A 72,089-nucleotide genomic window follows, 5' to 3' on the forward strand; every position below is an offset into this window, starting at 1 on the left:
ATCTCATGTTGCTTTGAGTGCCTTCTTCTTAAACTTCTTAGAAAGCTTCTTCAACTTGGGACACTCCATTCTAATGTGACCTAGTTTGTTGCATTCATAGCATATGATGGGATCCTTCTTACTACTTTCACCCTTATCCTTCTTAAAATTCCTCTTTGGAATGAACTTTTTGTTTTGGAAGAGCATCTTCCTTATTTATGTTGTTTCCAATGCCAACTCTTCCTCATTAAACTCATGATCATCACTTGAGTTTTCGAAAGATACCTTAATTGGCTTTGCTTGGTTCCTCCACTTGCTTCTTTTTTAGTGTCATCTCATAATCAATGAGATTTCATAATAATTCATCAAGTTGCACCTTGCTCAAATCCTTGGCATCCTTAAGTGAAGTCACCTTTGGTAGCCACTTCTTAGGAAGACTCCTTAGTATCTTCATTACTAGCTCTCCATTAATGAATGTCTTCCTTAGGGATTTTATTCTACCAATGATTTCCATAAACCAATCATACATTTGACTAATTGTTTCATCTTATTTAATCTTGAATAGCTCATATTGATAGATTAGGAAATCCATATTGTTCTTCTTTACTTGACTTATGCCTTTATGAGTAATTACCTAAGCATCCCAAATCTCCTTTGCGATAGACTTCATACACACTTTGTTGTACCTACTTCTACTAAGAGCACAAAATAAAACATGGATTGCTTTGTCATTAAGAGTGACCCTTTTCTTTTCTTGATCACTCCATTCATCCTTTGGTTTCTCAACATGTACACCTTATACCACTTTGGTTGGGGTGAATGGACCATTCTCAACAACAACCCATAAGCCTATCCACTTTGGTTGGGGTGAATGGACCATTCTCAACAACATCCCATAAGCCTACTTCTTCCAATTTGAGGAAGTAATACATTCTATTCTTTCAATAAAGAAAATCATTATCATTGAAGAAAGGAGGTCTTACCATCGATTGGCCTTGTTGTGCATTGTTTGCTCTAAGATGGTTAAATCTTTGTAAAATAGAGACTAGCACTGACACCACTTGTTGTCCCTTTAGTAACCCAAGAAGGGAGGGTGATTTGAGTGCTAATTAAAAATTTTTAAAGCTAAAAGGGATTTTTGAGAATAAGTATAAGGAAAAGAGTAAAGGAGAATGAACACAAGGATTTTTAGACGTTCAGCTATCCCAAACCTACGTCCTCTCCTCGAGGCCTTCCTTGAGAGTTAACTCTACTATATGTCTCTTTTGGGTGAAGAACAAACCTCTTACAATAACCATAAGAGAAAACTCTTGCTCTTTTACAAACCCTTTTCTCACAATAGCAACTTCATGCTCTAGCACACTCTTGATAAAATAAATACATGTAACAACCTCTCTTTCAATCTCAAAACATAATAAAATTATAACTCAAAACAAGTTCTTAAGAAATTAATTACAATGGCTCAAGTTCTAAAGAGAGAAAGAGTAGAAGCACTATAAAATTCAATAAATTCTCAAATAAAAGATTGTTGTAACTTTCTTCCAGTCATAAATGGCCTCTATTTATAGTTTTGGCAAAAAAATGACTGTTGGGGTTGCATTAAATGCAAAAATAGCCATTCAACAACTCAAAACCCCATTATGTCAAGTATTAGAAACCCAGGTTCGACTAAAAAAGTCCCTTCCTTTGGTTAAAGTTAGAGTGCCAAAAATTTATGTTTAAAAACTTGACTTTGGCTGCTAAAGTACATTCTAGGCAAACATGCAAAAACACTTGAAAAACACATATCTTTTTGGCCCAAAATTGGATTTTCGATCCATTTAAATTGTTAAAATGTTAATTTAATAAATTCTCCAACTAAAGCATTTTCAAAAACTAATTTTTCATCACTTAAAAAATGAAAAATCATTTAACCCCCTTTGGTCAAGAAATAGGCAAAAATATGACACTAAGAAATTTCTTAAAAATACCTAGACTTGAGCTAATCACAACTAATTAAGTGAGATTCACATGGTATAAAGAAATAAAAAAAAAATACATTGTAAAGTCTCTTATGAGCTTTGCTTCAATCGCTTGCTCTCTTTTAATCTTGATTTTGAAGCAATTTCATAATTTTGAATTTGGGACCAAAAATCTTAACACAAACACTTCCAAGGTAGATTAGCAGCACACTAATTATTTATTATCATTAAAACATAGATTAAGACCCCTAAGTCCAACATGCCTTTATTTATATATTCTTATGCGTACTTAACAAATATTGTCCTCACTAACTAAATTTTCTAAATCCACCCTTGGCCACCTTCGAATATTTTCACCTGTGGTTGCCCTTCCCTCTTTTTCTTTTTATGTTTTCTTTATATTTATTTTGTGTTTCTCTCAATAATCTCTAGATTTATATCCTTTTAGAACAGATTTGTGTTTGCCCTTAGATCATCTTAGTTTTCTTTCCTCCTTTGGGAGGATTTTTTGTCCCTTATTCTATGAGGATTTGGCATTTCCTTATTTATGAGGTTTGTTGTTCTATTTGGATAAGAATACAATGATAGATAGTATAGATTTTCTCTTAATGAGGATATTAAAGTTTGATAATTTTAAGATTAAGCTTGTAAAAATACCACAGAGTTAAAGAGTGGTAGATTACTACTATGTGGAGCATGCTTCCCATAAAGTAGCCAACTCAAATACTCTATCATTATGATCAGGTGCTTCAAATCAAGATAATTGCTATCATATTTTGTATAAGTGGTTTATTTTAAATTTTTTTATGCAAAATGATAATAGTATGGAATTTTGTTCATAAAATTTGTATTGTCTTAAATTAATGGAATTTCTATCATCTTTTCTCCAAAAAAAAAAAAAATCTACTGTAGTAATCAAGCAAACATTAAAACTTCATACATTAACAAACAAGATTGTTACAGCTTCTATATAAGAGCATAGATATCAAAGCTTGATATTTTCAATATCAAGCTCGTAATCATAGAGCCAAACAATGATAGTTTACTATTAAATGGAGTGTGCTTCCCACTGAATAGCCAACTCAAATACTCTATCATCACGACCAGATCATTTAAATCAAGATAGTTGCTATTATATTTTATACAAGTAGTTTATCTAAAATTTTCTTGTGCAAAATAAAATGGTATGAAATTTTGTACATAAAATTTGTATTTTGTCTTCAATTATTAGAAGTTCCATTTTTTTGTTTCTCAAAAAAAAAAATATTAGAGTAATCAAGTAAGCATTGGAACTTCATTCATTAACAAACAGGATCATTACACTTATATACAAGAGCATAATACATGTTTACATTAGAATAGGACACTGTTAGGCAAGCAATAAGAGACCTATGGTATAATGATGCAAGGAAACTAATGCCATCATAAGACTAATGCAATAACATCTTCCATGCACCCCATTAATTTGAATTGTGTAACAGTCGAATTATTAATTTGGTGCAAAGAAGTGCATGTCGAATTTAGGAGATGGCCTTGGTCAAGAGATATGTAATCCGGTCCTCAGAAGAAATAAATTGAACCTATAACTCCTTTTTAGCTACTTTGTCATGAACAAAGGGGAAATCAACCTCAATATGTTTTTGGTGAGAGTAGAAAATTTGATTGGCAAAGAGATAAGTAGAACTCACATTGTCACACCATAACACTGATGAGGACTAAAAGGTAATGCCAATATCATGCAATAATGACTTTAACCAAGTAACTTCTTGTGTTGTTACACCAAGTACCATGTATTCAACTTAAGTGGATGATTTTAGCCACTGTGGGTTGTTTCTTTGTACCCTACTACCTATGTATACAACATAATTAGTAAGTGATTTATAATCATTTGGATTAGTAGCCTCATTAACATCAGTGTAAGCATTAATAATATCATAACTAGGAAGACTGATCATGAGACTGTGTAATTGAGTGAACTTGAGATAGCACAAAATGCACTTTACTGATGTTTAATGTTAGCATGCAGGAGAGTGTAAGAATTGAGACACTTTATGTTCAACATTAGAAATAACAGGCCTTATTAGGGAGGGATACTGTAGACCTCCCACAATACACCTGTAGAGGTGCGAATCTGAAGCAGGTTCACCACTAGTAAGACAAAGCCTAACAATTGGGCACACCGAGGTAGGGATGCCATTATAATTGTCCATACTTGCTTTAGTTAAAGATCACTAATATATTTGCTTTGGGTTAATAAAAATCCATTGTGTTGATTTTGAACCTCTATTCTAAAAAAATAGTCTAGAGCGCCAAAATCCTTTAGCATAAAGGCACGATGCATTGATGAATGAGTTGTTAAATGAATTTTACATCATTAATAGTCACAATGATGTCCTCCAGATAAACAAGATAGCAGCATTGAATGGTGATTGAATTGTGAATAAACAGTGAAGAATCAATAATAGATGGCTAGAAGTGATGTTGAAGAAGAGCATCTTTAAGTTTTATAGTACCACTAATGTGGTACTTATTGAGGACCATAGAGAGAAATGTTCAATTTGCAAACATGATAAGGTTTGTTAGAATCTACATACCCTGGTGGCTATTCCATGTATACAACATCCTTTAAATCACCATGCAAAAAGGCATTAAAGACATCCAATTAATTGAGATGCCATTTACAAGACACAAAAAGGGAAATAACTACTCTCAATGTTATTGATTTGGTGGTTAAAAAGAATGTTTCAGTGAAGTCAACTCCTGGACATTGATAAGATCCCTTAGTAACTAGGCAAGCCTTGTATTTGTCAATAGTGCCATTAGGTTTTTGCTTAACACGATACACCCATTGCATTTAATAATATTTACGTATTGGACTAAGGTACAAGAGTTTATATCCTAGTTTGTAATAATATTATGATTTTAGCATCCATAGTATCATAACAACATTTATTAGGAGTAGCTTTAGTGTAACAAGATGGAGTAGGAGGAAGAAAGGTGGTAGTAACAAACATTTTTGGTTTCAAGTTCCTTGTCTTTCTAGGAGTGAGCATGGGATGGACATTAGGGGATTGGTGGGCATGATTCGTATTAGGTAGTTAAGGTAAGGAAGGATGAGATATGGTAGTAGAGGGATAAGCTGATAAATCAATAAGAAAGGAGAGGCTATTGGGATTTGTGCATTGTAGAGAATGGGTGGGACTAGAATGACATGGAGTGGATGGATTGATAGGTGTGGATAAGGGATGAGGTGGTGTAGCCATTAAGGAATTTAGGTTAACACAGATAGGTGTGAACGGTTGGGTAAGGTTTTGTCACCTTGTGATTAGGTGAAGGGATGAGGGTGTCAGTGGTTATTGTTAGATATGAATAGAGGTTGGTGAGGTGGCACAATTAGGTAAGGATAAGGAAGAGGTGTAACGGTTGGTGAGGACATAGTATTTGATAGCGAATTAGGATGAATTTGGACTAATGTGGGATAAGGTGGGCTTGGCTGATGTGATCACATGATTGGTTAAGGAAATTCTTGGTGATGTGGGATTTTATGGATGTGAGTAGTTACTTAGAATAGAGAGATTAGCAGGAAGTATAAGTAGCTGAATAAAATTGTTGGTTATGGCAATTTGTTCCAACAAGTCTTGGTGGCTGAATGATGCAACTTTATGGCTGTCTTCAAATGGAAACACCTCCTCATAAAACACAACATGACGTGAGACATAAATTTTATAAGGATGATAATTTAAATAAAATAACCTTTGTGTAACTCACTATAACCAAGAAAGACACATGAAGTGGATTTGGGATCCAATTTATGCTTAACATATGGTTTGAGTAAAGGATAACATAAGTAGCCAAAAACTTTTAATTCAACAAAATTTGGACTGTGTGTGAATATAATGTTATATGGTTTGGATGGTTTGGTTCTTATAGAAGGCAAATGACCTATGGTATAAACTACAATTTTAAATGAATAAGTCCAATATTTGGTGGAGAGAGATGAATGGTGCATTAATACACATTCAGTTTCAACACAATGGCAATGTTTTTGTTATGCACACCCATTTTGTTCATGTGTGGATGGATAGGAAACACGTTAGGTTATTCCATCATCTCTTAGATATTTAGTTAAGGCTTAGAATTCTCCACCCCAATCTGCTTGGAACACTTTTATAGGTAAGCTAAAATATTTTTCACTATGTGATGAAATTTGATGAAAGTATTTAGCACGTTAGACTTACATTTTAGAAAATAAATCCAATAATACTGAGGTTGATGAGGTGGCACGATTAGGTGAGAATAAGTTTCCAATATCTCCATGTCTACCAACCTTGGCATGATAAAAGCTTTCCATTTCAAAATTACATTCCTTTGTTTAAATAAGTTAATACAGGATCAAGTATACTACAATTTCATATGCTTTGTTCACAAATGTCATGCACACATTAATATTAGTGGCCTTAGAGTTATATTAGCATTAAAAATCACATATAAATAATTTTAATTAAATTATAAGATAGCGCATGGAGAGTTAGAGATATATTAATTACAATTACTTATCAGTTAGGATACACACAAATATTTTTGAAATAGAATTTGCAGTAAATAAAAATTTTAATTTGTATTATTTAATATTTTTGTCAATAATATAAATATATAAAGATATTTTAGTTAGCTTGTAAATTTGCCTCTTTATTCATATTTTTGTATATACTAATCTTTAATATATGTGTATTACACGTGTATCAAATGATTCATAATATATAAAAATTTTATTTGTACATAGCTAACTATTCAATTTAATTGTTTAAATTAAAATTAAAATTTTAATATTAATTTAATTAAGATTATAAAATCAATATTCAATAAAAAAATTATAATAGCTTATTAAAAATATTTTATATTTTTTAATATTTAAATCATAGATACTGTTTTATTTAGATGTTTATTAATTTTATAATTCAATACTCATAATAATTGATGGTTTCTAAATCATAAAAATTATGATAAAAAAAAATTAAAATTTATGTTTTAGTAAATATTGAATATCTAGAAATTAATCATTATTTTTTTGTCACAATTTTATTTACAAATTATCTCTCTATTATTAATTAAATATATTAATACTTAACACTTGAAAAAAAAAAAAGTTTTGCAACCCACTGAAACTAGTTAGTATTAGCAACCAATTTTGTAACCGACATGTGATTTTGATTTTTTTTTGTTTAAAAAAGTTAATTTTTAAAAATTTAGCAACCGATTCAAGAATCAATTGCTATTAATAACAGATTTTTATAATTGGTTGCTAAACGATTATTAATTAATATTAGAAAAATGTTAAGTATTTTAAAATTGGTTGCTATTAACAACCGATTAAGAAATCAGTTGTTAAAATCTGTTGCTACCAATGTTATCAAGGTAAAAGGCAACAAAGTATCCCATGGTTTTAGGCGAGAGGCGAGAGGTGAGGCAAGTGCCTTTTTGAAGCAAGGCGCCATAACCTTAATTGCCTAAATTATAAATATATATGTGTGTGTGCGCGCGCGTGTGTGCTTGTGTATGTGTGTGTGTACTTATAACATAAAAATTCATACTTTTAACTAATTTGATAAGTAAAAAATCATACTAAAAAGAAAAAAAAAAAGACATTATTTACACTATGTCTATATGTAATATAAGAGAAATTAAAAATAGTACATACTTGCTTTTTTAGCTTAAGTATAAGATATAAGTGAGAGTATGACGCTATAAAATTAAAATATATAGTATAAGTAATAACACAAATAATAATAAGAGATGTTAGAAAAAGAAATAGTTCATACCTGTATTTTCAGCTTATATATAAGATAAAAGTGATGCTATAAAATTGTACATAATGAATAGAAAATTAAAAAAAGTCATAAGTCATAGAATAAAAAATGTAAATTATAAAAGTTCAGACTTTAATAAATAGAAATAAGTTATAAGTCATAACAAACAAAATGCAAAAAGTACATAAAAAACTTACAACTAAAACTACTTATCATCAAGATTTCCAAAATTATCTTCATTTTCAACAGTAGCCATCACAAATTCTTCCTCCTCTTCATCATCATTTACTTTCGAAGAGGATGTACCTCTCATTAGATGAGGCGTTTGAAATGATGGAGTTTCAACTGGTGTGGATCTTGCAGCCGATCTCGATTCATAATGAGATTCAGAAACTTCAGCTGCCCTACCAACATCACCCTAGGTCAACAGCTTTACAGAATATTTCTTTGAAAACACAGATCTTAAAAATATCCTCCAACATCAAATCTATACAATGGGCTGCACATGGAGTCCACTATAGATAAGGAAAATTTACTTTCAACATTCTCCCAATCATAAACAAGTAGAAAATTCATTTCATTAATAATAAAAATAAAATGATTTTTTTTTTCTTTCATAGAAAATATTAAATAAAAATTTTACCTATTGCAATATTATTTAATGCATTATCTGTAATGACTTGAACTACTTTTTTAGGACCAATTTCCATCAATTCTTTCTCAATCAAACTAGCCAACAATACCGTTGTCTTTAATTCATCACTTGCATCAACTGATTTAATAAATATGCTTCTCGTTGGACTATTAACCAAAAAATTAATTAAGGTTCTCCCTTTTCTATCTATCCATCCATAATTCTCCCATTCTTCTTTATGAGACTCAAAAAGAACATTTATGGTCTGCACTTTCTTGTTAAGTAACCGAACTCTAGCCTCATGAAAAATTGGAGGTTTCATTTCCCTCCCATAATTTCCAATTGCTTGAATCATTTCCCCGAAGCTAAAAATAATTCACAACATTAAAAGCTATTCCCACATCATACATCCATTGTGCTATGGCAACATAAGCACACTCCCTTAATTCCTTCTTAGCTAGACTATTTTCATCAATAGTAGTTTACCTCATTTTTTTTTTTCCACAACAGCCAATTTAGGAGAAAAATAACTGTCAATAGGCCCTCTACTGTTTTGTGGTGGTAGAAATTTGGTTTTTTTAAAGCACTAGTACCAGTGCCACTAATATTAATTATTTGCCTTCATTTTTCATTGCCAATTTCTTGCATCAACTCTTCCTCTTTCTCATTTTCATCAAATCCCAGCACTTCGACATCATCAAATTCAGGTCATCTTTCCATATTCATAATTGATTTCTGCTCTCCTTTTTTAATAATGTGTTCTTGTATTTGATTCCTTACATCTTTTAGACATTTTGGATACCGAATTATATTTTTGTAACCACCAGCAAGGTATTGCTTAATTCTATTAACTCCTCCTTTATAAACTTTCATAGAGTACATGCATTGAAGATCATTGGTATTATTTTCATTAACTTGAATTACGTGTGCCCATCTTAGATTTATTCTTCTACTGCTAGTAGAAGATCTAGTTGTATTACCCTTATCGCCCATCTATAATCTAACTAAAAAATTAACAAGAATAAAAAAAATAAGTTAAACAATTAATTAACAAGAATGAAAAGCAAAGTAATCAAATTAACAATAAATTAATAATACCCATATAAAATAAACAACTAATTAACAACTAATGTCTAATTAACAAGAAAAAAAATGTAATACTGATCAAACTAACAACTAATTAACCAGAATAACAAGTAAAAAGTAAATTAATTAACAACAAATTAACAATTCCCATATAAATTAAATAATTAATTAACGAGAACAAAAAGTAAAATAATCAAATTAACAATAAATTAATAATGCCCATATAAAATAACAACTAATCAACAACTAATGTCTAATTAACAAGATAAAAAGTAAAACTAATCAAATTAACAAGAATAACAAGTGAAAAAGTAAACTTATCACACCTTACTCCTCTGTAAGGTATAACATAATCTCGTAGTATACCTAATGAATTATCGAACTTCGCCTATCGATAACTCATTAAATATACTACAAGGGATTTTAAACCGATTTCTATTCATTTTAAAGTGTAAGGTAATGTTGAATAATTATTAAAAAGCCTTTAATTGAAGTTTATGTCATGAATTCAAATTTTAATTAATTCGGGATTTCAAAAATTTTATAAAAATTTTAACAGAGTGCCGGATAGAAATTGAGAAAATAGTTCTTCAAAACCTGTTAAAAACACTCCCAATATACATATAATACCCACAACTCCATTTAAATCAACACATCCAAACTCAACCAACACATTTTTAAGAAATCTCAATATCATTTAATTCAGTTCAATTCACATATAAAATTCTCAATTCAAGAAAAAGAGAACAAAATAATATTATTACAATTTTGATTGTACAACTGCTCATTCGGTTCTATAGATACATATGAATAAATTATTTACATAAAAAAAATGTATAAGGGTATAAAATATTTTACCGGTAAAAGATCCCAAAATTTGTTTTACTGCAGCTATAGCAGCTCACTTTGCTGCTTTATCCTTCTCCCTATCTGCGACAGCAAGAAAAAGACATCGCTGAGTAATGTACTAAGTGGTGCACAACAATAATTTCTAAAATCACTAAAATATAATCATTCATCAATAAATCGAATTTCAAAATTTTTCACAATCATAATTCACAAAACCGATGCCAATATTTTTATTTTTAACAACAATTTATCAAATAATTTGTAAACAATAGTGTTGCTATATAATTACACAACTTAGGTCATGACACAAAATTTCACGATCAATGCCGTGTTGTACACCATGACAAAGCAATCTACAACCTCACTAACCAAATAATGAGAGAGGGGGCTAGCTATATGAGTACTCATTCGATCTCAACCTCAAACTGGCAAGCCAGAGAGGGAGGAATAAAGTCAATCTCAACTCCATAAATGGAAGAAAAATACAATAGAACTGTCATGCCAAGTGTAATTTCAAAATTAAATTCAAATCACATCACTTAAATAGTTCATACAAATCACAAATCATTTCCCATTTCAAAGTTTTCATTTACAAAGTAGGCAATACATTATTTCTTAAATAAAATTCTCAAAGTGTTAATAATCCAAAATTGTTCACAACATTTATTCAAATAGTTTTTCAAATAGAAACTAAGAATTTAAGTTTGTTGTAAACAAACCTCTTATATTTGCCTTGACTTAGTTCACTCTTTTCCCTTTCTTAGAGGGCTCCTTTTCAACTGAAATACATAATTTAAAGTGTTTCAATATCCTTCCAACTCATTTCTACTAATTAATCCAATAATTAAATTTAGCATATTTAATTTTACTTACAAAGTTTTATAAGGTTAGATTCTTTGCATTTGAAGTTATTATGGTTATTATGCACATTACTATTCATTCAAAATGTTGACTTTTTCATAATTAATAGGTATACCATTTCTAAACACATGGTCATACCACATTTTAGGTGACAAATTTGTTGGCATTGGTTGTCAATTAAAATTCAAGGCCTATTAGAATTAATTCCAAAATTTCAGATTTGGTCACCAATGTTTACTATTCCATTAAACCAATCTACAGTGGAAATTTGGCTAAACTTTCTTCATCAAAGTTGTTCTTTAATGTGTCTACTTTAATTCCTCTTTGAATCACTCCATTTGGAGTTTTGTAGCTCAAGTTATGGTATTTTTGCCATAACTGGCCGGATTGGTCATTTTCAGATTTTTTGTGCAAATTAGGGTTCTAGCAGTTTTGGTGAGCTAAATTTGGTTAGCAATTTGATTTGGTTATGGTCAAAATTTAGGCTTCTGCTCTTCATGAAAGTTTCTCTACTATGTCTAAGCTTTCCAATGGATCAAAAATCAGGTCATTTAGACCTCTCTACACAAAGTTATGACCATTTGAACATGTAATGTTCATTTGGTCAATTCTCCTCAGAATCAGGGCACCAATTCCGGATTCAACCTAATTTTAGACTAACTTATGGTCAGTTTTTGGACAAGATTTCTTCATCAAAATTGTAGCATTATGACCCTAATTTCATCTCTAATAGTCTCACATCAATTGGAGCAATACAATTCAACTTATGGCCTGTTAACCTAACTGGACTCATTAGTCAAGAATTCAACACTTCAACCATTATCAATTCTTTCAATTCCATTCATCAAATCACAATTATACACACAATGAGAGAGAGAGAGAGAGAGAGAGAGAGAGAGACCTAGAGTGTCACGAGGAAGAGAGTTAAGTGGGCTTTAGGGTTTTACTAGTTTTTGTTTTAAAAAATTAAAAAAAAAATAGTTACTGTTGCATTGAAGCAAGGTGTGGCCTCTCGCCTGTGTCACCTCACTCCTTGTCAGCATGAGGTGTCGCCTCTCGGAAAGCCAAGCCAGGCATATCAGTCGAGTTGGTAGAAGGGCGGCTCGCCTCGTCTGCCTTTAATTATACTAGTTGCTACTAACAATCAATTTAGGGAATTAATTGCTAAGTTAAAGAGTTATTTTAATTGGCTCTAAAATTTAGCAACCGATTTGCAATTAGTTATGAAAATAAGTTGCTATTAACAATCGATTTAAGTCGCTGCAAAAGTCAGTTATTAATAGCAATCAATTTGCGAATCAATTGCTAAATTTAGAGTCTTTTTTTTAAAATACTTTAAATTTGCAATCGATTTCTTATTTGCTAATAGCAACCGATAATAGGTTGCTAAATTTTCTCTCTAAAGATTTTTGCTCAACTTTTTGTATTTTTTTTTATTTGTAATTGATTTGTGAATTAGTTGCTAATAATAATTTATTTTTGCAACTGAATAAAACAGCATCTGATAGGGAATCGGTTGTAAAATTTTACCCCAAAAATTTCAACCTAATTTTTTATTTTATTTTTTGATTTGCATTCCATTTGTGAATTGATTGCTATTAGCAACTGATTTTATAACTGATTTTGCAACCAATTACAAATTAATTACAAAATTTTTCCCTAAAAATTTCAGCCTAATTTTTTTAAAAAAATTAACAACCAACAATCGGTTACTAAAATCGATTACTAAGTTGTTTGTAAAAGCTACTACTTATTTTTTTTCCCATTATTTATTTTCTTGTTCTGTCTTTCTCATCTTTTCTCTTATTTTCCTTATCATCTTTTTATTTCTCATTTATTTTATTCATCATCTTTTCATTTCTAATCTATTTTCTTTATCATATATATCTTTTTTTTTTCCATCTATTTTCATTTTTATCTTTTTTTTTTTCTCATTTTCTTCTTCATCAACTTTTTCTTTCTCATCTACTTTCTTCTTCATCTTTTTTTTCTTTCTTTCTCATCTAATTTCTTTTTTATCTTCTTTGGTTTTATCTTTTTATTTAAATTGTTTTTTTGTTATAATTTACTTTTTGTTCATATATTTTTTGTTAGTAAATTATTTGTAGTGCTAATTTTTAGTACTAATTATTTTTTTCTTAATTTTTTATTATAATTTATATATGTCAATTTTTACTAATTTGTCTTATAAATTTATTTTTGTATTCAAATTTTGTTATTATTTTTTATTAATAATAATAATTTTTTTGATAATATTTTTACATTAATTTTGTAGTATTAATTTTTCATTATGTTAGTAATTTTTAGAATAATTTATTTATGAGAATTTTTATTTATTTTGTAGAAATTTAATTTTTTTAAATTAACAACCAACAATCAATTATTAAATGGGTTGTAAATAGCAATTGACTCACAAAGCGATTGCGAAATTGCTAAACTAAAGGCACCATTTTTTTTTTGTAACTGATTATGTATCGGTTGTTATTTGTATCTAATCATTTTTAATCAAAAATTTTATTTTTTTAATTTTAATTATTTTACTAACCGATTCTATTTTCGGTAACTATTTGCAGTCCATTTTTGGTAGTTAAATTGATTGTTAATAATAACAAATTTATCACAACCGTCAATTGCTAAATTGATTAGCAATGGATTCGATATGTTTTTAATTTTTTCTTTAGTGTAAATGATATTAAGAGTGAATTCACTTTTGTACCTCTTTAAGATATGAGTAAAAATGCTAACGAATTAAGAACTAGGACAATATTTTTTTTTTCTTTTTCATACGTTAAAAAAGTTATAATATTATATTCTAATATTTAATTTAATATTGTTAAATAATATTTAATTGTGAATAGGTACATTATGATAAAGTTAATAATAGATTATTTATTTAAAAAGATAAATAATGAAAAAAAATATATTTTACATATGGAAGGGCAAAGTCATAAAAAAAACATGATTTTTCAAAATTATATTTTATAAAGAATATATATATATATATATATATATATATATATATATATATATATATATATATATATATATATATATATATATATATATATATAAAAGAGTTCCTTTTGTAATCTAATCAGCATTATGGTGTATTAATAAGTTTTAAAATTCTATTATAATAATCAATTAATAAATGTAATTAATTTTAAAATTTTAATTAAAATTTAATATGAAAATAGTATTTTAATTTATTTAAAAATAAATATTGAATGAAAAAGAAAAATATTTTATAGGGAGAGGAAAGTTGTGAAAAAATGTGGCTTTTCAAAATTATAAAGAAAAATGTTTATATTAAGAATTTTATTTATATAAGAGTTCTTTTTGTAGTCCAAATCAAATTAAAAAACATTATTAAGTTTTGAAATTCTACTATAATAATCGAACAAATCTAGTCATCTCTCTAAATTTTTTTTTACCTCTCTCATTCTTTTTCTCGTGAGTTCTTTGGGTGGCCACCAGTAGAAGCGAATTTATTTTTTAAAATCTAATTAAAAATTAAGGGTATTTATGTCAATTTAAGAGTTTGCCCCCTCATTTGTATTTATATATATATATATATATATATATATATATATATATATATATATATACTAGTTTTTACCGAATACATCATTTTACGCTTAATGTTTGTGAAAAAAATAACATGGCATCTCCACCTTTACTTACATCTCATTTAACGCCTAAATTTTATGAAATTATAACTATTTAAGCCTTAACATTTGCACAAAAGTGTGACACCATCACTTTTAATTGCATTTCATTTGATACTTGACTTTATAAAAGTGTAACCATTTAACCCTTTGTAATTGGTGACTCACAAGTGCTTTGACATGGACATTAATGTTAACTTATATTAATCTCATTAGACAATGTGGACATCAAGGGCATGTTTCCTTCTTGCAGATGCGTAATAGAATAAGATCTTCAAGTGGCCATATCGCCTGTTTCTGACTATCGACGCATGCGATGTAGGCTCCAATAAACTCTTCTCAACCCTATCTTCATGTTTTTGATCAACAGTGCTCAATTTGATAGAGTTTTTCGATGATGTGAGGAGAGAGAATTAGAGCAGCTATTATTATTTCTTATAATTATACAAATTATGTAAATTTTAATAATAATATTTTATTATCTTTAATAGTCTAATTCAATGTACATTCATCCGTTTTTCTTATTAGGATTTCAAAGTTTAATAGGTATACTTTTATAAAATTCAAGAAATATGATATAATTAAAGATGAAAGTGTTAAGCGATTTTTTACGTAAAGATGAGTGGTTAAATAATTACACTATAAAATTTAGATTCAAATGGGCTGCAACTAAATGTGGGGCTGCCAAGTAACATTTTAGGTAAAGTTTAGGATCAAAAGAGACTATCAGTCTACTAGTATTTTTTTACTAACTTGTGCTTCATATTATTTGTTTTCATTATAAATACTTGCAATTTATTTGTTTTTGTCCATAATTTTCTATTACCTTTTGTATATAAAATAATATTGTTATAATTTATTGATTTTCAATAGCTAGTTAAATTTAGTATATCATCGTTATAATATCAAATTACTCTTAATTGAAATTAGTTTGTATTTTTAAAACCTACTTGTTTAGCCTTTAACATTTAAATAAACTTATAGATTAGTCCATTCATCTAATTTTCCATCCAAGTTTTCATTAACTATATCGAAATTATCAAAATAATATTATAAATTTATAATATAAATTTTATTATAAAATAGTCCCCAAATTTTATAATATTTATTATTTTAATTATAATATTATCATTTTATTTTATCAATATTATAAGTATATTATATACTTGAACTAAAAAATTTAATTAGAAAATTTATTATTAAATCATATTATTTTATAATTAAAAAAATGAAAAAGTAATCTTGACATTTTGGTGTCTATATACATCTAAGCAGGGATAAGTATGTAGATTTATTAAAATATTAATGACTGAAAATAAGTGGGTTCTAAAAGTATAGGAACTATAATATATAGGCTTTAGTAAACATCAAGAACGAAACTGTAATTTACCTTAATGACGTTTAGGTAATTTTCTTTTATTGCTAGCGGAGCGTAACATCGAATTACCTTTTTAGTCAAAATGTTAACTTCGAAACTCTACTTGAAAATCGCACAAAATTACATAATAATTTCTTAAAACTCTCCATATATATATATATATATATATATATATATATAACCGTTTTATCTCTACTAGTTTTGTTCTATTAGTTTAAGTTTTATTTATTTTTTATTTTCAAAATATATAAATTATTTTAGTAAATAATTAAAAAATAGAATTTTCATTAAATGAAAACAAAATAAAAATCTAAACTGTAAAATTTCATGCTATTGCAATTTTACATGAAAAAAATTTAATATAAATTATTTATACAAAATATAATAGTAATTATCTTTATTTGAAGTAACTAATCATATTAATAAAATATTTGATTTGACCATTCAACGAGAAGTACGCTCTATTTGATAGTAATTTACAAACTTGATCTTTCTATATATAAAGCCTGACCTAAAAACTATGAAACTTCGATATTTTCATGAAAAGAAAATTTATATTTTTTATTATTATATTTTTATCTAAATAACAAAGCAAATAGATTCTCGTAGCGGAGAAAACAATAAATTCTTATAAAGGAGAAAATAGCAAATCCTCATAAAAGAGAAAATATCATATCTTTATAAAAGATAATACATTAAATTCTTTTAAAAAAGAAGATAAAATTTAGATCTATTAATAAAAATAGATGAAAGAGAAATATAAATTTATTCTAAAATGATATATATATTTAAAGATTATTAAAAATAAAAGGAGATGCTACTTAAAAAACTCAAAGAAAAAGAAAGAGGTGAATATGAAAAATTTAAAAGTATATCAAATTTAACCATATTTTTTTTTATCAATTTTATTATTGCCACTTTTTAACTTTAATCACATTTACGCATTTTGTAAAAATAAAAAAAAAATTAAAAATAATAAAATAAATATAAAAAAAAAAAAGAAAACAAAGTTTATTATATGATGGAGTTTTCTGTTTTAACAGTTACAAGACATCAATAATAATTTTAATTTTTTTCATCAAAGTGAAACAAATTATTGATAAATTGGAGAAAAACTTTACTAATCTTAAAAGTCCTGGAATCTAGAAGCCTGGAACCACTTTTTCTGCTTATTTTTTAAGCTAGGGACAGTTGTTGATTTGACTGGCTAAAGAACAGTGAAAAGTAAATGCGTCTGTCCCTCCCTCTTGGCCTAAAACACTTACCTAAAAAAAACGAAAAATGGGAGATGGCAAGCATTTCTTTTAATCTGTTACAGCACTGAAACTGATCTCAGAGGTATGTAATTCAAGAAAAAAAAGAAAAAAGAAAAAAGAGTGTCCATCAATTGCTGCAATACTAAAGAGCTTTAAGTTGGACTCAGAACCCTCATCTGTTTTCCCCTTTTGGCTCCTTTTCTGAAGGTTAGCACTGCATCCACACTTTATCTTATCTACTTGTTTTTTCTAGCTTTATCTTTTGCTAGCTTATCTATTCTTGCATTATCATTTTCTATCACTTTATATTGCCAATTGCATCTGGTTATTATATTCTTCTTTCTTTTGAGATCTAGACAGAGTTTAATAAGTTTATTGGCAAACCATTCCATATTTATTTTTGGTCGTACAAGATAGTTTCAAGATTGGTTTCAAATGAGAAATCTTCTGCTGCAATTCACAGAAAGGCTTTTGAAACTTGATTAAAAGAACCTTTAATCTCCACTAGCTACTCAAGGGTCTCTATAAAAGAACCAGCTATTGAGTATTAGAGTAAAGAACCTGCATGCTAGCATCATTTAACTTGTTCTCAAGCTCTGGCTCTGTCTGCGTCTCAGCTCCTCCTCCTATGGTAGTCGAAACACAGCTGCAAAGAGACCTGAATGACACAGAATTCCAAGCTGATCAGATTTGCCATGCTAGATCTCCATTGCCTTGTGTTTTCAATTATGCATCTATTCTTTTAAATGACACTAACAATGAATAATTCTATCAACACACACATGCACAAAATAGAAAGAAAAAACAACGGTATTTACGCTCCTTGAGATGGCTTCGGTTTTAATGGTAAAGTTACTTCATTTGTGACTTACAGGTCACGGTTTCAGCCCTCTCCAAAGCTTGGGATGCTTCGTGCATTAGTAACCCTTCCTATTATTTATTTACAGGCAATGCATTCAAGAAGCAGATGATGAAATTTGAGTTTGCTCAATTTATAGTGGTTTCCAGCCACCACGCAAGAATCAGATGTGGAAAGTGAGAAATTGCTTGTGTAATGGAGAAGAGTCACCTGGTGTAAATACACTTGTAAGCTCTGATGGCTTCCACGAGTATCCAAATAGCTTCTGCTTCATCTTCAGTTTGTTCAGCTTCTTCAAGTCCTCAATGCAAATATGATGTGTTCCTAAGTTTTAGAGGTGAAGACACCCGCAGAAGCTTCACAGATCATCTGTATGCTGCTTTAAACCAGAAAGGAATAATTGTCTTTAGGGATGACCCAAGTCTTGAGAGAGGGAAAGAAATTGCTCCAGAACTTTTGAAAGCAATTGAAGAGTCAAGGTTTTCAATTGTTATTTTCTCAAGAAATTATGCTTCATCAAGCTGGTGTTTGGATGAACTTGTCAAGATTCTTGAGTGCATGAACACTAAGGGACAAATAATTTTCCCAGTGTTCTATAATGTTGATCCTTCTGATGTACGGAAACAAAAAGGGTATTTTGAGAAAGCTTTTGCTAAGCATGAGGAAGATTTTGGGAAGAATGCAGAGAAGGTTAAAAAGTGGAGGGTTGCTCTGACAAAGGTAGCCAATCTATCTGGATGGGATTCACATAACAGGTATTATAATATCGATGAAGTCAGGAAAATGATAGGAAAGGCCAGTCTACATGCAAAATAAGCAAATGGGTTAATGCTAAAAAAATCCAAACCTTAGCTGAAAGTTGCAATTATAGTAAATCTTTTCAGTTTTGTCAATTATATGCTCAATGTTGCAAATATACATTTGAAATAAGCAAATTGGTTAATGTAGCTCTAGGTTTTTCTCTAATAAACATAAAGGGAAATGGAACTTACATAATGTTTGGCTTGCCAATTTGACCACAATTAAATTTCTCTGATATAAAACTCATTCAATAATTCCTCTTTCTATCATGGAATAACTTTCGGTTTATTGTTCTATTGAATTTTTTATGCATGACATTTCATTTGCATTATGTTTTACCAAACATGATCAAGCGTTTTATCCTCTTTTTATTACTAGAAATATCTGACAATTATTCCTTTTATTTTGAAGGCATGAAACGAAGTTGATCCGAGATATTGTTGAAGATATATTTGGTAGACTGAATCATGCGTTCTCAGCCCCACCTAAGAATCTAATTGGAATAGATTATCATCTGGAGAAACTGAATTTGTGCTTAGCTGTGAGGTCTGACGATGTTCGCATTGTAGGCATCCATGGGATGGGTGGGATTGGAAAGACAACTCTTGCTAGATTAATTTTTGACAGAATATCTAATCAATTTGAATCTAGCAGCTTTCTTGCCAATGTTAGGGAGGTTTCTGAAAGAAATGGTCTACTTGTTCTCCAAAATCAGCTTCTTTGTGAAATCTTGAAGGAAGAGAATGTTAAAATATGGGATATTGGCAAAGGAAGCAATATGATAAGGAATAGACTTTGTCGCAAAAGGGTTCTTGTTGTTCTTGATGATGTCGATAAACCAGACCAAATAGAAAATTTAGTTGGAAAGAATTATTTGTTTGGCTCAGGAAGTAGAATCATAATTACTACTAGAGATGCACATTTGCTTGTTCAGCTTGATGTAGATGCAGTGTATAAGATGGAGGAATTAAATCACGATGATGCTTTTAAACTATTTAGTTTGAAAGCGTTTAAGAGTGACCATCCTGTGGAAGGTTTCATAGAGCTGTCCAAAGAAGTTGTGAGATATGCTCAAGGACTTCCATTGGCCATTGAAGTTCTTGGTAGCTTTTTGTATGGTAAAAGTGTAGATGAATGGGTAAGTGCGTTGGGAAGACTAAAAGAAGATTCTGAAAGGGAAATTTTGGATAGACTTGAAATAAGTTTCCATGGACTAAAACCAACAGAAAAGAAGATATTTCTAGATGTTGCATGTTTTTTCAAGGGGATGGATAAAGATTATGTAATGAATTTGCTTGACAGTTTTGGTTTTTATGGAGCTATTGGAATTCGTGTTCTCATTGATAAATCCCTAGTAACTATTGTTGACAATAATAGATTGTGGATGCATGATTTGTTGCAAGAAATGGGGCAAAAGATTGTTTGGAAAGAATCACCCGATGAGCCAGGAAAGCGCAGCAGGTTATGGGTTGATGATGATGTCTATCATGTGTTAACTGAAAATTTAGTAAGTGGATTTTGATGACACATTTAAGTGTGCCATTTAACATAATTAAGGAATATGTTTATGCGATTCTTGTAAGCTTCTCTTCATGTTTTGTTCTTAGCTCACCCTTAGCTTTCAATTTTCAGGGAACAGAAGCAGTTGAAATGATGACTTTCAACTTATTTAAACAAAATGAGGTAAACTTGGGTGCCAAAGCCTTCTCAAAGATGCGCAAACTAAGACTCCTCAAAATCTCGAGTGTACAACTTTCCCAAGGCTTAGATTTCCTTTCTAATGAGATAAGACTTCTTGACTGGCATGGATACCCTTTGAAATCTCTGCCATTATGCTTCAAACCAGAAAAACTTGTTGAACTGGACATGCCTTGCAGCTGCATCAAACAACTGTGGAATGGAACCATAGTAAGATAATATAGTCCTTGTGTTTGTCTTTCCCTTCTTTGTATTTTCATCTTGGAATAAGGTGAAAATCTAACTTTTTCTTTTCTTATCTTTTCAACAGACTTTAGAGAGGTTAAAATTTGTCAATCTCAGCCATTCAGAAGCCCTAATAAGAACCCCTGATCTCACTGGGGCTCCAAACCTTGAGAAACTAATTCTTGAAGGTTGTACAAGTTTAGTAGAAGTTCACCCATCAATTTGGCTTCTCAAATGGCTCATCATCTTAAATATGAAAGATTGCAGATGCCTTCATACGCTTCCCATCAGCATTGAAATGCAATCTTTACAAGTTCTTAATCTCTCTGGCTGCTTTAAATTGAAAAAGTTCCCTGAAATTGAAGGAAATATGGAACACTTATCAGAGCTGTATTTAGATGGGACTGCTATTGAAGAACTACCATTGTCAATTGAACATCTCACTGGCCTTGTCCTGTTGAATCTATCAAATTGCAAAAACCTTGTCAGTCTTCCAAGCAGCATTTGTCATTCCAATTCTCTTAAAACTCTCGCTCTTTCTGGCTGCTCAAAACTTGATCAGTTGCCAGAGAAGTTGGGAAATGTGGAATGCTTGGAGGAACTTGATATCAGTGGGACGGCCATGAGGCAAATGCCATCTTCCATTGCCCTCTTGAAAAACCTCAAGACATTATCTTTTCGGGGATGTGGAGTCCAACCACCTAAACCATGGAGTTCTCTTCTTAGCAACTTTCTGCTTCCAAGAAAAAGTGCAGATTCCAGGTCTTTGTTGTTGCCTTCCTTGTCAAGTTTGCAATCCTTGACATTACTAAATCTAAGCAATTGCAATTTGCCGGAAGGTGTAGTTCCGAGTGATCTTGGTTCCTTATCATCGTTAAAGATATTGGATTTAAGTGATAATGAATTTGTTAGTCTACCCGTGAGCATCAGTCAACTATCAAGGCTTGAAGCCCTTCACTTGGAGGGTTGCAAAAGGCTTCAATCACTGCCAGATCTCCCAGCAAATGTAGAATTTGTAGGGGCAGATGATTGTATTGAGCTGGAAAATTTCCCAAATCCTCTAAAGTTGAGCACTTCGGAGCGTTCAAGATTTAATCTTTTCAATTGCCATAGATTGGTTGATGATCACAACTACAGTATTTGGGCATGGACATGGCTGAAAACATATCTTAAGGTCTTCCCCATCTCTCTCTCTCTCTCTCTCTCTCTCTAACACACACACACACACACACACACACACACACACACATTCATGCTAAGTGTCTTATAATTCATGGTACAGGGACTTCCTCGTCCAACAAACAGTTTTGATGTTTGTCTTCCTGGAAGTGAAATTCCAGAATGGTTCATAAATCAGAGCATGGGATCTTCAGTAAGTATAGATCTACTCCCGCATTGGAATGATAGTGATCTGATGGGATTTGCTATGTGTGCTATTTTTAGACTTCGACGTCTAGCTTCTTTCAATTATAGAAGATCTGACTATCATAGGCCAAAAAATGTTGTTCTAGCTTGTTTCTTTATGAATGAAAAAGGTGAGTTCCTCTTCAACAATCACGCAAGAGCCTGGTTCCCTACCTGTAGCTTAGTGAAAAATTGTGCCCAAATTGGGTCAGATCACCTTTGGCTGCTCTTTAGACGCTCATACCTTGACAAGGACTCACTGAACGAACTTAATCGCATTAAGGTTTCGTTTAGGGGCCAACCAGGATCTGATTGGGACTTGGAAATTAGGAAGTGTGCAGTCCGCCTTGTATATTCACAAGACTTGGAAGAGTTGAACCAAACAATCATCAGCAACTCTTTAAATGAGGATATGGACATCCTCTGTGATGATTTTGACTCATCAAGAAATGGATCGACTGGGCAAAACTTTAATGACTCAGAACCTGGCGGAAGTAGAAACTCCACAGAAGAAAAACAACCTAAAAGACTTAGAAAGATTTGAATTTGTATTTATTTTTAAGTTGACAGAAACTATCATTGGAGGAAAGGGCCTCACACAAACCTTTATTACCATGCTTGTTTCCAGGAATGTTAGGAAAACCTTATTGCTGCTTTGTTATTTTGATATTTATTGTATGGTTTTTGTTCATTTCACAATTAAAATCTTTATTATCAACAGATTTGGAAAATGATGGCTTCTTTTGTTCAGTGATATGTTTTACCTTCATGTGTTTGTTCACCCATTGGCTTAGATGGAAATAATGGGAGTCATTGGTAAGATATTTGTGCATTGGTCGTGTATTTTGACTGCCTAGGCACTTATTTGCACGTTCTGTGGATATTTTTTTTACTTTTTAAAATTATTAATAGAATAAATAATAAAAATACAGTATCTAAATTAAAAACAAAAAAAAGAAAATTAAAAACGTAAAAATAATTTGAATTTTAAAAACGTGACTTGTAAATGTGGAAACTCTTGTTCATAATTTTCACAATTTTTTTTTATTATAACTTTCGAGATTTAATGATGGAGATATAAAATACTTTTAAATTTATATAATTTTTTTTCAAATTTTATAGAATTATTTTTTAATAGTAATTATACTAAATATTTATTTGTTATGTTATAGCCTTATTTCATAACTTTGTGGGTATATATATATATATATATTTATGAAGAATTAAAAAATTAAAAAGTCATAATAATAAATGATTAATGATAATAATATGATCATAAATTTAGTAAGTTCAAATAATTTTATTTATTATATACATTTTAGTTATTAACAAGGCCTATTAGTTGGATAATTCAAACATTTGTATTTATTGATATTTTATACAAGCCTTTTAATGTTAGATAATTATACCGAGTATTTCAAAATCAAAGAAATTTTATTAACACTCAAATTAAAATTTAGTAAATTATAATTTAGTTTTTAACTTTGGTAAAACTTATGATATAGTCCCTTAAGTTGAACTTTATATTTAAATAGTATAATGAATATATTATTCTTCCCAATATTAATTCTTCCTGTCAAGAATTTTTCAGAATTGTTTAAAATTTCTCTTAAGTTTTTCAATATATATTTTTTATGTTTTAATCATTAAAATTGTAATTTTTTGAATGAAATTAAAAAAAAAATTCTTATGCCAAAAAAACAAAAAAGTTTTCGATTGAGTTGAGTTTACGAATTACTACTTGACTTATGAAACATCTTCCTAAAGCTTCGATATTTGCGTTTCCAATGGTTTGGTTTTGTTTGGGGAAGGGCTGGAGGATGGAGGTGGGTCCTGATTCAATCGTAATCTGTGACAACTAGATTGAGGTAGGAAAATTTGCGGCTTCCTATTTATCACACTTAGAAAATATTTAAAGTTATGAGCATTTTGATAATATTGTTATAATTAGTAATCAATTGGATCGGAGGGATTAAGTCATAGCTTTTACCAAATCTCAGATATTAAATTGCTTGATTCTGAAAATATAAGGATTAAATTATAGATTTTATCAAATCTCATAGACTAAATTATAATTTATATATTAAAATTTTGAAATAAAATTTGACGTTTAATTTCTTTTAACTTTTAAAAGATTTGATTTAATTATCCAAAATTAAAATGTTTGGATAAAAAGAGCAACAAAACGTAAATATTTGAAAATTTTTAGCCCATAAACGTATTCACAATTAATGATTAAATATAATTAAAAAAATAAAAATAAGATAGATTAAAATTATAGGGAAACACTAAATTATTTGTTTGTATTTTTAATTATGTATATTTATTAATTTTAAATTTAAGAATTTTTTATAATTATCATTCACAAATATTGATATATTAACTAAAAAGTTGCAATCGTCAATAACTCTTCAAACGAGGATATGGACATCTCTGATGATTTCGACACATCAAGAAAGGAAGAGACCATAACTTGGCAAAAGTTTGACCTATTTGATGGACCGAAGGCAAAGCCTGGTGGAAATAGAAGTTCTACTGAAGAACCACAACCCAAAAGATTCAGAAAGTAACGAATTTTGTATTTATTTTTAAGCGGGCAGAAGCTTTCATTTGCTTGTATCATTGGCAGAAAGTGCCATACACAAACCTTCATTGCCATGCTTGTTTTCAGGAATACTGGGAAACATTATTGTCTTTTTTATTTTGATATTTATTGTATTTTTTTTTATGTTATTTCACAATTAAAATTTGGAAAAGGATGGCATCTTTTGTTCAGTAATATGTGTTACCTTCATGTCGTAGTGCACACTTAGCTTCGAGTTTAATTCGATTGAAGGATTGGATAGATGTGGTTTAACTAATGAATCAATAGTTTACCTAGTGAATTATAAAAAAAATTAATTAAATATATATTAATTAAATATTATACTTATTAATATAATTAAATAAGTTTATTAATGAACTAAAAATTATTTTTAGAATCAATATTTTAACATTTAATAAGTTGTATTTATAAATATCTTAATCATAATTTTCAATTTTATATATATTAAAAAAATTTTTATTTTCAATATTCGTAATTAATATAAAATAAAAATATTTTGTAAATGTATAATTATCTTTTTAATATTTATGAAATATTAAATATATATTAAAAATTAAAAAAAACATAATTTTGATATACCTACATCATGATTAATTAATTAATTAATTATATTATATTATATATATTACCTTTCAGGTCATTACAATAACTTTACGAATCAAGGCATAATAGAAATAAGTAAAGATTAAGATAAGGTAGGATTTTTATAAAGAACACTATGAGGGTTGTAATTCTTCCACCCCAATATGATACTTATTTATCTTAGTTATCAAATAATTAAGAGTAAGCTCAAATAATTTTTAAGTTTTTCCAATATAAATAGTTGAAATTTATTTAAATTTTTTACTATTTTTATAATTAAAACATATACGTGTAAAAATTCATATAATTAATAATATATATCTTTTAATTTTCTTTCATTTATAAATACATGAAATTTTTTATGATCTTTATAATTTAAAATATACAATGAATTTTTTTTAAAAAAAAATCAATATTTATTTTTTTTATTTAAAAAATTAATTTTAATGGTTGGAGTCGAAAATCAGAACCTTATCAAAATTGTCGATAAGTGAAACTATAAGGAACTGGACCCAAAAGTTTAATTTCGATTTCACCTAACCATGACTCAAACTATGCTAAAGAGAGCAAAGTGTCTCACGCTTGTAGGTTTTAGGTAGGGCTGAGCAAAATTCGGTTCAAATATAAAAATTGAATCGAACCGAGTTAATTCGGTTTAATTGATTTGATTTTAAAATTCAATCGGTTTGATTCGATTTTACATTATAAAAATTTCAGTTATTTTGGTTCGGTTCGGTTTTGAAGAGAAAAAAATCGATTAAACCGAACCGAGCTGAATAGTAATTTATATATTCAAATCGAACCAAATCGAACCGAATCGATTTTTAAATGATTTATTTTTATGGAAAATTTATGAATTATATTTAATTATATATATATATATTAATTGTTTAATTTCATTGATTAATGGTTATTAGGTTCAAACCAAAGTCAAAATTAAATCAAATAACTTGAAAATCAAGTCTAAATTAAAAAATCAATCAAAAATTAAAACCGATCGATTAAACCAAACCGAACCAAAATAGAGCGATTTGGTTTGATTTGATTTTTCACCCATTTTGGTTCAGTTCGATTTCTAAAATTTAAATTTTAATTTTTATAATTTAATTCGATTCGGTTTGATTTGATTCGGTTCAAACCAAATGCACACTCCTAGTTTTAGGGAGAGTTGATATACGTAACTTTACCTTGATTTGCAAAAGGCTATTTTCGTGATTTGAACTCGTAAAAAAACATGCAATTTGTCACCAACAAGTATATAAGTGAGGAAACTTTTTAAGGACGAGATAAATATTATCGCTAAAAATAATTAATAACAAAATATTACAATATTATGATAAGTTTATGTTTGTTGCTATTAACATAAAATTTGTCATGACTAAGTAGGTGAGTGTTGAAGATATATTTAATGATAAATAAATGGTTGTGGCTGGCCACATTTATAACAAAAGATTATATTTAGGACTAGAATATGTTTGTTGTTAATAACTTAAATTTTGTCACTAATAAGTGAGTAAAAGTGGAAAATTTATTTATCGACACAACAAGATGCAACAAAAATCGTTGCTAATAATAATTAAAGACAAAAAAAAAAAAAAAAAAGAATATGCTTTTGCAACAGGATTATATCTATTGTTAATAACATTAAGTTTGTTACTAGTAAGTAAATAAGGGATGAGAACTTCATTAGTGACAAAACTTGTCCCGTTACTATAAAAATAATTTGATCATTAACATTTGGATATCACCATATCCTACCCCTTTTATTAGTCACAATGTGGTAAATTTTTTATCACCAATAATTTTAAAATATTGAGGTTTTGCCACAAAAATTATATTGGCATACAATTTGTTATAATAATTGCATGAAAGTTTTTGGTTATTATATATTATTATTGAATTATCGATTAATTTATTTGTTCTTAATTTTTAGATTTATTTTTTTATTTAAATTATATGGTTTCCTTAAATAAGAAATAAACTGAAGAAGACAAAACTTTAACTTATAAAACATTAAAATTTAGCAACAAAAATATAAAATAAAGAATATCCATAAAATCTATAATGACTCGAAATATCTAATAATGTTTCCTGTAGAATCATACTAAAATGATTAACAAGTGTTATAGAATTCAAAACTAAAATTAAGAAATACTAATTGCCATTTGAAGTGTCATCTAAATAGTCTCCATGCTCTCCAATTTCACCTTAACTATTCTCATACGAAAGACAAAGAATTTTTTTATATATAATATTAGCAAAGATAAAAAATTTAGCCATCAAACAATCTAACTAGAATAAAAACTATGAAAATTAATGATGGCATGATTGATCAAATTCAACCCAAAGTCTTAACAATCAACTCTACATAACACCTTGTTCCTCATGAGAATTCAAAGAAGAAATATAATAATAAAATTTAACTTCCATAACATAGTATAAAAATTGAGATGATACAACAACAGACATTTTAAACATAGAAAAATCCAATAAAATTAATTCAAAACTTAAAATCGTAGCATGCATTATTCCATTTTAAATATCAAAAAGAAAATGAATGTTGAGATAATGAAATTGACATAAAACAAAAAAAATTAGAGAATATCCACTTAACTTCAATAATCCACCAATTTAATTTGAATGAATAACCTAGAATGATGTAATGCAAGCCAACAGAACACAAAGAACATAGCACAATAAAATTGATTAACAACGAATATGTAAAAAAAAAAAAAGAGCAACTAAATTTCAAATTTTAGCAAAAAGAAAAAGTAGCCATTAATTATATCTACAAATTCAATAAAAAAAAAATAAAAAAGGAGAAGACATAATGAACAATTAATCAATGACATTTATATTTTCAAATATGATAGCATATTTAACTTATTTTTATGAAGATAAACAATTTTATTGTAATTAGGACATAAAAGGCACTAATACTTTTTAAATTACAAAATTTGATCCTATAAATCAATACATTATCAACTACTATAAATGATAATAATTCTAAACATAATGAACTACATAATACCAAAAATACTATTCATATATCAAAACCTAATAAATTTCGAATATGAGGATAATTTTATTGATGTTTTTCAACTACTAAGATGTTTTTAATTACTTATTGATTTTTCTAAAAATAGTATTTAATCAAATAAAATTATTGGAAGTAATTAAAAATGATTAACTTTTTTTTAGTAGAAAATAACTTAACTTTACTTGCATAAAAATTAGTCAGGTGTCATTTTTCTATAAAATTAATTGTTTTAAAGAAAAACTTCATAATTATCAGAGGTGAAATTAGATTTTTTCTACTAAGGGTCAAATTCATATTTATTTCTTTAAGTAAAAAATACATAAAATGAAAATTGCATTTTAATAAATTTTATATGATTATTAAAATAAAAAACCCCTTAATCTTCTGTAATAATTGGAATATATATTAAAAACTTTGATAATTTGTAATTATTAATAGAAGTTTTTTTTAGTATAATTTTATTCTAACTTGATAAGCAATTTTAAATCAAATAAAATTTTCTTTATAAATAAATTTTTATCATTTTATTTTTTTACATTTGAATTCATATATGTAAATAATTTTGAGAAATTTATTTTATCTTTATATTTAAATTAGAGAGTTTTTACTTATTATGAAAATAAATAATTTTATTGTGAGTAGCAAACTTATTACCATTTCAATCCAACTAAAAGGTACTAATCTTTTTAAATTATATCATTCAATGCTATAAATTAATACATGATCAATTACTGTATATAATTATAATTCTAAACATAAAAAACTACTTAATACCTAAAGTGCTATTTATGTATCAAAACCTAATAAATATGAAGATAATTTTATTGTTATTTTTCAATCAATAAAATATTTTTAATTAATTATTGATTTTTAAGAGAATAGCATTTGATATAAAAAAAATTTTTTTCTGGAAGTGATTAAAATACTTTACTTAAATAAAAATTAGTCAGGTATCATTTTTCTTTAAACTTACCTTTTTTTTTTAAAGAAAAATTTTATTATACCAGAGGTGAAATTAGATTCTTTCTATTAAGGGTCAAATTCATATTTTTTTTTAATTAAATATGTATAAAATGATAAATACAATATTATAAATTTTATATAATCATTAGAATAGAAAGTTAGAGAATTAATATTAAAATTTCAATCTATTAAAATTTATAAATTGTTATACATTAAAAAATTAAACAGTTATAATGAATATGAGTTATACTAATAAAGGATGCCCCAAACAATATAAATGCAGAAATAAAAATATATAAGTGCATGTTAAAAGAATTAGATAGAATTATAAAAGTGACAAAGTTCATATATTTTTTTATTCTTTGAGAAGAAGATAGAGAAGAGGAAGAAGACATGACTTCTGAGTGTAGCAGAACAAAGAATCACAATATAAATGAGTATTTCACTTACAACAGAACAATTGGCTTCCCTCATCCACTCCAAATTATGGGGATCAATGATCAAATCATCTACAAATCAAAGTCCAAATACAAGATCAAATCAAGCAAAATATGAAAAGGATAGTAGTGATTCACCGAAGGTTTCAATCCTAATACGTTTACAGTTGATTCGACCTCAGTGCAAATAATTCATGAAAAGTTAATTTACTACACTATCAGACGTACAATTCAATTATATAAATCTCACTCCTAATGAATCAAAAGCTAGAGTAAATTTTGATTTAGGCATACAATGCTAACACGCATCAAATAATTCTTAACCCCTCACTTGATCTTTTAATGGAGATTCCTGTAAAATCAAGTACAATTAATTAAAAGAAAATAATTCCTCTGGGAAGTATGACAGTAATCAGCAACAAGACATTGATCTTCGTTCTTGTTTCTCCTTATCCGGGTGTAAGTGGGTCTACTTATTGGCAGGGTTTAGAATCGAGCACTGATTTCGTCCTATTTTCTTATAATAAAAGTTCTATTGCTTAAAAAAAGAAAAAGAAAAATTAGTTTAGAAAACCAATCAGTTAACTAAGGATTTACTTATCAATAATAGAATAGTGAACTCACAAAAAAAAAAAAAAAGTAAAATTTCAATCTGCAAAGGTTAGAATGGCTAATGGTAGCTAGATTCAACCATATTATTAATGCTTTCACCTTAAAATTATAATCGGTTTTCTCAACAGCATCAACGTGTAAAAAATATGAAAAAAAATCAAAATTATTTTTGAAAACGATTACTCAATAATAATTGTGAGCTAAAAAAAAAAAAACATGATAAGATTTATTAGAGACGCACACTTACTGAAATTCCTAAATTGCTTGCTCAAGTCCAAGGCAAGGTTCAACTATTTGATAAAAGCAATATGAATACAATCTCCTCGTACAGAATTATCTTCATGGAAACAGGCATAATCATGGAGTTTCAAAAATGCAAAAATTAAATTTTGAAAAAGAAAATCAGCATTTAAGGGATATTTTTGGATTAATTAAGAGAGAAAATTGTAATTGATTTCTTTAGGTTTAAAGGAATATCTGTGAGATGTGAGAATAAAGAGAGCAATGGAATTGGACAATAAGGGTTTTGTTAGTCACCAAGGAAAAGAAAGGAAAGGAAAAGAAATTTCTCTCTCTTTCTTTCTTTCTTTATTTTCTTTCTTACTTCCTAGTAAAAGAAAAGAAAACACAATTTTATAGTGAGATTCTATTGCAACTCCACTCCACAAGATTTTATGAAGATGGGCTTTTCATAATGACAATTTTAAGGAATTTTAACAGAGAAAATATGGAATTTAAGGGATATTTTATTTTAGAAAATATTATTTTTGTTTTTGTAATAATACGCAGAATCAACAAAAATTAATTAAATTAAACATATTGTTTCAAAAAAAATTAAATTAAACATATATAATTATATAGCAATTTATAAAAATATATTTTAATTAGTAATTTATATTTCAAAATTTAATAATTCTATAAATATTTATATTCTATTTAATTAAAATATAATATTCTAAAAATTTATAAATATTATATATATATATATATATATATATATATTAGTTATTTATATAAATGACTTTAGATAAGATTTTTAATAGGAATGGTAACAGGTCTGAATTTTTGAATATATGATCCAACGTAACTTTATTAGAATAAATTTAGATAATATATAATTAGATTTATGATAAATTAAAATTTAATGAATAATACCCATATTAGATTTTAAATTTTATATATTAATTATTTATTATCCGAACCTATTTATACGATTAATATATATATACATATATTTTCTCTATAATATTTTTTAAATGAATAAAATTTAAACATTTTATATAATTATGAATTTTTTTAAATATAAACTATTAATTAAAGATATATTTTACTAAGATTATTAATTAAAATATATAAATATAAATGGGTTTGGGCATTACAAATATTAATAGAGTTTGGTAGTGTGATTTTCATTGGTATTCATTGTCATCACTAATTTTCAATGAATAAAATCTGGACCAGAAACGGATATAATACCAAATCTATTTCAATATAGTTCAATTATATTGGGTAACTGAAAAATAGTCAATACATTGTCATTCCTAATAGCGTCATATAATTACATACTGTCTAATTTTAACGATATGTAAATTGAACTGTTAAATATTTTTAATATTTAATTAATAATAATTTGATTACAATAATCAATTTATTTGTCAATTCAATTTTATACATAATATAATTCATGACGTTAATATAGCAAGTGCAATTTTAATTTTGTAGCTTACAAAACTTGCATTTGAAACTTAATATGCTGCATTAAGCTTAATTAATAATAATTTAATTATTGATGATAATTTAATTACAATAGTCAGTCTAATAATTTGTCAATTCCATTTAAGTCATATATACTTGAAGTCATATCATTAGTCAATATAGCAAGTGTAATTTTTTTAGTAAAAATTTCATTAATAATGAAAAAAAAATCATAATATATCACATAATTAAATTGGAATCTTACCTTATTTATTGTCATTTATGTAATTAGTACAAAATATAAATTTGTTAACTTTATTTTATAAAAATTAATCTTAATTTGTAAAATTTACCTATCAATTTGGATAGCTCGATTTATTATGATTTTTTTTTTGGTAATTACAATTAAAAGTATTCTCGAGTTAGTTTACACATACCCGACATTAAGTCTTTTCATTGGAGTGATCTTAAAGAGACACATACTCTCATATTAGCTTAGTGCATTAATAATTTTCAAGTATAATGCTCAATTTGTCTTTGTACTACTTATTGGACATGTCCAATTTAACTCATTTTCAACTTTTGCATCCAATTTGCTTGAAACTTCTATCTTATGCTCAATTTAGTCCTGCAATATCAAGTGAAACTCATGGACCAGGCATGCCATTCAATTTGAATATCCAATTTAACCCATTTTCATATAATTAAATTAATTAATAAATATCAATTTTTATATCTTTGTATAACTAAATAACTTTAAAATAAAATAAAATAAATTATAATTAAATAAATAAAATATTATAAAAATATATTATTTCCATATACTTAATCAAAATTAAATAAATTAAAATAAATATTTAAATTAATTATAATTAATGAAAATTAAAAAATAGAAAGCTAATTATTTTTATATTTTTACTCTGAGGAATATTGAAAGCCCTTATTAATATTGTAGTGTCAATTTTCTCCTTCCAATGAAATTTTATATTTGGTCAATTAAAATTACCCTTGCAAAAGTCAATATATTTGTAACAGTATTCTTTATGCCATCATAAATAATATAGATCATGCGAGAGTAAATATCAAATCATTGCTCATATTATGATGCCAATTTTTCCCTTCAAAATATTATTATTTCGATGGAAAAATATAATATTAGCGATGAACTTTTATATAATTATAGTTGTTTTGATATTTGGTGACCTATTTGCAATAATAACAATTATGCCCTTGCTAATAAGTCAATTTGCAAGGATATTTTATAGTCATCACTAAATGGTTGTCACAAAAGTGAAGCTTTTCTTGTAGTATTAAAAGGTTAAAGTGAAGTTCAAACCTGAGATCTCTTATACTAAATGAATCTCCCTTTCCACTAAGAGGCAATGACAAGTATTTTTCAACACATAAAATAACCAACATCATTAATTAATTACAACCATCTACTACATTTTGCCATATAAATGAATGAAGGTTGAATACATCATTTCACCCCCTGAACTTTACCAAAAAAACCTCATGGCACCATGAACTTTTCAAATGTCTTATGACACACTTCAACTCCTATAAACTAGAATTAAGATGCTTTTTGGATCCTAGGCAACAAACCACGTGCATAATCGTGCTAATGAGAAAGTGATGTGTTCATAACACGATGACATGGAATTAAAAAGAAAAAAAAAAGAAAAGAAAATCCATCAACGGTAAAAAATTCCTCTTCATAACATGTAGCTCTTCTATTTTCTAGGGATTATGGTTTTGTTTGAATGAAAAAAACATTTAGGGAAAAATTTCTGTTCAACAATAAAGAGATAGGGCATTCAAAGGATTTGGTAAATCAAAGGTTTACCTTACCTTTGCTGAAGATAAAAATGTATCAAATAAAGGGTCTACCAATGATTCTATTCCAATCTGTCATTTTAGTGAATGAAGCACTCTAAAGCATTCATGGAGAAATTTAAATCCAGGGAGGAGATTCTTTGGTTGTAGAAATTATGGGTTAGTTGTTAATTGAACAATTGTTTTTTTATGGGTAAATTTTTCTCATTTAGTTTCATAATGCAGCTGCTTCTACTAGCATTGAGCAGACCTTTGGGGTATCTGGATTTTTTAGGTGGCTTGACCTTCTAGTGCGAATTAATGCAAAGCATGCAATAGTTTGCTTGTTGGCTACAGTGATAATGTATGAAGCTGAAGTACAAAGGCACAAAAGAAAGAAAAGCAACAGAGGGGTTTTGCAATCTATGTTATCATTGTTAGTGTAAACATAAGTTTATATCATTGAATTCAAAAATTTTTCATCTAGAGTCACATGCATCATGCAAGATTCATTTTTATCTATTTGATTTCAATGATAAACAACATATTAAAACTCTTTTAATATATTTTTGCATCTACATTTTCCATTTAAGATTTTAGAATTAACAGATTAATTCATTATAACCCTAGATTAGATCAAGAATAAGTGCACTAACCTTTTTAATGCACTGTAGTGTGTTTGAGACCTTTGGGATGCGCCTAGGACACCAGATGTTGTCCCTCTAGCTTGTCCACACCAAGATCACCAATGGCAGCCCCTTGAACAGCTTCTAAAGCTTTTCCAATCAATTAGAAAATCAGGTTTTGCCTTTTGAGAGATTACAGATGTAAATAGGACACTAGAAATAATTTCTAGTATTTTTAATTCAAGATATTGTTGGTAAATCTCTTTGAATTGATGAGAGATGAAGAAGATGAGAGGGGAGAGGCTCAAAGGTAGCGGCACCAAAGAGAGAATGAGCATATTATATTTTTTTCTTTTCATCTTTTCCCTTATATAGCTAGGTCATCACTTAAAACCCCTGCCACATGTCACCTTCTGATTGGCTCTAGGTTTAATTGACCCAATCACATTGTGCCAAGTGTCAAACCAATATTTAATCTTGACTTTAATCATCTTACATGATTAAAAGACAAATGGCAAGCTTCTGTGTAGTGCCATGTGTCACCATCTCATGATGCCACATGTCACCCTGTGAAATGATCAAAATACCCCTGTGTCTTAATTTTGAGTTCTCAACCCAAAATAATTATTTCTCTTCTTCTAATCAATTTATATCAAATATAAATTAATTAATTAATCTCTATTAATTAATTTCTCATTATTAATTAATTTAACTTATACTATACATCCAATAACCTAGATTTGGTTTCAAGCCATGCTAGGGACTTTGTAATCTAATTGCAAACTAAACCTATTTAATTAATCAATTAAACTCTTTAATTAATTAATTAAATCATATTTAATTTGATGATTACTTGTGTATGTGTGTGACTTACTAGGCTCATCACTAATTGGCAATGAGACATGATATCAACTCTTAATATCATCAGAACTCTTTCTTACCATAAATGATTTCTCTAAATCATTCTATGCACCTCATTGACCATGGTTAATATCTAGCATAGCATGCCATGGCCACCCAATTAGTAATAAGGTTTACCTTAAATGAACCTATAATCATATGTTACCATGTACTAGAATCTCTCTGTTACAAAATCCCAATTCGAGCTGGAGTCATGGTTTATGTCAAACCCCATTTGCTATGAATATTATGTTCTCTTTTAATTCTAGTTCTTGATTAAAAAGATTTTCTTATCAGAAACTCTTTTCTGATTAAATATATTTGTCTTGGCCAAGAACTTGAAACATCAACAACAATTAAATGAACATAGGATTTTATCCCTATTTACTTAGGATAACAGATTCCATCTTGATCAACACCTACCTCCATATATAATTAGTAGGAGCCAACACATGCTCATATACCTATACACAATACAAGTATGAAAGCAGTATCAAACTCAAACCACCTATATACAAGATAACTGTGTTATCTCATGTCTAAAGATTATATGCACTGATATGATTTGTGACAATGTATTGACAAGAGTAAACTCCATGTGCTTGTCATAAATGTCACTGGTTCAACCTACTTATCATGTAGAAGTGCCTATCATGTTTGTTATATGGCATGAGACTCACCATTCCATCTTATTTACATCTCATATAAATAACTTGGGAACAAACATGATTACAATCTTTCTGGATAAGTCATGTCCTTATTGTGAAGTATCCTCGATTGTAAACCAATTTATGATACTTTGTGCTAGAAATACTGTCACTCATATTCTTAACAACTTAAGAATAGAATTTCTAACAAAATATCAATGGACCATTCCTATTACACATAAATATATTATGTAAACAAAAAAGTAAAAATGTCTTTTATTAATAAAACATGTACAAGATACATACTAAATGATATGCTCTAGGGCATACTACTAACACTTTTGTCACTGGTTCAGCCTACTTATCATATAAGCACCCACCATATTTGTTATATGGCATGAGACTCACTATTCTATCCCATTAGTATCTCATACTAATCCATGGAAACAAACAAGGATGACAATCCATCTGGCTAAATCATGTCCAATAAGGTATCCTAGATTGTGAACTGAAATTTATAATACTTGTGCTAGAGTATTCTATCACTCACATTCTTAACAACTTAAAAATAGAACATTTAACAAGACATTTGTAACACCCTAGGCAAATCCCACATCGACAAAACACGGGAGAGATGCTGGGTTTATAAGTTGATGGTTTGTAACCCCTAGTGACGCGTTTTAAAACCGTGAGGGCTTTGGCCCAGAGCGGACAATATCACTAGTGGGCCGGGCCATTACATTTGTGGTATCAGAGCCGCTCCGCGTGCAACCTTGAACGATGGTGGGGCAAACCTCAGCGAGGACGCTGAGTCCCATAAGGGGGGTGGATTGTAACACCCTAGGCAAATCCCACATCGATAAAACACGGGAGAGATGCTGGGTTTATAAGTTGATGGTTTGTAACCCCTAGTGACGCGTTTTAAAACCGTGAGGGCTTTGGCCCAGAGCGGACAATATCACTAGTGGGCCGGGCCATTACAACATTAAAGGACATTTTCAATTAAATTCAAACCATTCAAGTTTAAGTGAAAAGAATGTTTATCATTAATGGGAAATAAATGTTTACAAGATACAATACAATGATATGCTCTAGGGCATATTACTAACAATTTACTTTTGTCAATATGTTTTCATCTAGATCATAATGGTGCACATAGTCTTTTGACCTGCAATGAGTTGGTTGTCTCGCATATAGGTGGTTTGAGTTTGATACCCCTTACATACTTGTATCAAGTATGGCTATACAGGATTTATTGGCTTAGACTAGTTGTATATGGAGATAGGTATTCAATCAAGATGTAATTCATGACCCTAATTAAATGGGGATAAAGTCCTATGCTATTTAAATCATTCTTGAAAAAGAAAGCTCCCAGCCAAGATAGTTTGTCTTAGTCAAAAAAGAATTTCTGATGGTTAATCTTATTGATAAAAAATTAGAATTTAGATGAGGACTTATGATCCAAAGCAATTGGGATTTAGCATATATGGTGACCCTAGCTAAGATTGGGACTTCATAATAAATAAACTTTAGTGCATGGTATGTATGATCATTATTCTAAGGAATGGGATAAATTTCATTTATCACTAATTGGGTAGTCATGGCTTGCTATTCTTAGTATTAATTATGATTTATGGGAATCAAGAGTGGAAATAGAATTTCACTCTAGGCCCGGAAAGAGTTCCAATGATATTAAAGAGTTAATATCATATTCTCATTGCTAATTAGTAATAAACCTAAAAAGTCACACATAATAGAACTAATGTGATCAAGACATTATTAATTTGATTAATTAATTAAATAGTTAAATTAATTATTAAATTAATATATTTGGTTTGCAATTAGTTTACAAAGTACTTGAAATCAAATTCGCATAAATGAGTGAAATGTATTTTAAGACTTAATTTATATGTGATATAAATAGGTAAGCTCAAAATATATTGTATGGTAATTTTATGTTTTGGACTTAATTTACATATGATATAAATGGGCAGGCCCAAAACATAAAGAAGAATTAATATTCATATATTGAATATTAGATTCCCATTTAAAGAGTTAAATGTGGACTTATATTATGTTGGACATAATATGAATGTAGGACCCAAGCCCATTAATATAAGATGTTAATATGTTGTCTCTACAAAAGAGAAGAAGATGGGCTTGGCCTAAATTGCTAAATGGCTTATAAAGCCAAATAGCTAAAAGGTTAAGTGGCTTGGTGGCTAAGAAGTTGGTAGATGGCTCGTACATCTGTCTTCATGAGATGAAAACATGTGGCTCTTGTCTTCTTTAGATTGTGACAAGTGGTTTTATATTGGCCAAGTATATCAAGCTTATATAAGAAGCTTGAGTTAGTGGAGATTTCTATCATCTTCCATTAAGTGGCTTTTGAAGGTACTTCTACCTTCTTTTTCCTTTTGTGTGAGAAAGAGATTCCATTTCCATCTTCTTTTTCTTCTTCTTCCTCATTTATTCTTAAGATCAAGGGATATTAGAATTTATCATCCCTTGATCTTGTTTATAGGGAAACTATTCTCTACACTTGCCATACACCCATTTGCTACCCCAAAGGTTGAACCCTTTTCTTCTTGTGTCCTTGGTGCTCGACCAAAGGAGACATATAAAGAGGTTTTAAGTCCAAAGATTAGGAGTTCTTGATCACAAGGCTCATGTGGACAAATTGAAGGACCTACATTCAGAGATCTAGCTTCCTAGAGGGTGGAATTTGATTTTGCGCCCCATCAGGTGAGAAATCCCTACACCTATGCTTAGGTTGTCATACCTTACCCCTATGTAAGGCATAACATGACCCCATAGTATACCTAATGAATTACCAAACTTCACCTACTGAGAACCCATTAAGTATGCTACAAGGGATTTTAAACAAATTCAATTCATTTTAAAGTTTGAAGTAGCGATAAATAATTATTAAAGAGCTTATAAATGAAATTTTCATCATGAATTTTAATTTTAATTAATGCGGTATTTCTAAAATTTTACAAAAATTTCGGCAGAGTGCCGGTTGGAATTTAAGAAAACAGTTCTTTAAAACCTATTTAAAACACTTCTTATAATTTATTTCAGCCACAACTCCACTAAATCAACACATCTCAATCTCAAGCAAGAGGAAAGCAATTCATTATTTGTAGAATTCAAAAGAAACTTAAATATTGTATTAATATGAATAAACAAGTTTACATTACAAAATTTACATGAGCCAAAAATAAAATTTCAAACTTTGTATACAACTGCTCAAGTTCTTTACATACATACATACAGATACATATACATCAAAAGAAAGTTTACAAAGGGTATGATTAATATACCCGGTAGCAAACCTAAAATAATGCTCCACTATCGCCACAAGCAGCTCACTCTACTGCTTTATCTAACTTCTTACCTGCGACAGCATAAACAAGCTATTACTGAGCAAAACTCAGTGGTGCACAACTTAAAAAAAATTAACACATCAATATAAATCACAACTTTTCCAAAAATAAATTAATTTTAATGTCAACACATATTAAATCATACTCTATTTCTAAGACAAGAGAATCACTTAATAAAAATGAATTTTATTCCAACAATCATAAAATAACAATTTCTAAAAAGTCACATAGTTTAGATCATGACACAATTATCCAATTCATCCCAATAACCAAAGGCTAATGGGGAATGCAAGGGCTAGCTAGCACATATATATGAGTACTCATTCAATTCGTCCTCAACTGGCACACACCTCATCACTTTAGCTAGAGAGGGAATATTAGTCCAATTCATCTCACTAGACAAGCTAGTGAGGAATACAAAACACATAGTCATATCAACTGTGGTTTCAAACCATTGTAACAATTTTTGAATCATCAATTGTATTTGTCAACACATAATCATATCCCATTCAAAAACAATTACCCCAAATGGGTTAACAACACATAATTTCTGAATTTAGATTTTCAATGCTATAAAAGCCATTAACCATCGCCACAACTTATTCAAAACAAAATTCAATTTGAAAAACAAAGAGGTAGTGGTTGTTGTGCACAAACCTTCTTTACTTGACTTGACTCAATCCAATCATTCTCCTTCCTTGGAAGGCTCCTTTCCAACTGAAACACATAATTAAAGTGTCTCAATACTCATCCAAAATGTTTCTCAATAACTAATCCAATAATTGCATTATGCATACTTAAGTTACTGATGATGTTTCATAAGGTTTGAGTTCTAGACAGTTTTACTTTCTGACTTTTGAACCTAATTTTGACCTAGTTTTAGTCATAATCTTGTGACACCCCTCACCCATCTATAGTGTAGTCGAGCGAGGCATGTCACACTCGGTGCCGGAGCACCATATCTTATCTTACTTTATTCTTTTAATAATTTATTCTTGTTATATTTTAACATCAATTATTTTTCTAAGGAGAAATCAGTAGAGTTTCCCCTATTTTATTTCCAATTGGTGTATTTCACTATTTACCTACTTGAAATTTTCGATAATATATTTTCAATGAAAGTATCATTCATATTCATCATAGTTATCTCACATTCAACTCTTGCAATTCACATTTTCATTTGTACAAATCCATTCATTTCTATACATATTCATTAATGCACGATTTATATATATAAATTCTCATAATTTCATTAATTTACATCCCATACATATTAAATATAATTTCCTCAATTGCATTACAACATATGAAATAATTACAATACATAAAATACATAATATGACCTATATGGGCCCTATCTACATGCATTGCTGAGGAGGTGACCACCTTGAACACTCTGCAGATCCGAACTCCAAAATCCCAGTCTAATGTCCACTGGGTTTTAGCTTCAGTACCTGCGAGAGGGAAACAAATCCATCGCGCTAAGCATTTCTGCTTAGTGGTGCAATAATATAACAAAGAAAATAATATACAAAATACAGATGAAAATAAAACATGGTTCAGATAATTTAGATTTAATTATGCTTCAATAAGGTTTCTAAAATTTAATATTCTTTTTTTCCTAATTTAGTCCTCTTTGGAGGTGCTTAGTTCATAAGGATACAATAAGAATATACAATATACTAATATTCTAATAGCATTATTCTTAACTTAATATTATTATGAAATGTACATTTGTAACATTTATTTAAATTATGTTTCTATTATTAATCTTTTTGTATGATTTAATTCAATACCTTCTAGGTTATCTTAAATTATTTTATAATAATTAAAGTTTCCAGTGCATTTAATAATAGATAACTTTTTTTTATCATCAGTCCAGTTCATTTCAATTCTTTCTACTAAATAACTATTCTAATTTATTTTAGGTCGTCTTACTCATTTATTTAATTTCTAATATTTTTAATTACTAATATTCTTAACTTATTTCAATATATTTCACTGCCCAAGTAACCTATGACAGGCTGACTAAACTAGATAACGAGTCGTTGGCACTGGACACCGCGGTGTCTCGGGCCGTCATACCATAGGACGTGTAAGCTTAGTACGTCAACCACGTATGTAGTCAATATGGCTAAAAAGCCATGATAACATATCAATATGACTAAAAGCCATGATAACAAGTAATCGGGCATAAAAGCTATGAGTGCGGGCATAAAGCCATGAATACAGGCATAAAGTCTTGCGGAGTACTGCTAAAACAATACCCTATTGGCATGCCAATCTATCCAATCTGACACACGTGTATAGGCAATACATGGGCACATTAGTACCATTAAGCATTAACATGTATTATTATGTCATTATTTCATTACAAGGTTCAATTACAATTGATAAAATTTTATTCTATTTCTAGTGAAAACATAAATTCCTAAATCACAATTTCACATAATTTATGCATTTCTTGTAATTTATACATTCATTATTCCATTCATGATAATTGCGATTCACATCGATCAATTTTCGTGTACTATTTGTACATCAAAATGTTTTCCTATGGCCCTCCATATGGATTATTCCTTTATGTCCTAGAATCACTAAAGTTCAAGAATTTTTTTAATTCACTAATTACACTATATATATTAGTACTCATAATGGCTTCTTTAATTCCTTTTATTATTCCTTATGTTTTTGGGGTTACTATTCACATATTACTATTCACTCAATTTATTGACTTTTTCATACATAATAGTTACATGAGTTCTAACCACATGAGATTACCACATTTTGGTTCACCAAAGTGTTGGCATTGGTTGCCAATCAATACTTCAAACCAATAGGAAATAAATCAAAAATTTCAGTTTTGGGTGCTAGAGTTTACTGTTCCATTAGACAATTCTACAGTGAGAATTTGGCCAAATATTCTTAATAAAAGTTGTTCCTTTATGTATTTTTTTTAATTTTATTTTTGAATCACTCCATTTGGATTTTTCTAGCTCAAGTTATGCTAATTTCTTTAGGGCTGGCTGGATTGCTTTCTACCTAGAAATTCTGGGCAAAACTGGTTCTAGCAGATTGGGTATCCTGACTTTGGCTAGCATTTCGAATGGGTTAAGTTTAGAATCTGAGTTGGTGTTCCTCATGAAAGTTGTTCTAAATTGTCTAAACTTTCTATTGATATAAACTTTAGGTCATTTGGACATTTCTACACTGAGTTATGGCCAAATGAACAAACACTATTCATTTGGTCAATTTTCAGGACCAGCAGGTTGGTTACCCGAATTTGGTCAATTTTTAGGGTATTCTAAGTTTGTTTTCTGGGCAAGGGTTCTTCACCAAAGTTGTGCCATTATATGTCTAGTTTCATGTCCAATTGGCTTTGCATCAATTGAACCTACACCTCTTAAGTTACAGCTGCCCAAACTTGCTGGACTCACATCCAGCCCTGTGGGTCACCTAAGGCAGCATACCTAACCTCAATTCCGAAGCCACAATTTACTTCAATTCCTCATCAAACACAGCCAAATGGTCACTAATTGACCATTAGGACTTCCATTCACCAACACATGAGCAAAACCCAAATTTTGCCCCAAACCCTAACTCCAAAATTCCAATTCATGGTATACACACACCAAATTCATACCAATCACTTTATCCATCATCTATACTCATCAATAACATAAATAACTACTTAATTTCAGTAAAAACCAAAAATTCTCAAACTTTCTCATGGCTGCCAACATTTAGAGGTTCCATTTACTCATGGTTTTCTTTTGATTTCATGCAATTTCTACTTGATTTAGCATGCTTACAAAGATTAAAGAAGGAAAAGAACTTGTTTTATGCACTAACCTTGTGTGAGCAGAATTTTCTCTTGATTAATCCTTAATTTTCCTTCACTTTCTTCCCATTTTCCTTAGGTTTAATGGCTGGCTATGGAGGTTTATCAAGGCTGCCAACAATTTTGGTGAAGGAAGGTAGGTGTTTGGAAGCTTGGTGATGGTGCTTTAATGGTGGAAAGAAGGAAAAATAAAGGAAATGGAGAGAAGGTGTTGGTGTTAGTAGTATGCCCTAGAGCATATCATTTAGTATGTATCTTGTACATATTTTTAAATAATAAAAGGCATTTCCACTTTTCCGTTTACATAATATATTTATGTGTAATAGAAAAGGTCCATTGATATTTTGTTAGAAATATTATTCTTAAGTTGTTAAGAATATGAGTGACAATATTTCTAGCACAAAGTATCATAAATAGGTTCACAATCGAGGATACTTCATAATAAGGACATGACTTATCCAGAAAGATTGTATTCATGTTTGTTCCCAAGTTATTTATATGAGATATAAATAAGATGGAATGGTGAGTCTCATGCCATATAACAAACATGATAGGCACTTATAAATGATAAGTAGGCCGAACCAGTGACACTTATGACAAGCACATGGAGTTTACTCTTGTCAATGTTTTGTCATAAATCATATCAGTGCATATAATCTTTAGACCTGAGATAGCACAGTTATCTTGTATATAGGTAGTTTGAGTTTGATCTCGCTTTCATACTTGTACTATGTATGGGTATATGGGCATGTGTTGGCTCCTGCTAGTTATATATGGAGGTAGGTGTTGATCAAGATGGAATCTGTTCCTCTAAGTAAATAGAGATAAAATCCTATGTTCATTTAATTGTTCTTGATGTTTCAAGTTCTGGCAGACAGATAGATTTATTCGTAAAAGAGTTTCGATGAGAAAATCTTTTAATCAAGAACTGGAATTAAAAGAGAACATAATATTCATAGCAAATGGAGTTTGACATAAACCATGACTCGGCTTGAGTTGGGATTTTGTAATGAGAGATTCTAGTGCATGGTAACATATGATTATAGGTTCATTTAAGGTAAATCTTATTACTAATTGGGTGGCCATGGCATGCTATGCTAGGTGTTAACCATGGTCTATGAGGTTCATAAAATGATTTAGAGAAATCATTTATGGTAAGAAAGAGTTCTGATGATATTAAGAGTTGATATCATGTCTCATTGCCAATTAGTGATGAGCCTAGTAAGTCACACACATACACAAGTTATCACCTATTTAAATATGATTTAATTAATTAATTAAAGAGTTTAATTGATTAATTAAATAGATTTGGTTTGCAATTAAATTGCAAAGTCCCTAGCATGACTTGAAACCAAATCTAGATTATTGGATGTGTAGTATAAATTAAATTTATATTTAAAGTGTTTAAATATGAATTTAATTGATGAGAAATTAATTAATAGAGATTAATTAATTAATTTATATTTGATATAAATTAATTAGAAGAAGAAAATAATTATTTTGGGTTAAGAACTCAAAATTAAGACACAGGGGCATTTTGGTCATTTTGCAGTGTGACACGTGGCACCATGAGATGGTGACACATGGGATTACACATAAGCTTGCCAAATATTTTTTTAATCATGTAAGATGATTAAAATCAAGATTAAATATAGGTTTGACACTTGGCACAATGTGATTGGGTCACTTAAACCTAGAGCTAATCAAAGGGTGACATGTGGCAAGGGTTTAATGTGTTAACCTAGCTATTTAAGTGTGGTTATGAAAAGAAAACATAACCAGCAGCCTCTCCTCTCATATGTCACGCCACTTTGAGCCTCTCCAGCTATTTCTCTTCATCTCTCATCAATTCAAAGAGATTAGCCATCAATCTCTTGAATTAAGAACACTAGAAATTGTTTCTAGTGTCCTGTTTGCATCTCTAATCTCTTAAAAGGCAGAACTTGAATTTCTAATTAATAGAAAAGGCTTTAGAAGCTGTTCAAGGGCTGCCATAGGTGTTCTTGGTGTGGACAAGCTAGAGGGACAACATCCGTGTCCTCAAGACGAATCTCAAAGGCGCACGCAAAGACATCAAGAGGTTAGTGTAATCGTTCTTGATTTAATCTAGGGTTCTAAAATTAATCTGATTAATTTTAAAATCTTAAATGGCAAATACAGATCCAAAAACATATTAAAAGAGTTTTAATATGTTGTTTATCATTGAAATCAAATAGATAAAAATAAATCTTGCATGGTGCTTGTGACCCTAGGTGAAAATTTTTGAATTCAATGGTATAATCTTGTGTTTTTCACGCTTCCGTTCCTTCAGTTGGGACGGCAGATTTTTGCTGGAGAAGAAGATGGCTTTTTCCCATTTTTAACTCATTTATCTCTTATAAGTAAGCTTGTCTAATTTTGATTGGCCAAGCATTTTTTAATTGCATCATCATTATGTCATTATTGAATTTAAATTTTGTTTTTCTTTCTTTTCTTTTTCTTTCTTTTCTACTCATTTTTAATTTAATTTTTATAAATTTTTATTCATATTTTATGTCATATAATTCACTTACTTAAATGGGCAAGTTGGTCAAAAATCGTCTCTGAAGGCGAAATGACCAAAATGCCCTTCGTTTAGCTTAAGGAGACAAAATTGTCTCTACCGATTGATAAAATTCTCCTAACCTTTTCTTGGCATTCTAATGCTACCTAGGGCTCCGTAACTCTTCTCTGGAATCCCAGAAATTATTTCACGGGATTCCCCTCAGGTTTAGAGCCACTAGCTATGAGGACGACAACTTCCCGTTAGGGTCACCCATCGCTAGGGCACTGGCTTATTTAACTTCATTGTATTTTATTTCTTAAATTTTTCTAAATTTTTCCTTACCATTATTTGGGTTATTTATGACTCCTTAGTCTATTTTTCATATAGTTCCAGACATTCTAGCTGTCTGGTCAGATATTGGTCACCAGAACAGTCGAATGTACAGACTAGCTAAAGTGAGGGTGTTACAAATCTAGTGAGGTGTTCTTCATAAAGTTTGTCCCTCTATGTCTTAATTTCATTTTCCAATTTGAATCACTCTATTTGGAGTTTTGGTTTTCAAGTTATGATCAATTTATTATGTGTTGGTCCAGTGACTCTTTATAGTTCCAGAACCAAGCTGATTCTGGAACTTTACTTTGCTCAGTCAATTGAACTAGCTATAATCTTATTTTGACCTAATGTTCTTCATATGAGTTGTTCCCCTATGTGTCCTGGTCAAACAGGTTCAAAATCATATTTTTTAAAGTTATGTATAGTGAGTTATGACAATGTAATTGACCTAGACTCATAAACCCTGTGCATCAGGATTTCAGGTTCAAGTCAGTGTTTTGTATCTCATATTTGAGGTTCTTATCCTCAAAATTTGGGTAAGGTTTCTGAATCAAAGTTGTAGCTCTGTTTCTTAGGTTTTCAGAACAGTTTGGCTTACTCAATTTGGAGTTTTTTAGCGGGAGTTATGACTTAAAAACTATTCTGATGTCAATGGCTATTTAGCTCATTTTCAGGATTTAAATTGCTAAGTTGTCCTAGCAATTTGCCCAAGTTCAATTAGGTTCTGGATTTTGGTCAAGACACCAAAATTGTAGTTCTAGGTCTTATAAAAATTTTGGCTTTGGTTTCACTATAGTTTCACTTTTTTGGACCAAGTTATGGCATTTTTTCCAAAACTGGTCAGGTAGGTCCAAGTCCAAAATTTCTGGGTCAAGTCTAGTTCTGGTCAATTTTGTTGACCTAATTTGTTCTAGCAAATTGGTTAGGTTAGAGCCAGAATTTGGGTTCATGATCATCATGAAAAATGTGCTCTTATGTCTAACCTTTTCAATGGTTTAATAATCAGGTCATTCTGACCTTCCTAGAATGAGTTATGGCCATTTGAACATGTATTGTTCATTTGGTCATTTTTCCATGTCCAGCATTAGGTCACCCGGATTCAAGCCAATTTTAGACCAACTTATGGTCAGTTTTTGAGCAAGGCTTCTTCATGAAAAATGTTGCACTATGACCCTAGTTTCATCTCCAATTGTCCTCACACTAATTGGAGCAACAAAGCTCTACTTATGGCCATTTAATCTTGTTGGACTCATTGGTCCAAAATTCAATAACTCAACAACCATTACTTCTTTCAATTCCATTCATCAATTCATGTTAGTTCTCAACTCAAAATACACCAAATGACCACAATTAGGCATAATAACACCAATTGGTCAATATTTCATCAAAACCCTAATTTTCACCCAAAACCCTAATTCCAAACATATCATTCCAAACATACAAACCAATATAATTCATCACCTAAGCTCAATTACATGTTTAATTCCACTTAAATTCATCAACCCTAAACTCTACCATGCTAACCAAAATTTACACATCATCCATCAAGCATTTTTTTTTCTTGTTTTCTAATGAAATTTCCCATAATCAACTCAATTTAAATTATTATCCAAGAAAAGAACTTGAAATCAACTCACCTCCAATGGAGTTCTTCTAACTCTTCTATTCTTCCACTTTCTCCCAAATTTCTTGCTTCAAATCTTCTTTTCTCGAGCCAATTAGGAGTTTTCTATGGTTTAATGCTAGGGATTATGGAAAGAAATCAAGCTTTTAAAGCTTGAATTTACTTGTCAATGGAGGAATTTTAAGAAAGATGATGAGAGAGAGTGGTTCAGCTGAAATGGGGAGGAAGAAAAGAAATTTTGGCTTTTTATTTTTGTCTTATTTTTAATTCGTAATGCTTGCATCATTGTGATGTCATAAAGCACTTTAATTTTGAATTTTTCTTTTCTTTTTCCTTTATTCCACTATACCTCTTCACTTTTAATATATTTTTCAATATTTTAATGCTACACATTTGGGTCAAAAATCACCTCTAGGGGTGAATTAACCAAAATGGCCCTCGCTGATTTATGGTAGCAATTGAGCTCGCAGTCGCTCCCCGGTTCGGTCACCCATCGCCGGGACCTCGGCTCATTTAACTGATTAGGCTTTGTTTTCCTTATTTCCATTTCACTTTCATATGGTTTCTATTAATCTTTATTTATGGCTTTTCTAGATGACTTAAATATGGTTCTAAACATCCTGACTGTCCGAACAGACACTAGTTATCATAATAGTAGAATGTATAGACTACTTAATATGAGGGTGTTACATAGGTATTTTGTCAACCTAGGTTAATTGAAATTAAAATTGCCTAATTGCCCAACTCCACCATTTCTTCCCCTTTAATTTGTCACAACCCATGCTATTGCTAAGTTAGGATTGCATCATCAAGTACTATGGTTTACTGGTTCCTCAAATGGCTCCACCACACTTTGGCCATAGATACCTTTTTTCCTCATAAGCCTGCTAATTCTACATAATTTTCTAACTTAGGATAGCTCTGATACCAAGGCTTAAAAGTTGTTTGTGCCAGTTAAAGCTAAGATGTTATCATGGGTATCAAAGCCATATTGGGTCAAAAAATTGGGCAAAAGTAGCAGGCCTGCGAGGAAAGGGTTACTCATGGCTAAAGATAAGGTGGAGCTGCCTAAGGTACCAATGAACCATAATACTCGAGGATCCGGTCCTAACATACAATTGTACCTAATATAGTGTAGCATCAACATGGGTTGCAATTTAATGGAGACATTGTAATGCCCCACCACCTTGCATCGAGTAGAATTGTCTCTTGTTAATGGGATAAGCAAATTTTGTATATAATCCTAACTCCAACTACTACAATAACTTGGGTTAATCATTTTAAGCTAGTAGTTTAAAGTCTGAAAGTTATTTGGGCCAATTGGAGTTAGGTTTTCATTTCCACTTTTAAGTCTTTCACTCATCCCATCACCTCTACTCACACTTGAATTTTTTTTTCCCTAACAAATCTCCCTCTCAAGTGTGAGTCACTTCCACATTGGGCTTATTGGGCTTCCTCCTCCTTGAATAGAAGCTTTCTTTTAACTTAGTATTTATTATGTCACTAAAAGCCCAATTACTCTACAAACCCATCATGAGTCTACTTGATACTAAGATCATTTTCACTTAGAGCAAGTGCCTTTAAGAGCCATGTTAGTTGTTATCACGTGTCCACTCTTTTTTTGAATTGTGCCTCGACTCTCATTTACCAAAAGTCACCAATCCATTGGCCACAGTCATCAAAAGTCTCATTGCTCTTGCATTTACTTGTAAAAGTGCCACAAGAATTACTGACTACCATCTCTATACTCATCCTTACCAAACCATCAACTCTGATACCACTGATTTACTCTTCATCACTTTTACGAAGGGAACAATTAAAAGTAGTGATGAAACAAAATCACAAATACGCCACAAATAAGGCAGTGTTAAAATAAAAGCACAACCATGCCACAAATAGGGGTAGAGAAATGTCATAGGGCTCAAATAGATAAAAGCGCCTTCAAGGGAGTACCAAATAAAATAGTAGTTCACTAGCCTAGACTACCCTCTTCAAGTCAATTAAGGAGAAGAAGACCAAAGTAGAAAAGGTCACTAAAAAAGGCCTTTCATATTGGCCCATGTCCTAGTAGTGTCTTAGTAAAAGTGGCACGTGGCGACAACTTGCTAGTCCTTCAATGACTACGACTTATGGCTAGGCCAATCAATGGCTAGATCTCCTGTGAAGAAAGGTGATGAGGTCATACTATCACACTATATGGGCCGCCTAAGCTTACAATGAAGATGGTTAAAAATAAAATAAAATGAATAAACTTAGAGAGTTTGGAATTTTTCTCTTTAAGTAGGCTCTAATACCATGTAACTCTGGAAGGGAAAACTTAATTTCATTCATCAATTTATAGCATGCACACTGATGTGCATAAAAGTTACAATTAACGAAAACTAAAACAAAATTGCAAATAGATCTTGTATGCAATTAGACCATAAAGGATTGGAAGCCACACTTGTGCATAATTTTAACAATAAGCATCGATTCCCATACGTCCTAATCCAAAAATGTAAGAACAAAAACAAATCTTAAACAACTTATTCAAATCACACGTCTTAATAGCCAAGGTAAAGTATGCATCTAAGATTAAATCTTAACTAGATCTTAAAAGAAAGATGTAAAGATGTAGATGGAAAGAAGAACTAGAAATAGGTTCTTGACAAGCAAAGCACCACAAGAAGATCAACTCCTAGTGAAGATGCCACAAGCAAGGTGATTGTTGTTTGGTAAGTCTAAAGATTGAACAATATGCTACACTAATGATGATAAGTCTCAACGCGCATACCACACTTTAAGAAAAGTGATAAGTGAAGAAACAAAGCAAATGTTTTAATAAAATTAATTCAACAACTAAAGATAATAAAGAGTTTAGGCCTTTATATAGGCACTTACAAAGAAACATAATAAACTAGGAATAGTAAAAACAATGTGCAAACTAAATTAGTAAAACATAAATATTAGCTAACTAGGAAACTAAACACTAGTAGTTAATGCATTCTCTCCACCAATCAAATGTGAGACACCACCTTAAAGGAATAGGAAAGGAAATTGTCTTCTTTAACTTAATGTAGGACTTACCTTGTAGTAGAGTTATTAGCTTCCTTGAAAGTTGCCTTAAAGATATGAATTTGAGATTATCTTCACCAAATAGTCAACCAACACCGCTTAAGCATGCAAAAATGTCACTTTTATAGGGAGGAAGTTTCATAGACTTCTTTCTAAGTTTGGTTAGGACATAGGTGTGATTGGATAAGATAAATATCTCCTTAATTTAAAGCTTTAGGAAAGTGATCCAAAACAACCAATCATCTTCTCCCAAACATACCACATGTCAATTAGGATCAAAGAAGACTGCTTGGATTCTTCATCCCTTGCTTGGGCATATTTTATGTGTAGAAGATAGGGGTGTCCATGAATCATGCCTAAAATCTAGGAAAAGATAATTATCTCCTTTTGTAGATAAGACTAATCTTGAAAAAGAATGAGAGTAACTCCACACTCGCTTAGGAAACTCCTTACACGCCAAAATGACATTCTTAGGCTTGGTTTTGTATTTTTTAGGCCCACATACAAACCCAACTCATGCTTCCATATCGGACCTCTTTTGGGCCTAGTCTTCTTTAATGCAAGCAAGTTTAATTATTCTTCATAAATCCAGCTCATAACCTTGTATTTCATGCGCATTTCTTGTGTCTTGATCACTCCTAGATCATGCTCCAAAGTTATAGAATTATTTTAGGCCCCTCACACACATTCATCAATTTATGTACGTGTGTATGTTATACTAATTAGAATAGGAATGTGCACAGTTGACTTCTTATATTATAACATTGACAATGCAATGTTCAATTGAATATGTATTGATTTTGTTGATTTTTAACTCTAATTTTTATTATAAAATTTTGTTTATTTGATTTATGAAATTTGTTCATGGATTGAAAATTTTATTCAAATTTATTCCTTGGTTAACGTACATGTTTTATGATTTTCATTTTTGGAAAACCTAAAATTGTCCAGTACTAGTTTTGAGAGAGAGAGAGAGAGAGAGAGAGAGGAGTAATAGATGGAGAAGGCGGCTGAGTAATTGAAGAGTATTTAGATCGTTTTATTATTATTATTATTATTTGAAAGTAATGCTAAGTTAGCACGATAGTCAGGTAACATAAAAATTTGTTAAAAAATTTTATTATTATTATTATTATTATTATTATTATTATTATTTAAATTAATTTTTAAAAAATTTTATATTACAAATTAAATTTAAGGATAAAGCTATTATAAAGATTAAAATTAAAAGAAAAAAAAAAAGAAAATTGCTAAACTTTGCATCTCCCAACATTATAGTATGTGGAGGGAGATGTCCTTTGTGATTTTAATTGGTTTTGTTTTAAAAATATTTTTTATATTTTCTAAATGCGTTAATCAAAATAATTTTTTAATTAAAGAAAAAATAAAATTATTTAAAAAAATAACTATTTTAAAAAAGTCATTTTTTGACCTTTAATATATATATATAATTTTTTTACATAATTTATTTTTAATCAATTTCGCATAATTTATCTGGTTATTCTAGCTTAAATTTTAGTACATCAAACCAATAATTATCTATTTCAATTTGCATGTCATTTTCATTGATAACAACAGATTTTTTTGACCCATAGACATCATATCTCTTCTCTAGAAACCCCTAATTACACCAACTTTTAAGGTTCCAACATCATAGAGCTTTCAAGATAATTTCAACAAAAATAAAATAACGCATGAAATTAGGAAAAATTAAATAAAAGAATATTATGACAGATAGTTAATTCCATATATCCTACTTCATATTTAATTCCACGAGTCAAAACCAAATCAATATTTGAAAAAAAAAATTCAACCTTATTCCATTCTTTTGGCATGGTCTAACGCTCAAATCCTATTGTGGATTCGGATTCGATAATTTTTTTATTTAAAAATATAAATATGTAAAATAATATTTTATATTTTATAAAATAATTTTTGTATGAAAATTATATTAAATTAACATAAAAATAATTATTCATGAAAAATTAATATATAGAAATTATTTTGTTCATTATCTTTTTTTTTTTTTTTTTTTAATTCAACTAGTTCAGAAACAAATACTTCTAGCATTGGCACTAAAGCAAAAGCCATTTGATACAATATGAAATAAAAATCAAATGCAAATCCATCAAAAGATCAGAATTCTTTTTTATGATTTCGTATAAGAGAAATTGAATTTTTTTTGGCGTTGGCATCTCAAAATAAAAATGAACTAGGAATCTAGAATAGGCATTTCCCAGATAAATCCATTCCCATCTCTCAGAGATGTAAGCACCAGATTTTCAGCAATCTCTTTCCACAAATTGTCAAAATTAACATAGCAAAATTGAAATTTCAATTGAAATCATCATAGCGAAAACTAAAAGTTGCACATCAGATATCATCAAAGGCCCATACTACCCCAACTGTTCTATTCAATCTGAAACCAGAACTCAAGTGGGATCAGCAACTGTCTTGAAAGGCTATGGCAAACTGGGCTCTGAACTTTGAGCATCAATCAATCTTTTCGTATATTTAAGGGAAGTTGCTTACACTCAATTGACGAGACAAACCCAAAAAGCCATACAAAATTTGCACCATCCCATCTCATAAATATGTTCTAGCCATATTTTGCTCATAAGTCTGCTATGTTCAAGTAGTGATGATATTTACCACCATGATAGGGCCATGTGAATTCTGGACTTCACCCCAAGAAGAACATGTTCATGGCAGGCAATTGGTAAAGTTTCAACTCCACTGGGATTAAGGACATGTCTAATTATCTACTGCCACTTGCAGAGGGACATGTTAGCTTGCAGCATGACTTGAAGATTTTAAGCCTGGAACCAGTAAATGATATAAGAACTGCATGGCAGATTTTATAAGGGTCCTGCCACAAAATTGAAACACCAGAAAAAAAAAATTATATAAAAAAAATAAAACTGCAACAGAGAACAGGCATACAGATTCAAACAATTGATTTCAAAAAATTTTACTATAATTATTTTTTAAAAAATAAAGCAAACAAATTTATGTGGACTAGCATTGCAAATAAGTAAAACATATAATTTATTTTTCGTTTCCCCTTGCTAAATTGGACAAAATTGCTACCAATTGTAGTTTAGCCTAAAATTGATAAAATTAAAGAATATGATAGATTTTAAAAAAAAATACAAAGTCCAGGATATTAGGCCAGAAGGAAATTACATACTTCAGTAATGGTAATGGATCACTTTGGCCTATGATCTATGCCTTTTTTTTTTCTGTGTGTGTGTGTGTGTGTGTGTGTGTGTGTGTGTGTGTGTTATTGTGGGGAGGGGAGGGGGGGGTGACGGATGAAAAGCATGGTGGTTTTATGAATTGCATCTAAGTCAGATCATGTGCTCCACCTCCAATTTAGAAAACGAAAGAAATACTGAAGTTGAGACAATAGAAGAAAATTGCATTTCAGAGGAAAAAAGTGTGTACCGGATGGGAAACCAGATTGATCCACCCGAGCTATCTTGCATTTGTAATTCATCATGTCCATGATTAGAGTGAACAAGCCTTTGAAATTTAGCTGATAGGTCTTCATAAGACTGAACCTGTGATGGCTGGACTTGTGTAATTGCAGTCTTTAAATGTTGCATTGTTACTTCAGAAGCATCAACGCACTCCTAGTAATATAGAGAACATGAAATAATATAGAGAACATGAAATGAAATCAAATAAATGAACAAGAAAATGAAGAGTTCAAGATAACATGGAAATAAATCAGAAAACCTCAATGGCTGCAATAGCTGCTTCACGGCAGATAAATGAAATATCAGCTCCAGTACAGCCCTCAGTAAGATGAGCTAGCTCTTTTATGCTGATGTCTGAACTACATGGAATCTTACGCAAATGAATGCGAAATATGTCTTCCCTATCAGTCTCATTAGAAGGTCCCACATAAAGCAGCCGATCAAAGCGCCCTGCTTAGATCTTCTATCATTTAGGAAGACACATTGCAGCAAAAACAATGGTAGTACAAAACTGTGTGTGAACATGCATGTCTCTAGCATGTGCTATGAGAGAGAGAGAAGAGAGAGAGAGAGCACCTGGTCTCAAAAGGGCTGGATCAATCTTGTCAGGACGATTTGTAGCAGCAATAACAGTAACATTAACTCTTTGATGCAGACCTAAATACAACAAAACATATACTCATGCAAAAAAATAAAATGGGTGACAGCATGATGCATCCCAAAACAAACTAGAGGCGGATAAAACGCAGGCAATTTCAAGTTTTGGTGACCACCACAGAAAAATTTTGTTTTCCAAAAAAATCATGAACAAAATCTCTAAGACAAAAAAATCTTACAGGTAATTCAACACATCACTAACCATCCATTTCAACAAGAAGTTGAGTCATAACCCTATCAGAAACTGAAACTCCATTTTCCTTCCCACGAATAACAGCAAGACCATCAATTTCATCAAAAAATATGATTGATGGGGCATTAGCCCTGGCCTTTGTAAAGAGGGACTTTACAGCCTTCTCTGATTCACCAACCCATTTGCTAAAAAGTTCTGGACCCTTCACTGCAAAGAAATTTAGTCTAGCTTCACAAGCTACTGCACGTGCCATGAGAGTTTTGCTACAACCAGGAGGACCAAACATTAAAACCCCAGTTGGGGGACGAGTACCAATGAGCAAGAATGCATCTTGATGTCTTCGAGGCCATTCCACTGCTTCCATTAGTTGAGCTTTTACCTCCCTCTGGCCTCCTACATCTTCCCAATTAACTTTTGGAATCTCAAGTGTCACCTAGAAGTAGATAAATAGATTTGAATGAATTGGATAGATTAGCAACCCCACCATATTATTTCCATGTTTCTGTTAATGGAAGATCTTTTGAGAATGACAATTAAAATGGCTTCAGTACCAATTATGAGCAAGAGGTTGAAGGCTGTGGAGAAATTAAGAAAGAGAGAGAGAGAGAGAGAGAGAGAGAGATTCCATAACAAATTTCTAAAGCTTTTGCAAACAAGTTGGGTATTGCAAATATTAAGTTTGTCCCAGGATTCTGCTAATGAAGCTTACAGGCCATACTCTACTTTTAAAAAAGTAGCACTAATATCTCAGGCGCTTTTGATAATTGACAGCTCATAAAACACAGTCATAATCAATAAAAATGCAGCTGCTTAATTACAGGTCTGTAATACTTGAACTATCTATACCAGAATCCATTTATCTTTCCAACTGCTTCATATTTATGGAACATATCTAGTGCAATGTGCAACACCTGAAATGCTACAAGACCAACATGTAATACCCAAAAAGCCAAATAGTGTGAGTGCAGTCAAGGGCTATAACCTAAGTACTTAAGTTCGTGCATAACATTTAGGGAAATATCTGGTGCAAAGCCTATCAATCATTCAAGTTTTCCCATATTAAATAACAAGATATTAGGACTGCATATGAAGATGGATCAAGAGTTCCATAATATAGTTTATTTAAACAATTTGGGAATATTAGTCATACCTCCCGCATGGCACTAGGCCTCACTTTCATCCTGGCCCTCTCAAAATCTTCGAAAGTGACTTCTAAATTTTTTTCTTCCACCAAAAATGTCTCCTTATAACTAGTACTAACCCCATTATCATTGCTATCTGAAATTTCAGAAACTGTTCCAATAGAATCTGTACAAACGTCTTGCATCTCACCCAGGCAATCAGATTCTTTTATCACACTGTCAAAATGAGATTCATATGCAACAGATGACTCATTGGAATGCAAAATATCATACAACTTTTTGGACTTTGCATATCATCGAAGACAAACTAAGGCTGCCTCATTGCAGAGGGAAGCTAAATCAGCACCCACAAAGCCATGCGTAGCCATAGCAAGGTTTTGAACCTGCATTTCTGAAAGAGAATGCTCCATTTGAGTGAGAAGGGTGTTCAGTATATCCAGTCGTTGCTTAGGAGATGGAACACCTGTACACAAAAAATTAAAATTGAATTAAACATAAATGGCATTGGTGAGTGGTGAAAGTTATGTTCAGTAAGAAAGGACGTGGAACAATTGAATGGACAACAAAAAATACATATAGCAGTCTCTATCTTGATACAGTTACATGAAATAACCAACAAGCACATTTATACCATCAAAATCATTATTTATCTATTGTCTTTGTTATTATTCCTCTTCTTGCTGTTTCCCTCCCTCTCCTTCTGTTTTAGCCCCCCTTTTTTTGTCAAACACACACACAAGAGCTGCATCAGTTTTGGTTGATCCCTTTAATTCAAACATTTTAGCATGCCTATTAGGCAATTCTATAGACAAAGTATTGGAATACGAGATTAAGTTATAGATCATCATAGGGAGATGTTATGCTAATTTCATGTATTCCTTTACAGGAACTTGAAAGCAAAAGACTTGACTGAATTTATTAAATTTTTAGATTACCTAACATTCCCCCACATACCACAAAGTTGTAAAATAAAATGCTTCGTTCTGCCCTATCTTGTCGACATGGATCTGATAAATGCCTCAAGAGAACTTGGATCAGAAAGCTAGCTGTTCGGGGGAGGGAGCCCAAAGCTTTATCTACCCACCTCTAGCTCTCAATATGTGGGACATTGGGACCCTAACATTCCAACAAACTTCCACAACTCGATTCAAACATTTCTCCTTGAGGACAAGTGAATGTTACAAGTGGTTCTGTATAGGTGGGCATGGCCCATGTACATGGTTCTACTTGACAAGTGCAATGGCTCTGCATGAAGCATGAAATGGTTATGGGACATACTATGAAGTAGTTTAAGTGGGAATGTAACTGAAATGGTTATGGGGCATACTATGAAATAGTTTTAAGTGGGGATACAAGCTGCATGAAGTAGGACACAGAGTGCTTGGCGCATGGCCATGTTAGTTGGGTCACTTTTCTTTTTTGGTTATTCTTAGTCCTAGTCTTCAGGCTACTGGTTTCATCTCCTCTATTTTAAGCCTAGATTATTGGCTTCTTTATCATGGATATGGTCTATATATTTTGTCACTTTGAATGCAAAAGGTGATAAGTATTTGAATCCAACAAGCTCCAAGAGCTCTTTTGCACAAGATGAACTTTAATACCATCCATAGAATGCCCCATATCCGATTCACGAACTCAAGCTCGCATCAATAGATCTAATGGAAAACAATGCAAAGAAGGTTATGCAAGATCCACCAAGCCCCAATTCATCTAGTAGGAAAACCTATATCATTGCAATTGCAATTGAAAGCCTAAACATTAGCCAAGACATATTTTGATTGCTATCTATATTTGATACATAGTTTCTTCTTTAAATATAACATTAATGCAAAAAGCCATATGAGACCACTAGATCATTGATTTTGACGCACCATGGTTGGCAAGTTCAAGTTTGATCCTAAACATATTTAAGAAGAATTTCTATTATGCATATGATTAAATGAAGAAATTGGAAATGATTGGGCTTCTGTAATCTGACAAGTCAAGAGTTTGATATGAACATTGCTACCTACTATTTATAACACATACTTTGGACCTAAGGCCTTGCAGAATAATTGATCATACAAGATCTAAATGAAATATAAAAAATTGAAGGGCAGCATTGCTACAGAGAGTATAAAAATTTTAATTCATAAAATAAGGAGGGAGGAGGAGGGGGAGCAGTTGTGTTACCTATCTCAATTTCTCTGTCGAGTCTTCCAGGCCGTCTCAGTGCAGGCTCAACGCTATCAGGCCTGTTTGTAGCAGCAATTACAAGTAGTCCATCAGTCCTACTAATCCCATCCATCAAATTTAACAATGCAGCTACCATTCGTAGGGAAAGTTCTTCACCTCCATCTTTCCGTGAAGAAGCAATAGCATCCAAATCATCAATAAAAACCTGTAAAAGGACAACAGAAGGTTAATCATCTATGTATAACATTGTAAACTATGATTTTTGGAAAGGTGTAACCTTTAAGATTAAACATGTAATCTGCACTGACAACAGACTTATAATGTTATAGATTTGAATAATGTGGTTCAATCTAAACACAAAAATAGTTTTTCACTGCAATTTTGACAGCATAAAACAATAAAAGCTACATATATATAATATAAATATACATTATTTCAGTTCACTATCAAATTGTCAAATGTGTGAAAGGTTGATTAGGAAGAGCATGTACAGAGGTAATTGTCAATGCACTATCAAATTGACTTCAAGTTTTCACTTCCAGTACGTTAAATTGCACAATATAGCTTTAGACTATAATTGGTGAAAAACTGCTACATGTTGCAATTCAATACCAAAATAATTAACATTTTTCACTTTGTTTGAAGAAGGAAAGGGTCCCAATAAATTAAGGGGAAAAAAAGGTGAAAAATTAAGAACCAAGAGAGAAGAAAATCTAACCACAGCAGGTGCATCCCGACTGGCAGAATCAAAAACTTCATTAATTGCTTGCTCACTTTCTCCATGATATTGACTTATTATCTCAGTTCCATTCACAGAGAAAAGGTTGACACCAGCATCAAAAGCACATAATCGAGCCAAAGAGGTCTTTCCTGTGCCAGGTGGGCCATGAAGAAGCACTCCTTTTGTTGGCCGTAAACCAAGACTAAATAGTTATGTCAACAATCAATACTAAAAAATCATTGTGCAGAAAAAGACAAAACTGAATTGGAAATAAAGAATGGTTCATAGCACAGTTACAAAAGCAGATATAAAAACATAAAACATGCATAATTATCTCTCCCATACCAAGCAATGTGTTAAGTTACCATGCCTTCTTAAAGAAGATAGTGATTATTCTTAGGATTTTTAACCAAGGCCTAGAGTTCAGAATTTCAATTAAATGCTATAAGAATCAAAAAGAATCTATACCTGCAGAATGATTAACAAATTATGGAATACTAACTAATGAACACAACTTATGTCATATGATATGTTGCTTATGATACTACAGAAAAGGCAAAATTTAAGGGGAAAATCATATAGAAAACAGATCATGTAATATTGTCCATACCACAGAATTAAAAATAAATAAATAAATAATAATGATGATGATAATAATAATAATAGAAAAGGACACCAGAAAAGCAATCTTTAAGAAAAGGATCAAAGCAATAATGGGCTGAATACTGGACAAAGTGAGAGAATGATCTTTAAGTTCAAAATTCAAATAGTTTATGCTTAAATAAGAAGCCCAAAAGTTTACCACAGTTGTTTAATACACTTCTTAACGGATGAAGTTCTAGATGATTTATCCCATTGTCCCAGATTCAACAGGGTTTATGGGCTTCATCAGCTTTAACTTTGAAGCATGTTTCTTGGCTACAAAGGACAGACAGTCATTATGTGTTTAGAGGATTTAAAGTGGTACTTGACTACAAGCATGCTTGACAGATAATCAGATACAATCATCCTAGCATGCTTGACAGGGTCAGATACCATCATCCCTAAAATATCTTAGTAATTTGTAAGTTTTATCATAAGTGCCATTGTCCTGACATTAATGTACAGACTCTCTCCATCCTTTCTAGGTGTTTTACCATGTCAGTCTTAGACAATTCAATTACAAAAATTGATAGAAAGGAAAGTTCCTTAAATATAGTGTCACTATCAAAGGAAGCAGTTAATAAAGCAAATTCAAATAAAATTTCGAAAAAAAAAATTTAAACAACATACCTTGACAAAGAGTTCTTCATGGATGACATAATTATATCCTTCAAAACTGCATATTCTCTATGTAGACCACCTAATTTCGATATATCATGTCCTGAAATGTTTTTCAAACCCTCACGCTCAATTCTCTCAAATGGAAAGCCACTCTTCTCGGGGGTTTTGGTTGCCGAACTCATTGGTAGATGTAAATATACTTTTGTTTCATATTTTATGGAAAAAGCATCTTTCATGTTGTCTACTAATTCATGAGATTGAGGATATATGCTATGACTACTTTCTTTCATCAAATCTCGATATGTACATTCTCCCAGCATTTTATTCAAACTTGTGATACGGAAAATGCAAAGCTCCGAAAGTATGGGGATAGCCACAAGATTTCCACATATTAAAATACGAGAATATAACCATGAAGTAGCACAAGCATGCAGAAGTTGTTTGCCACGTTCATCCTTTAAGAACTCTTTGATATCAAACGAATCGACAGAAGTAGTGTTTAGATTGGATAAATTAGATGTTGCTTCTTCATATCTTGATGAAACTGATTGACTAGGACTAGTGGAGATTAGCATTGGCTGATACAAAGGTGTCCTAGGGGATGAAATCTTCCCATTTTCAGATTGCTCATGTGTTTTTTCTGCAGATTTCATCATGGAGATCATATCATTGCTCAATTTTGCCCTCTTCTTAATAGGAACCAGCTCCAAGTGCAATTCATGGCAGTTATGAACTTTGAGACTATCAACTTTTCTATCATGTACATCATTATCTCCATTTGCCAGACCAGTTAGAAATTGACTTTGTATAGGGTAAATAAATACAAACCTTCCGGAATCAGGACATCCCATTGTGTAATAAAGGTTTGAAGACAACCGCACTTCATCCCTCAAAGCCTGGAGAAAAAGAAAAGAAAAGGTGAACTTCTAGATTGCCAGATACTGATGCCATGAAATGAATTAATTATACAAAAACCTGTTAAAATTTTATGCAAGACAATGTTTGTAAAATTGTGACATAGCAACTAGCCAAACACTAACTGTACCAATTGCACAATCATTAAAAGCTGGCAAATATGGTTAAACCATTTTCAAAACTCAGTTTCATACACACGTGCGTTTTGGCATGATGCTTTGTGTGTAGACTCACCTGGTGAGCCCTCATGCATATGGCATGGTCCTCAAAAGATGAGCAGCTCAACATTCTCAGGAGGGCTGTTAAAAATTATAATATCAAAGGAAAACTCCATGCATGTGCTGCCAGCTAGTTTAGTCACATTCCCTTCTTTTGGAGACCTTTTACAACAACTAACCTAAGGCTCAAACCTTATTACCTTTTTGGCAATGTTCTTTTTCATTTTTAAATTATTTTTTAATTTATCCTGGTATAAACACATCCAAATAAATTTTTTTATCAATTGAAAGGAAAAAATATTGTTTTTTAATTTTTTTTTCATTGATAATAAGATAGTGCTTTTCAAATAATCACAATTAAATAATAATTATTTTCAATAAATATGATTGTTTAATAAAACAAATTTCTAATAAAAAAATCTTATTAAAGAAAAATGACGAATTGGAAAATTGGACAAAAGAACATGTTTTCTAGTTCATTGAATTTTCACTAGGGAGAAGGAATAATTAAAAGGCAAATAGAGAAGAAAATTGGAAAAAATAAAAAAAGAAAATGTTTTCCCCAACTAAACAAGGCCCAAATTTCCCATGGTCCAATACTGTATTCTTTGCTTAGAAAGTTTTTTACAAACGGATCTTGGATCTTGACAACAACAATAAAAGATAGCACATTATGGTATACAACTATTGCATTTACATAAGCTAAGTCAGTCATAAAAAGTGGAATGGAAGAGAAGGATTCACATTATTATCATAGGAATTTTACTAAGTTGTAATTGGACTTGCCATTTGGGAGTTAGCTTGAATTTTCAAGGGAATTTCATAGTTAATTGAAAATGACTTGTTGGCTTGGAGGCATCATGCTACCTATTCTTTTTTGGAAAAAGAAGTGCTGGGCATAATCCTACCAATGCATTTTAGAATTTGTGAATGACAAATAATAGAAAGGCTTGTCATGTCTATTTTTGCTCTAAATTGTGGGGTCCATATCATTGCAATTAAAATATTATTTTTTAGATAATAACGAATCCATATATGTGAGTTCCATAATTAAAAATTTTCATCATAGTCAGCTACCACATAAGCATCCCTAACTTCAATTTTAACTATTGGATAAATTTAAAATTAACTTTTGAAATTGGGATAAAATTGCTAAAATTAAAAGGATTAGACATAATTGAAAACACTCGAAAAACTTTAGATCATTTTGACCATTAAGCCTTTACCATTCATAGTTTAAATAGGAAAGAATATTAAACAGAAAACAAAGCATATGTTGTGGTGGTCAAACCAGTGATGAACAGTGAAGGTTAGCAATGGTTTATAAAGTAGTGAGTATATGGCCATGTGGTTCTCTTACAAATTTCTTCTATTTTTATAAGTTCATATTAAGTGTCAAAAATCACCTCCTGTTTGAGAACTAGGAAGCCATTTGCTTTGACCATGACATGGTTTTCCTTTTGACTAGAAGCATATTTCACTTTCACCAATTTTCCTAAGCTTGACAAAAACTAGAAAATGTAGAAATATTTTATAAGACTTACCCAAATGTTTCTAAAACACATAGAAACTTAGACTTACACAAATGCTTGTTAGTTTTTAATTTCCCTATTGTATGCAAATTCACCCCTTAGTGCATGATAGTACTATGTTACTATCCTTACTTTTCACTTTTCACACACACACACACAAAAGAAAAAGGAAAATACTATAAAACTCAAATACAATGATTTTACAAGATTTAGCATAGGGAAAAAACCCTTAAAAATGGAATGTTGAAAAGGAAAATACATCCTTAAAGAAATTTAAATTGTTCATCCTATTGAAATATTAATTATTGATTTTGCTTTGGACCAATGCTAAACCTTTTCGAATTCACTGCATAACTAAATAAACAAATATAACATTACTTCTTTCTCCCCATTTATTGGTATGCGAGAATAAAAAAGAAAAGGAGAGATTGCCAAACCTTATTAGAAGGAAAAACCATAGCCAAATCAAAGTAGTTTCCTAACTCAATAGCTATTTGATCCGCAGATTCAAACTTGAACGCCTAGTACATTCATCTGATATTGAGCTGAAAGGAAAGTTATTAGAAATGCTTCTCTCTGAAATAGCAAGAGAAACTTGCAATAAGATTAGCATATTATATTCAACAACAAAAGTAATTAATTAAAAATAGAAAAACAAATAAAAGATGCAAACTCTCCACCGCTTATTACATTAAAAGCTACAAGGATAACCCAGACAAATAATAGACAAAATGTAAAAGTTAACCAACTTTAAAGAAAGAAAACTATTATCATCAACATGAAAAAAATAATTTTCAGTGGGAATCAAAGCTTCAAGTTTAAAGACCAAAAAAGAAATCATTAGGGGGGAAAGAAGCATACAAAGAATGTAAATACACAGACAATTTGCTCCACTGCATCAGAAAACATTGGTGTGAAATGGGTACTCTTAACAATATGTGAGTGAGAGAGAGTGGGGGGGGGGGGGAGGAGAGATAGAGAGATTAGGAGCTAATGATCATGATATTGATGTAGGTTAATCAATTTCTACTGTTATTGAACCTCCACTCAGGCACCCACATTTGCATACAGCACACCAACTAATAACATAAAGATTATGCGAAAAAAGTATAATAAATAATCATTAATATAATAGAAATAAACACAGGGCAAATTACCGATACAATGGAACCAGGGGAAAGGGAAAAAGCAACCATGGAAGACTCTGAAAGCCAAATTTTACATCCTCTTAACTCAGAAACAACATCAGTGACTCGACCAATGAAAGCAAATTTCCCAATCATAAAAGGAAATCTAGTTGATGCTTGTTCTAGAGAGAGGATGAGATCCTGCTCATGAATTTCTAAATCAGTAGAAGAAATCAACGATGGTGCTCCAGGGGACAAAGATTGGCCAAAATTTGAAAGCCTCGAAACTGTCTTTGAATGCTTCTTTGCCTTTGAAGGCATTTCTAGCTCAAACCCTAGAGCACAAATAACTGTTAAAGGAAAATTTTGAAATGCAGATTAAGGCATAGATGAAGAAAGAAATTTAAGTGGCAGTTGATGATTCCCAGCAACCAAATGTGTTACCTGAAAAAGAAACGTAAACCGTTGAGGGATGAAACAAAGAAGAAGGCTTGAACCAGACCACCAGGGCTTAGGGGTTTAGCAGTTGGAGCTTATCCAGGGCAGTGCTTCAGCGTAGTAGGTTTTAAAACTGGAAAAACAACCAGCAGAGATGGAGAAACACTTACAACATGAGATTTGGAACAAAAAAGAAGAGGCGATTGCAAATTGAAAGTGCACCAATGGGAAACAGGTAGGGCTGTTCATTGGTTAGTGTGGAGGTCATGTCACACCCCCAAAAAATTCACTAAACACGATAGATGTAACCTAAAACTAAAATTACAATATTCTCCTATAAATAAATTAATTGAACATAAGGACGTGCCCCTAAAGCATACAATTTCTCAACTAACATACAACATCAAAATAACCGACCTATTTCAGGACTCAAAGTTGCATAGATATACATAGCTGCTTAAGGAGAATAAGAGAAATTGAGACACACACATATGTACACATTTTATTGAATAATATAAATTTTATTTGAAAAATTAATTTAAATAAAATAAATTAAATCAAACACTAAGCATATAAAGGACAATAAAGACTCTATCTTAATAACAAAAATAACTAGAAGCTAAAGTGCAAAAGCGAATAGAGTCCCAAATTTTAACTCAATGAGAAAATGGAAAGAACAATAGAAAAGAAAATTTTGGAAAGGAAGAAAGTAAAGTTATTTAATTTGGACTACACCTAAAAGCTGCCTAAGTACCTCCTATAGAGGATCAGATCCATGTAGCCCTTAAATCGCTTATAATTGACATTTCTACTTTATACTTTCTAATTATCAATTCTAATACAAAATTTTTAACCATTTCCAATTCTTGTCAAAAATTCAGCAACATCTTCCCTTTTGTAAAATGGACATTTCCCTTGTTCAAACACAAATTTCAAGAAACAATTTTCAATTGAGATAAGCGACCATCCAAAGTTTCACACACATCATCATCATCATCATCATCATAATAATAATAATACATAAATAAAATCCATCCTTTTAACTCATTTTATTTTATTTTCCCCTTTAGAATCACAAAGAATACCTTAAATATTAGCATATGGTTCGACCTACCACTTCGTAATTTCCAAATTAGGAATATGGTAGTGTGTTATTTAATCAACCTCAATTCCAACCTCACAGCCAAAGTTGATTTAATAATAATAAAATAGATATTTGACTCCAAATCCTGAATGATTACATACAAACCAACTATAATAACTCCACTTTCAAGAATTTCAAATATAATTCAATTGACTAGAATTTCGCATATACAGCCAAAAAGAAAATAACAAAGCAATATTCAAGAATAAAATTTTAATTATATTTCACTTGCCCTTGAAGAAATAAGGCTCATATTATTGTTATATTTAAATACATAAATTTTTCCTATTTTTAGCAAACATAATTTAGTTAAGCTCCTAAACAAGACACTAGTAGAAGACACTAGTTGTCACACCCATTCTCCTAATTAAAACATGAGAAACCTGAACTAAACTATAGTTTTCTATAATATAAATAACTAATCAACTATCTATAAATACCGCATATAAACATAATTTTTTTTTGACTAATTAAACTTATTAATAAACCAATGTATATATTAAGACATCATATTTACAAATATTATTTTAGATTCAAATATTTAGAGAACTAGAAAGAGGGACATTGAAAGCAAAGAGAATAAAATTTTACCTACTTTGGACCGCACCCGAAGGCTATCTACGTACCTCCTATGGAGGATCAGGTTCACGTAACTCTTACATGATTAAAATAGAATCATAAATAATAATAATAATAATAATAATAATAATAATAATAATAATAATAATAATAATAATAATTGACAGTATTTCAATATCAATTCAAACCTATCTTTCCTTCAAAATAATTTAAGAAAACATGACTCTCTAGATATCATAAATATCCACAATTACATAATTTGTTATATTCGATTCAAACTTCCACTATTATATTTCCTCTCCTTTGAAATCATAATTTCAAATTTCATAAATGTGGATGTGAATAGAAATAAAGTCATTAAACCATTTCCATTTCCATTCAACAATTATTTAGAGTCCAAACTAAATCATCCACATGATCAAATATAACTATATCACAATCATTTATAATTTCAACTCCACTTGTAAGATTGTAATAAATCAATAACTTTAATCAATAAATGGCAGCACCAGCAAGTTTATAAAAATGTATTTATATTTAACCCCCCCAGTCCACACTAGAAAAAAAACAATTATATAGAGTGGATGGACTCCAAAACTCCCAATCAAGCATAAAGACCTACTTTGGCAGAAGCAGAAACTGAATGCTAAGAGAATATCATTAAAAGAAACCTGTCATGATAATAATCTCTGCTGTGAATATAATGTATACAGCCCATGTAATGGAACTATACACCTCTCAATACATAATGAAAAATACCTTTTAGTTATGATTTATAGAATGAAAATTATGATGTGTTTTGTTCTCATTCATTTTGTTTCTTTCAATTAAAAACAGACCATTCTTAAAATTTCAATTTATGTGACACTTATTAGGATCCTTTCACAATAATACTTAACAATATAGCACAAACAACAAGAGAATATCTGATGAAATAGTGGCTCTCTACACTTATTTATTCATTCAATTTGTTTCTTGCTACTTCAATATAAACATCAGTAATTTTTCTACAAGACAATATAGCATTAGTTTGAAATAAAGCCCTTTCAATAGATAATGAAGAAGTAAAAAACTTTGCAACAGATAGAATTTAGTCTAGTATAGAATATACTCTATGGTCGTTTACCCAAGGTTAAACAAAGAAGTGCTCACTTTAATGGCATTTGCTTTTACAATTCAAGGTCCCATGCAAATCTTAAAATTTGTCATCTTGATGATAATATATATATATATATATATATATATATATTACCTTTTTCCTGAAGTAAGATTACATATTTTGGTGTTAAAAGTAGAATAATCAATTGGCAATAACATATTAGGATATATTAACGATTAATCAAACCCAATACAGTGTCATCCAAGGACTAAGAATTAACTAGCATGGCCAACATCAATTTGGAATCTAATATGATTAAAACAAATGAATTCAAATAAATCAGAATTTCATAAATGGCTTATGTGAGTTACAGCATTGCTGTCCGTGTCCTCCACTCATCAATATCAAAATCAACCATTTAGAGATGGAGAAAGAAGTTTAAGGTCTGGTGACCTTTATTGCAGCCTTTGCACATCTAAATGTAGATGCTGATTTACTAAATCAATGGCAAGAAGCTCCGAGTCTCGAATCCTTCAATCTTTCCCTTCTTTGATTTCTTACTAAAAACTAAGAGTTGAAGGGGTCATTCCAAAGAGGTGGAGGAGGGTCAGATTTTCTACAGTTTCGTAGAAAAAAAAGGTATCAATTTGGTGAGGAATAGCCGTGGCTCTTCCTCTCTTTTCGTTGGGTTTTCTGTTTCCAGGTGAAAGAAAATAACACTATAAATCTTACTCAAAGAAGGGAAGGGATTTGAGGTGCTGGCTAGTCTTGCACTCCAAAAATTTACCCAAAGATGATTTCTTCGTTGCTACGCTCCCCTACCCGTCTCACCCTATCTCCTCTTCCTCCCATCCCTTCTATGTTTTTTTTTTTCTCCCCCTTTTTCGATTCTAGACTCTTCTTTTATTATTATTATTTTTTTTTCATTTGTGAGGTCCCCAAATCAATCCTTCCTTTCTTCTTTTATTTCTATTAGGTTCTAGAGAAATTCCATATTAGTCCTCATTTCCTTTCTCCCCATTTTGTCCCCTTTTTTTTTTCCAGAAACATCTATTAAAATATCTCTAAAAATACATTACTATTATTATTATTATTATTATTATTATTATTATTATTATTATTATTATTATTATTATTCTTATTCTTAGGAAACAGGGTGTTACACAAGTCCCCTAGTTGAGCGTAGTGGCAAATAGATGATATTTAAATTGTTGAAGTATTTAATTTTGAAGGTCCTACAGAGATACAAAGTTGAATGAATTGAGAAAATTATATATATATATATATATATATATATATATATATATATATAAACAAGCATAAGTGGTTGTTAAATCATTTTTATAAAGTGGCAGATTAAATAAGCTTAGAAAATAAATCTTGCTCTACCTCAAAATTTCTGTTAATGCATAAATTCCTCCACCTGGCCTAACTCTTTACATATAGGTCCTTGATAGATATTGCATTATCAGCAGAGTAACAAGTTTTCTTTAAAAAAAAATCACCAATCCCCAATTTCTTGTACTAAAACTTCATACCCTACTAATTGATTGATTAGTTAGACACAAATCATGTCATCTCTTTAATATTTCAATAGCATGAAAGAATGACTAACAATTCTAATGACTTATTAATTTAATTCAAAGCTATTATACTCAGGCATCAATGCCCTAATCTAGTTTAACTGTTGCTTCAACAAATGAAAAGGGAAAAATACAAGAAAGAAATATAACCTGGCTACTGCTGGTGTGTGTGCTTCAATTATCTCCAACCAATAGACTATCTACTGATGGTGATGAAAATAATAGGCTTAATAGACCTTAATGACCTCGGATGTTGGAATTTGATTGAAGCTTTATGAATTTGGAACCTTCAAGTTTTGTTCCCAAATATTCGAGTAACCTTCTCCTCTAATTAACAGTTGCCTTGCTTTGCTTCTTTACTGGGTTGGAGAAAAATTGGATCACTTCTTTCCCAATTATTGATCCTTGATTCCACCTCTCTCTCTCTCTCTCTCTCTCTCTCTCTCTCTTGTTAAGTCAGTCGAGTCACAACTCAATTCCTTCAGGCGATGGTGATGCAACGACGATTACATGAGGTGGAGCAACAGCTGATAAGATACGATGAGGCGACGCCAAGGAGGAAGGCGAGGGTGGTGGCCATTCTTTGAGTGGAGTTTGGAGTGAGGGCTAAGAAGAGTGGCAGATGAGAAAATTAAGAATCGACAATGAATTGTAAAGATGTCTTGGGATTTTTTGTTTTTTTCAGCACATATAGATTTTTCTTTTTTTTTATTTTTTATTATTTTTTAATTAATTCTTATTTAAATATCTACCGCTCATTGTATTATAAATGTTATTATTCATGCTAGTATAAGGGTGTGGGCATTGCAGGTCATTTACCTCCAAACCAATCCAATTCAAATTTTACAAAATTTAATAATTAATATAAATTAATAATTAAAATTTATTTATCTTATTTTTTAAATTATTGTCAATAAAATTAAGAAAATTATAATTTTCGTTTATGTATCTAACGAATTTATAACATTGAATAAATATATCAATTAATTAATAATATATATTGGAAAATTTTTTTTAGTAGTATTGGGAATCTATTGAATAATATTATTATATAAATAATGTATATGTGTTTGCACTACAATTTAAACCCAAATTAATTAATGAGTTCAAGATATTAAATTAAATTTTCCAATTAATTTAGCTTGGCATACCAAGTTGGTAAAAAATCAATAATGAGTGCATAATTAATTTGGAGCCGAAAGCAGTTAAGATAGTTATTTGAAATGAATCAGTAGGTAGTTACCTAAATAAAGAAAGTTACAAATGATAGAGCACTATTTGTTAGTCTCCTAAGATCAAGTTATATAGGAGATAATAGGTGATTGCAAGGTGGCTATTCAATAGAAGTAGTGGAGAAAATGGTGTATAAAAAATGAATAACATTGTTGTAACTTAGAGAGCAAGTACCAACATCAAAATTGCTTTTTTTTTTTTATGAAGACTTGAATGTAAAGAGTAATAACTTGATACAAGAAACTTGATTATCAAGTAATACTTGATGCATAACTTAGCCACCAAGCAATTCAACTGCATAAATAGAGTATTATGGTTCAATTTTAAAGAACTCTTAACACAATCAACACTAGCCAAAACATGTGATAGGCACGATGCCTTAGTTCAATTCCTTTAGTTTAATATTTTTCTTTACATTTCAATAGTGTTTTTTATTTTTCGGTCTAGTATCATTTCATTTTAGCCATTTTATTTTTATTTCAAAAGATCTAATAATAACTCTTTTCCCACATATTTCATTTCCTATAATCAAGTTCTTCAACTTTCAATGCAATTTATGAGTTATTTCACATATTTTAATACCTGCAAATCAGTTCTTTAATTTTTCTGCAAGCTCGGTTTATAATTTTCTGTAAATGTCTACTTTTTCAAACAAATCAATCCTTTAACTTTTTAAAGATCTCATTTGTATTTTGTGCACATATTTACATTTTCTTCGCAAGTAATTTTCTCTTTCAATCAAGTGCAAAATTTACTTTTTCTGAATAAATTTACTTTTCAAGGAAATCAGCCTTGTACAACTATTATTTTTCAAACACAACCTTTATTAATTCATGCATAAGCAATCTTTTAATTACAAGCACTCAACTTTTAATCTTCTCAATTTGTCAAAGTTGAGTCAAGTAGAGATCTTGATGAAGCGCATTCTAGTGAAGTCAGGGATCCTAAGAAAAAATCTAGTCATTTATTTCCCACCAATCGTTCATATTAGAAGTCAGACTGGTGCATTAACATTACACGCTCGAGATCTTAGCATCCCTAGCATGCCCGTAATCCAACACATATGTGAGAAAAAAGGGTCATGTGTACTTTTGACACACTCAAATTGAGTAAAATCAAATTAGCACAAAAATAGTTTTTCATAAGCCCAATGGGACCATAATTATACTCAAGTGTCAACATCACACATTTTACAACATTATTCTTAGCCAAACACTACAAACAGTTTTACTTGTTTTTACTTTCTCACTTTTTAGTTCGTAATTGTCACACAAGAGTTTTGGACATCATGCCCAAAACAATGATTTATTATGAAAAAAAGTAGCAGGATCCAACCTTAATGGAGTAGTTGATGAAGCTAAACTCAATGAACAACAAGTTCAAGATGCCAAGACATCTTTAGCATAAGTGGTGACTCCAATTGCATTCGACATAC

The 72,089-nt window shown here is 30.4% G+C and overlaps 1 protein-coding gene, 1 long non-coding RNA gene and 1 pseudogene across 5 annotated transcripts; 1 reads left to right on the forward strand and 2 right to left on the reverse strand.

The window, feature by feature from the left end:
• Positions 1-17,424: 17,424 nt before the first annotated feature.
• Positions 17,425-23,197, forward strand: LOC110648670 (TMV resistance protein N). Of its 3 annotated transcripts, none has more exons than XM_021802985.2 (6): positions 17,425-17,686; positions 18,427-19,093; positions 19,551-20,646; positions 20,772-21,047; positions 21,148-22,236; positions 22,345-23,197. In XM_021802985.2, the coding sequence occupies exons 2-6, from the start codon at positions 18,576-18,578 to the stop codon at positions 23,008-23,010; spliced, it is 3,645 nt and encodes a 1,214-aa protein (XP_021658677.2). In that variant the 5' UTR covers positions 17,425-17,686; positions 18,427-18,575; the 3' UTR covers positions 23,011-23,197. The 3 variants fall into 3 exon arrangements, with proteins under 3 accessions (XP_021658677.2, XP_021658678.2, XP_021658679.2); XM_021802986.2 differs by having other exon boundaries at positions 17,493-17,686; positions 18,354-19,093; XM_021802987.2 differs by lacking the exon at positions 17,425-17,686 and adding an exon at positions 17,943-18,325.
• Positions 23,198-53,421: 30,224 nt separating this feature from the next.
• LOC131169121 (calmodulin-interacting protein 111-like) lies at positions 53,422-61,700 on the reverse strand (annotated as a pseudogene).
• Positions 61,701-64,612: 2,912 nt separating this feature from the next.
• LOC131174395 (uncharacterized) lies at positions 64,613-69,662 on the reverse strand. Of its 2 annotated transcripts, none has more exons than XR_009144658.1 (3): positions 66,752-66,770; positions 65,023-65,149; positions 64,613-64,913 (listed from the first exon to the last, which is right to left on the reverse strand). It is a non-coding gene; the product is annotated as an uncharacterized LOC131174395 (long non-coding RNA). The 2 variants fall into 2 exon arrangements; XR_009144657.1 differs by lacking the exon at positions 66,752-66,770 and adding an exon at positions 69,572-69,662 and having other exon boundaries at positions 64,614-64,913.
• Between the last annotated feature and the right edge of the window lie 2,427 nt (positions 69,663-72,089).

The sequence above is a fragment of the Hevea brasiliensis genome, chromosome 16 (genome assembly GCF_030052815.1).
Source record: "Hevea brasiliensis isolate MT/VB/25A 57/8 chromosome 16, ASM3005281v1, whole genome shotgun sequence".
Taxonomy (NCBI): Eukaryota; Viridiplantae; Streptophyta; class Magnoliopsida; order Malpighiales; family Euphorbiaceae; genus Hevea; species Hevea brasiliensis.

What these genes read in the sequence shown, in the direction of transcription:
- LOC110648670 (XM_021802985.2), top strand. Translation starts at nt 18,576, where the DNA reads ATGGCTTCCACGAGTATCCAAATAGCTTCTGCTTCATCTTCAGTTTGT. An exon ending in ATGTGTTAACTGAAAATTTA is followed by an intron (nt 20,647 to 20,771) that starts GTAAGTGGATTT and finishes TTCAATTTTCAG; the next exon opens with GGAACAGAAGCAGTTGAAAT. An exon ending in AACTGTGGAATGGAACCATA is followed by an intron (nt 21,048 to 21,147) that starts GTAAGATAATAT and finishes TCTTTTCAACAG; the next exon opens with ACTTTAGAGAGGTTAAAATT.